This window comes from Arvicola amphibius, chromosome 13 (genome assembly GCF_903992535.2).
Source record: "Arvicola amphibius chromosome 13, mArvAmp1.2, whole genome shotgun sequence".
NCBI lineage: Eukaryota > Metazoa > Chordata > Mammalia > Rodentia > Cricetidae > Arvicola > Arvicola amphibius.
In genome coordinates, this window is record NC_052059.1 from 61836176 (window position 1) to 61908264 (window position 72089).

The following is a 72089-nucleotide window of genomic DNA, read 5'->3' on the forward strand; positions in this document are numbered from 1 at the left end:
AGGTCATCATATAAGAGAGAAACCTGCATATGCGTGTTCATGACAGCACCATTCACTATTGCCAAGATGCAGATGCAGCCTAGTTACCACCTGTCAACAGACGAATGAAGAAATTACTGTACCTGAAATAACAGAGTAATATTCAGCCACAAGGAAAATGAACTGGCGCCATCTGTAGAAGAAAGGTGGTATTGAAGGACATCATGTAAAGCAAAATAAAGCAGACATATAGAGACAAGTGACGCATATGTGTTCTCATAAATAAAAACTAATAAAAAGAAGGAAAAAAGTAAAGATGATCTGAGAATAGAAGTTATACAGATGAGTTAGATGAGTGAGAGAGGGTACAGGGGAAGGGAGAGGACCACAGAGGGGGAGGCAATCACTGCCAATGCATATACTAAAATTTTATAACAAACCCACTGTCATGTACAATTATTGTGTGCTGATGATTATGACAATTATATTATTAAAGGCAGAATTGGGTGTAGGAGTTCCTTCTGTTTATGTGTTGCTTCCATTGGTTAAATAAAGAAACTGCATTGGCCTCGTCGATATTGCAGAACATAGGTAGGCGAAGAAAACAGAACTGAATTCTGGAAGGACAGAGTCAGAAAAGCCATGGATTCTCTGCCTAAGATGGATGCCAGTTAGAATCTCTGATAAACCACAGCCATGTGGCAATACACAGATTAATGGAAATGGGTTAAACTAATATGTGAGAGTTAGTCAATAAGAAGTTAGAGCTAATGGCCAAGCTGTGTTTTAATGAATATAATTTCTGTGTGATTATTTCAGATGTAAGCGAGGTGGGTGACTGGGACAAAAAGGGCCTCTCTTTTTTTACAATTGGTGGCCCAATGTGGCCAACTAACTCCATGTGAAACCTGAAAGGGCTTGAAAAAAGAATTCTAGAAAACACACACACACACACAAATATATATGTATAGATAGATAGATAGATAGATAGATAGATAGATAGATAGATAGTTTAATACATCCTTTTTGCTGTTTGGGGCGGTGTGCTGCAGAGATATTTTCCTGACTCAGCAGCCTCAGCAGGAAAAAGTGGCAGTTTAAAATTTATGGGCTATGCTGCAAGTGCGACCTCTATCTCTTAGACAGAGCATTTGGATGGAGATTGCTGCAACTTGCTTGATGGTGACATGGACCAGCTTTGTGCCTGGAAGTGGGGCTGTGTGCTTGGCTCTCAGAGGCGCTAGTGACTCCTTCATGCTGGACTGGGTGGGGCAAGCCCGCAGTACTTATATTTGACCTAGGAATGTCTCAGCTTAGATTCTTAAGCACTTAGCATTTTAAAAGTGCAAAGCAAAAGTGTTCCTAGACAGTAAAGAATTACAGATTCACAATAGGACAGATTCAGAAACAGAAGACCTCTATATGGGTCACAGTGTTGGATAAATATATGTAGGTTTGGGAGAGAAAAGAAAAGAGTAGAGAGTCATAAAACAAATTTAATGATTTTTTTTAAAAAAGGTAAAGTCTTTAAAGAGACAGAGTAAAAACAAGCCACGTAAAGATGAAAAATTCACAGAGAGTCTGTATTATTTATATTACTGTGTGTTCTTTAAATTTTTACTGTGAAGGAGCTAAGTACAGAGAAACATTTCATTGTATGGACTGCTAACCTAAAATAGCATGTATATTATAAAGTTATCTTGACTTGAAAATTTGGGTCTTAGGATATGGTGCTTTGGAAGAGAGGTTCTTCTTTTGTTTTCACAGAAGATGAGAAGCTGTGGGTTGCTTCTACACTAATATGGTTTCATGAACCAAGACCTCCTGAAAGGTTGCCATGAACGCCCTCAAAAACTTATTTCACTCAATAGCTGACTGAGATGAATGTAGCACATAGGATATACCATGAAAAGCCTGATTAATCACACCCCCATACAGCATGAAGCAGTTCGGAGAGAAAAAAGCTATGCCAATATTCCCAAATATTGTTTATAATGTTCTTTTACATTTAAAGGGGGATATGATATAGATACAAATAATTTACATTGGTATGGATCTTGGTTTATTGATATACATTTAAGGTCAATCTTGTTATATGCTCACATGACAATCTGAGGGGTACAATTCCTCAGCTGGTGTTACCTCTTCCTGAGTATCTCAGTTTGTACCAATTTGACAAAAAAATAACAGAACGCCCACCATTATTGGCTAGTGTAGTCCTACAGACAATCCCTGTTGAACATTATAGGACATTAAAAATGCTCTTGGTTGCTATCCAGAATTTGATACTAACCACCTATTGCTGAAGATATCACATATCTGCATAATAGAACATGAATAAAGTAAGCTAGTATGTACCTGGAAACTTCATTCCTACTAGATGGCTTCCATATTGCTGAAATCTGCTATGCACGCACCAGGAAGAAAAACAATTGTCCGTCTCACCCAGCTGTGAACACTGTGAGTCAAAATAAGAACTGGCCTGAAAGAGATGCCCACCTGTGCAGTAGTTGCACAAAAATCATTTTGTAGCTACTGGTTTGTATCAACCAACCAAGTCTCTGATAATACTCCATATGACTCCCATACCTGATACCATTATAAAGTGAAGAATCTCTGGCTAAATATATCATATGTCCTAGGGGAGAACTTGCTACAAGTACTCTACTAAATGGACATAGTAAGAATCCAACTCCTAATGACTTAGCAATGTAAGCATAGACTAATGGAAATCTCAACCCTCATTAGAGAAACTAATCATAGTAGTTGATGATTAACACTGTGCCTCATATCAGCCAATATGCAGAGAATAAGAGGCAGTGGAATTGCCGGCCCTAATGGGATATTTATATAACATAGATAATGTCTCCTCCCAAGGTTCAGAGATCAGTGAGGAAGAAAAAACAGAAAGTGTGCTAGAGTCAGCAGTGGTGAAGAACTACAAAGAAATGATGGTTTCTGGATCCAGCAGGGCAGCTGCACATATGAAGCCACAGTTTTGTGGTAGTTTTTACAAGGCCTATGCAAGCTTAAGTCAGACAAAACCATGGCATAGACAGGCAAGGTGAACATCAATACACCAAGTATGCTTGACCTTGTAGCCATATTTTCAGGCCCAGAGCATTTGAGTTTACTGCAAATATTAATAAGATATATCAAGACACACAATGGATATAATATTCCACTATGTGAGAAGGTCATGAACAAGTAAAGCATAGAGAATATATGTTTCATTCACTTAAGAGAATATCAATTTTATTATAATTGTTCATGCTTCCATGACCTTATAAATGATAGACTTGGATTAATTGAAATTTTATAATATCTTTATAAAATAAAGACCAGGTCAACTAAAAGTATCTAAAAATAATACCATGTAAAATAAAATAGAAGTTAGTAGAGTGATCTACTCTGGAAAGGCTTTGGTCTTCAGATGGTAAGAGAGGACAGAAAACATTCTGTAACCTGCACAGGACACACACCTTCAGGAATGCAGCATTTTTGCTGCTCTCATTTTGAAACTTGAAAAAGCATTTCGTATCTTTTTAATTCCATAGATATGTAATACCATAGATAAAATACAAATATTAAAATCAGTTTGGCTTTATATGTTGATATCAACAAGACATCGGGGTATCAAGTCTTGTTAATAAAACTGTATCTGCTGAAACAGAATTGGGGCCTCCTTGTTTGTATTTTCTGTCCTGCCCAGTTCCCCACATCTGTCAAGCCCCAAAGAAATAACACAGAGATCTCTATAGGTTATAAAGCTGATTGGCCCATTAGTTCTAGCCTCTTACTGGCTAACTCTCACATATTGATTAACCCATTTTTCTGATCTATTTTAGCCATGTGACTCAGTATCTTTTTCAGTGGGACAGATCACATCCTGCTGCTTTGGTGGTCTGGGCAGGAGTGGGAGGAATCAGCTTCCTCCTTCCCAGAATTCTCTTGTTCTCATTGCATCATCTCTACTTCCTGTCTGGTTTTCCTGCCTATACTTCCTGTCTGGCCAATCAGCATTTATTTAAAACATGATTGACAGAATGCAGACAACTCTCCCACATCAAGAAAGCCTCTGTAGTATAAATAATAGGAGTTGGGGGACCATGAGGAAGCTACAGCACAGAGAGGATTATATTGTATATGTGGTGTCATTAGAGGCCCAATCACAGCCCAACAGCAGGCAATGTTTCATTTTCCACAGTCTCTGGAAAGGATTTAGGATGTTGCTCAGTCAGAAGAGTGCACCTCCAAGACTCTGGTTTGGCTGCCATCATGTATAAATTGATCTTGATTTTCACACCTGTAATTCAATCACTTGAGGCTAAAGGCAGGAAGATCAGACATAGAAAGAAAGGCATGATGGGGGGGATAAAATTCTATCTGAACAGATTATACTTCAGCATCCTAGGGATTTTTTTCATTTTTTTTACAGTGTCTTCTCTTTTTCCTTTACTTCTTTTAGACAGACATCTATCCTACATATACTACATTCATCATCTGTGGAGCATACATTCCATGATGCCCTTCAGCATCAAATCACAAATACTGCTGAACCACACATCCATTTTCTCCTGTGTATACATATGTACCTCTGAAAAATTTTAACCCTTTCAGTGAAATGAAGAATATATGCCTTTTCTTTCACATATCTAAATTGCAGCACCGATGGGTAACCTCTTTCAACCAATGGCCTTTGAGAGGCTGGACAATGTTGAGGCATGGCTTTGGATACCAAAAAGCCATGGTTCTGCCTGCTTGCCCCTCTTCTTCTGGATTCACACACAGATGTTAAACCCCATTCCTATTTCCTTACTGTGATCTGTGAGTTACCTTGTAATAAAGAAAATCTTAATGTACCCAATTCTGAACTAGTGTGGGATTTTTTTACTCACGTCATCTGTCACACAGATGTGGGAATGAGTTCACGCTTATTGGGACTCCACTCATGGTTCACCAGACCAGGCAGCCCCTTGGTGCTCCCAGTTCAGAAGCCAGGCACAGTCCTGCTCAAGGCTCATGACCCCCATACATCTGCCTATCCAGCTGGTGATCCCTGTAGTGTGTTTCTTCTCCCATCATGGAATGCACAGTTCATGACTCATGACTGATGGAAAGTTTTGGGCTTTCTCCTTATTCTGGACACCAACGCTCAGGAATCACTTTGATCGTCCTTAATAACTTCTCTTAATTTGTTATACAAAGCTTATTTAATAGAAGGCAACAGCCACAGAACAAGAGCAAACAATCCCAGAGAAGAAGATGAGAGCTTCTCTTCCACGTCCCTCCACCATGCAGCTGTAACCACAACACCTGCTGGCCAGTAAAAATTATTAAACATACTCCAATTCACTGTAATTGGCTACAACAGGTAAGATTTGAAGATTAAATAATTACTGACAATGTAACCATTCAAGAATTTAAAAACCATAATGCTTATACTATGGATGGTATTTTGCAAGGCCTGTGTGATTTTCCTTATACATACACTTATTTGATTGTGGGAATTAGCTGAACGAACCAATAATATTGAAAAGGATAACAATTTGACAGACAAAATCCAATCAATGTTTACAGGTATTGAGACATTATCTTAAAGAATTCATGCTCTTAAATTTAACAATCAGAATTTTTTTGAAACATTATGATAGGTTAACAGATAATGTATCTCTCTAGGAAGGCAATATGCACAGCTTCAAAATTATGTCCAAGAATGAGACATTATCTTTAATGAACAAATTACATACCTTGGAATAATCAGTGAGGGCATTAGAACAGAACATTGGGCAGGAGATTCAAACTTTACAAAAGGTAGTAGTAAAAATGTTTGAAAAGATTAATGAAATTATTGAATCTGATTATCTGGGTAGGAAGGGACAAGGACAGGATTTAGCCTCATGAGTACGTGCCAGCTCTGGGATGACTTACCCAGAGTTTCAGCTAACTATCTGGTAATAACCTCTGAGAAGCCATATGGCACAAAATACCCTAAAACAGTCAAAGAATATACATGGCAGCATATAGGTATGTGCGATCTAAATGAATTTAAGCAAACAATAATATCTTTTGGCCTGCATTCATCATTTGTAAGGGAAATGATGTAAACATGGGCTTCAAGCAATAAGGCTATCCCATTCAGTTGGCTTCAATTAATCTCAGCAATCCTACAAAATGGACCCCAGCTGATATGGAAATTTATTGGCTAGAAGAAGCAAATATTTGAACAAAAGAGAAAAGAAAAAGGATTCAAGGCTTCCCAGGATCAAATTCTTGGCGAGGCTCATTACTCTCATCCTTAGGACCAGGCTCTCTACAATGAACACAACTTGTCCTTTTGTATCACAGCAGCTTTAAATGCTTGGGGCAGGATTCAGGAACTAAGAGAATTTAAACATACATTAGGGTTAAATAGGGCCAGAGAGAATACTTCAGTGATTTTTTTTATGAAGATTGACTAAGCCTGTACAAGTATAAGTAACAGACCCAGAAGCTAGATATGAACTTACTGAATTTTTGAAAATAACAACTTAGAATGCAAAAAGATCCTTGCACCTTTGAAGATCAGAGTAGCACTAAAAGGTGAATGGATCTTTCATAAAATGAATGTTGAGACATTTAACTTTAGTACTGAGGCTTGTGTAGGAAAAGCTTTTTCCAATAATATGACAAGACAAAAAATGCCAAATGCGTTAATTGTGGGAGAATAGGATATCTGAAAAAGGATTGTAGACAAGGCATTCCTAGAAGAAATGTTTCTTCTGGGAATGGCAAGACTAGGAGGTCTCAGCCTTCTGAAATATGTAGGAAGTGTGGCAAAGGCCGACATTGAACTAATGAACATAGATCAACCCATGACAGAAAAGGCAACCCAATACCATTGGAAAACTCCTTGGGTCCCTCTCACAGGCTTCCATGTCAAACATGGTCCAGTCATTCTCAGTCACTATGGAGAACATGTGTCACCAGGAAAATTGAAAAATCCAGTGCCTAATGTAAAGAACCATATTGTTCTGGATGATGGAATAGACATGGAGCATGAATCAAAAACTCTAGGAAACATATGTTTTGGTAAACTTCTATAAATGATCAAAGACCAAAGCTAAAAGTGTGTGTAAATAGCATTGTCATTGAAGAATACTAGACAAGGGTGTGCATGTGAGTATCATTACTCCAGAATCTTGGCATCTGAATTGCTATCTTCAAAAGGCAGATGTTTAATTCTTAGGAATTGGAACTCTATCTCAAGTGAAACAAAGCATGATATGGGTTGAGTGCATAAGACCAGAAGGACAAAGAGAGAGGCTAAAGCCTCTCTCTTTATAAATACTGAATTGAATATTTCAATAAATACTGAATTGAATTTATTGAGTCATGACCTGTTGCAACATTGGAATACCCAAATTAACATTCCTGCAGTTCCCAAAACTAAAGTATTTGGGAAGGTTATTATAAGTTATTATAAACAAAGATCACCAGCAATTTAGGCTGCATAAAAACAAAAAGCAATTAGCAAACCTTCAGAAAAAAATAATGGCTCTGCCATTAAAATGGCTAACTGAGAGACTAATATGGGTTAAACAGTGACCTTTAACAGAAGACAAACTGCAGGCTTTAGAACAGTTGGTACAGGAGCACCTAGATGCTCACCATATTGAAGAATCTACTAGCCCTTGGAATTCTCCTGTATTTGTTGTGAAAAAGAAATCAGGAAAATAAAGAATAGTGACAGATACAAGAGCTGTCAACAAGATAATTCAACCTATGCACCCTCTACCATCTGGAATTCCTCTACCTTCTCTATTACCAAAAAAAGTCCTCTCATAGTTATTGATTAAAAAGATTGTTTCCTCATTATACATTTACAAGAAAAAGACAGAGAAAATTTGCCTTTACAGTGCCTATTTATAATAATTCTCAGCTTACTAGGAGATATCAGTGGATCATTTTCTCACAGGCAATGCTCAATAACCCCACCCTTTGCCAATACATTGTAAGTCAACCATTGGAAATAATATATAAAAAATTTCATAGGTGTATAATTTACTATTACATGGATGACATTTTGCTATCTGATTCAATTACAGGTACTTTAGAAAGAATGTTTAATGAAGTAAAGAAAATTTTGCCTAAATGGGGAAGAAAAATTGCTCCTGAAAAAATACAGAGAGGAGATTCTGTCAATTACTTATGTTATAAAATAGGCTTACTGGAAATTAGAACACGAATAGCATAGATTAGGAGAGACTGATTGCAGACACTTAATGACTTTCAAAAACTGTTAAAAGACATCTCAAGTCTAATATTGGTTCTTGGGATAACACCTCATCTTATATTTTATTTTAACAAAACTTTAGTTGGTGACAAAGACTTAAGTAGTCCCAGGGAACTAACATCTGGAGCTGAGAAGGAATGAATGGTTGTTGAAGAGAAAATAAAGAAGGCTCATGTTGATGAGTTTAATCCAAATCTCAATTGCATTCTAGTCATATTGCCTTCCAGCATTTCCCCTACAAGAATTTTAGTGCAGAGGGAAAATATTATCTTAGAATGGATAATTTTACCACATAAACCAAGTAAAATATTAAAAATTTATGTGAAAAATTCTCTGAATTAATTATTAAAAGGAAAACTGAGACTTTGTCAACTAGCGGGTATAGTTCCAGCAGAAAATATAGTGCCTTTTACTACTGATGAAATTAAAAACAAATGGGAAGACAATGAACCCTAGCAAAAAGCTTGTGCTATTTTTAGGAGAGATTTAGAGAAAGTATCCCAAAAGTAATAGAATTAACCTTATAAAGAGAACTACTTTGATTCCTCCCCAAACTGTGTGTGACACACCAATAACTGGAGCCGGTACATGTTATACTGATGGAAATAAACCAGAAAAAGGAGTTTACAAATCAGAAGATTTAAGTAAGGTGGAACAAAGTCCTTATCATTCTGTCCAAAAGGCAGAGTTATATCCTATTTTTATGGTACTAAGGAATTTTAAAGAACCTCTCAATATAGTTACCGATTCTCAATATGCAGAAAGAGTTGTCTTGTATATTGCAAATGCTGAATTTATACCACATGCTACTGAATTGACTTAATTATTAATTAAAGTTCTAGATATAATCAGGGATAGGCTTCTCCCCCATACATAACATATATTCAATGCCATACAGATCTGCAGATCCGCTAGCACAAGGTAATGCTGAAATTGATCAATTATTCAATGGCAGTGTGATGAAGGCCTCAGAATTTCATTACAAATTCATGTCAATAGCAAAGGTTTAAAGAAAGTGTTTTCTATTACATAGCAACAAGCTAAGGAAATTATAAAGAGACTTTCTACTTGCTCATCCTATAAACATATACTGTTACCTGCAGGGAGTAAACCAAAGGGTACTCAATGGAATGATATCTGGTAGATGGATGTATTCCACTTTACAGAATTTGGAAAATTAATATATATATATATATATATATATATATATATATATATATATATCACCATTGACACTTATTTAAGTTTTCAGTGGGCAACTGACTTGAGCTCATAAAAGTCTGATTGAGTAATCATGTATTTTTTAGACTTTATGGCCATCATGGGTATACCTGCATAAATAAGACAGACAATGGTCCAGCATATGTGTCTAAGGAAATGAAACAGTTTTTTTACTTATTATAATATAAAGCATATTACAGATATATCAAACAATCATACAGATGAGGCAGTTATAGAAAAATCAAATTGAAATATAAAGGACATGTTAAACAAACAGAAAGGGATGGAAAATACACCCAGAAGTAGATTGCATAATGCTTTATTAACCATGAATTTTCTTAATGCTAATGAGAAAGCAACAATGGTATCAGAGACATTGGATAATAGAAAATACTTTTGAATTAAATCAGCTAGTGTGTTTCAAGGATGTGTCGACTTCACAATGCAAATCAAAAATGTGCCATGTTGGGGAAGGATTTTTGCTCTTGTTTCCATGGGAGAAGAAAAATATGAATACCATCAAAATTAATAAAGATATGATTTGAAAAAAAGAAACCTCTTGAGACAGAGACATGACAGCTTATCCACAGAGGTGACAATTATACAGGTGGTAAGGAAACCCCACAAAGCTTGGGGAAGAGTTCTGTTCTTGTTGTTGTAGGAAAATACACATATTCAAAAAGTCAAGAGACCCTGGATGTTTGGATACCATATTAAAGAGAAAAAATAATGATCCAGGAAGGATCACTAAGAAAAGAGAAACATGGCTTATGGTAAAAAGTTCACTAAACATACACACACTCACACACACACACACAGATATATATATATATATATATATATATATATATATATATATATATGGTTTTAGAGTTTGACAATGGCTATCCTTCTCTAACTCCAAGCATGTTGTTAAAAGAAAAATTCAGAAATTCCCTCTCATGTCAGGAGCTATCTTGTTTGGGAGAGAAAGACAAAAGATTTTAGAAAATATTTTGCTATTCTCCATGTCTATTTTGTCTATACCATATTTTTGTATATATGTTTATATGAAAAATATTTATATTTTTCACAATTAGCAGTAGATTTTCCTGCACTAATCTTTGAAATTTCCTAGAAGATGTGGTTCCACCACAATTACTCCACCTGGTTGATATGACTACTAATAGAGCTACTTTAAAACCCTATCAACTATTAAGAGACTATTTGCAATTATACCAGACAGTAATCTGGAAACTTAACTATAATTTTCTTTAACAGGATTCTATAGAAAGAACATTGCCCTCATGACACATGGAATTCTAGAAGATGATGCCCCCTCTTCCAAAGAAGTTTGTCCTTAGGGATAAGAACACCATTTAGGGTTTGATTATAACTAGTATAGGACTGAATGTTGGGGTGGAAATTATGTAGGTCCAGAGATCTCCTTTAAAAAAATCATAGAAATTGAATAGGATAATAGGTAGATTAGTGTGAGCTTACTCACACTAATAATAATAATGGTGAGTAATAGAGTGAATACTTTTGAGCTCTTATTTATGAACAATTTTTATTGGTATAAATTCTTGTATATTGAACAAGTTCAAATTATATTTGTTATATTGAATATGCTCCTATTTCTCTTTACAATATTTGTGCACCTATACAAAGTTAGTTGTCAGATTGTATGAGCGTATGTTTCAACCTCCATTTAAGACATTTTGTATATTGGATACAAATTTTAGGACATATTTATCATATTGCATTATATATTTCTACCACAATCAAGATATTTATACATTGCTTTCACTATGAGGTCATTGTTCTCATTTACTGCACAGTTGTTTAAAGATTGGTTAATAGTCTAATATGAATCTTAGTTTTTAAGTTATATAGGTATTAAGTTTTATAGGTAAATAGTCATTCATGCTTGTCATATTATAGTTAGACTAATCAGGTTCTTTAGATACATAAAAATTGTATCCTACATAGATAAGTAATCTCCAACCACTTCAAAGAACTATAGAATAGGTCATTTAAATAACCTAGGTTTCTGTTGATGTGAGACATGATTATTCCTGGTAGCATCAATCTATTCCTGAGAGAATGTTGAACACCAAAGACACTCCACTTGGAGCTTGTTTTTTTTTCTTGGAAAAACTGGCCTTTGGGCAAGGAACTGCCCATGCTTCAACCACTGACAAAATGCATGGCGTCTGGACTGGACAAGCAGGATACAAGCAAAACTACTGTCATACCTTGTCAAGACAGTTTAAGACAGTTTGAAATTTTTCCTGCCTCTGAAAATGGTCTGTCAGTTACTCTAGGCCTTAGCCAAAGTTGGTTGTTTCAATATTGCAAATAAGACCTGTGTGATTGTTCAGAAAGCCAGTTGTCTCTGTCATTTACTGCACACCTTGGAAACTGCTTAATTGCATCTCCCACCTCCTCAAGTAATATTATCTCTTTATCAAACCTTCAATGGGGCTGAAGATTAGATAGTTGTAGTTACTTTCCTCTTTTGATTTAATCAAGCCATGTCTAACACAAGATATATAGAGATCCTTAGGATACATAGACTCCTTAGGATAGAATGATTATTGAAATATTTATCATATATCCATTGCTTAATACTGTTCAAGCTGGTTGTAATTCTAATTTTTATACTTGGTATCTGTTCTTATAGTTTTGTAGTAGGTTTGGAACTCTCTTATTTAGACAAAAGGGGGAGGTAATGGGGAACCTTCTTCAGCCAATGGCCTTTGAGAGGCTGGACTACATTGGGGCATGTTTTTGGATACCAAAAGTCCTTGGTCCTGTCCACTCAGCTTTTTTCTTTCTGCCAGCCACACCTGGATGTTGGACCCCATTCCTATTTCCTCTCTGTGATCCATAAGTTCCCCTTTAATAAAGAAACACCTTAATATATACTATTCTGAACTAGTGTGGGATTTCTTTACTTACATCACACAGCATATGATACCTGAGAGTCATTCTGAGGACTCAGTGGGTTGCTCAGTGAAAACAGACCATATGTTCCTGGACAGCCAAGAGATGCCAGACAAAAATGCCCACAGTTACTGGTGGGGATCTCTGATACTACTAGAAAGAATAGATGGTTTAAAATGAACAGGCCGCTTATTTCTCAAGATTTTATTTGATATAAAAATGTCAAATGATTGAGAACTAAAAAAGTTAAACAAGATGGGCTGCAGTCCTATGTATTTGCTGAGTGCCTAACTGCCTACTGTGTGGGCAGTTCTCAGGTATCTCTCATGACACACATTGTTCTAATCTTCTTTCGGGAGAGCATCACTCAAGAACAGAAAACAGAAGCCTACAGAAGACACCTGTGTATCTAGACAAGACAATGAAGAATAGGGTGTAGATACTGCTTCCCACTCAGAACATCTAACGTAATTCTAGGCACAAGTTATATAAATGTGACTGAATATTGAAGCAAGTGTGTCTGACAACCTTAGAAATGTACAATAGAGAAGTTAATATGGCCTAGGCCTTCAAGGACAGAATGCATTTTCATAGTGTTCACTTGCAAATTCCTGTTTTTTCAAAACTATGGACCCAGGATAAACATGTTATATAGGTAAATATAGGCTAGACAAATATATGCATTTGTTTTGTATTAAAACATAAGCAACATGGAAGATAATTTACTTCATTAAGCAATTATATATAGATTATTGAGGAGTATGTGGAGGAGCCACATCTTCATCTGCTCTGAAGCAGCACTGCTCCTCTGTGGACGAAGAAGGTCTTCACACTGAACATTGTCCTGAGGTTAGAAGTCTACATCTTGAAGAAAGAAAGGCATCAAATCTTTCTCTGGTGCATTATTTTGATATGGAAATTGTGTCTATGTTGAGGTCAGCTGCAGCATAGTTTTCTCCCTTTCCCTTTCCAGCCTTTCCTCCATGCATCCTCATGATTCCCTATCTTTCTATTGTGTCTAATACTACTTCATTCTGGAGAATGAGAGGAGCCATTCATAAGACAAAAGGAAATAACACTGCTGATTGATTATTTACAATGAAGCTTATAAAATAGGCAAATGTTTAGATTTCACGAGTTATATTTTACTGACATCTTAAACAGACTGTACACATGCAAATTATTAAACCATAAAGTTTATTTTTCCTTCACTCAATTTTATCATTTTAATTTTTTTTCAATTATAATGTAGTCATATCAATCCTTCCTTCTGAAACTTCCTATCTTTCCTTGATCTCTTTAAACTTTATAACCTCTTTTCTCTTTAATAGTTTTTACACATGCATATATAAAAACATATTTACTGCTAAATATAAATAAGATCTGCTCATCTACATAATGTTACTTGTATGCATGCTTTCAGGGATGACCAGTAAGTACTGGATAACCAATTGGTACACTCTTCTCTGGGATTGACTATGTCTCCCACCATCAGCATTCCCTAGCTGTCAGCAGCTCATGAGCTAAAATTGATGCTTTCTGTGCTTTCTATTTGAATCTTAACATGTCTATTGTTCCTTTTCAGTTCATGTTTAGAGAGTCATGTTGGTGAGTCTTCATGTGTGTAACTCTGACATTCTTAGGAGTCACAATTTTACAGCCAACTACCTGACCCTCTGGCTCTTATCATATTTCTTCCCCTCTTCTTCAGTATTTCCTGAATCTTAAGTACAGGACTTATATTGTAGACATATTTGTAATAACTAGACTCAACTACTCTGCAGTGTTACTCATTGTATTTCCTACAATGGTCTCCATCTGTTAGTAAAGTCATGGATCTTGGAGGAGAGCATACAGCCACCACTTACTAATCCAGCACAGTCACTAACTACATCCTAATTATTCGTCCTTACCACACTCATTCCTTTGCACAGGGTCTGCTCACTTGGCTCATTTTAGAATGACTCATTCATTTTCTTTTATTGAGTTGTAAGAGTTTTTAGATATTCTCTTTAAGCCTAGTTGAACAAGATACATGTTTGAGCATTTTCTCATAGCTGGTGTTCTCTTTATTTACTTAAAGATATTAAGATCTCTGTCTAGAAAACTTCAAAGCAATTATGAGTAAAGTTAAATATTTTAAATGGTAATTTAAAATAATAAATTAGAAGATTAAATACCTCCATTATCCCCAACATCTTCCATAAATTCAATAAAATTGAATTTTATTATACTAAAAGACCAAGCATCATTTTTTAACTGATGAACTGAATGGAGACCAGTGCACTGTGGGTGGCAGCATTCTGTGGGAAAGTGCCCTGGGTCTTATTAGGAAGCTAGTTAAGGTGAGCCCACTAAGGAGCTAGCAACAGTGTTTCCCCAGAGTTTTTGTTTGAAGCTCCTGTTTGAGTTATTGACTGAATTACCACCAATGATGAACTATAAACTGGAAGTGAAAAATAAATAAATACTTTCACCTTCTAAGTTGCTTTTTCTCAGAGAGCTTTATCATAGCAAGAGAAAGAAAACTAGAGCATCTAGCTATCTCTATATTCTGTATCTTCTATATATTGATGTTCTTGCTGTTGCTGCAGTTCGTTTTCTCATCATAACCCTGGCCCTGTCCACAGCAGGTTACCTGACATTGCTTTAGTCCTCCCTTCAGCTTCTCTGTTAGTTCTAAGATGGACATTTATGCATTAGGAAGGAGTGCATATTGAGAATTTACATAGCCAAAAGTTTACCTGTGGTTAAAACTCAAAATTCTGTCTATACTTAAAAGGGATATTAAATTAAGCAGATGTTCTGTAGTGGAATTCTAATATTTTATGAGAGGGAATGGCCACATCCACCCAGCTGAAGGTTTGTGTGCTGGCTGCAGGTGTGTGGGGAGCACTGTGGATCCACAGCACAGAAATAAGTGCCTGAGTCTGTGGTCTGAGAGGAGGAAATGTGCAAAGAGCTACGACGTTCCTGAGTGACTGTCATGGACTTCAGTCTTCCTCTCTGCTTTGTTCCAGTAGGATTGAAGAACAGGCTGATGAAGGGTCCCCCAGGGCTTTGGTGAAACCACTGCATTTGGGTTCCCATGGTGGAAAAGTTGCACTGCAGCTCTGTGCTCTCTCCCTCCTGCAGAACCAAGGACACGGGACTCTGCTTCACTTGCTGCCCTTTTAGCCCTGATTAGAAACAGAGAAACACAGATGGTGATCAATGCAGTGTCCTTAGGCCTCTGAACATACCCCATGTCCTTTGAGAAAGTGAGAGCTCTGCAGAACCCCTCAGCTGCTTTCTAACCCCTCCATGTGCTCAACTGAATCCTCTCTGTCTCCTGAATGTGGACAGCCAGACTCATAGCAAACCTGGGTGCACAGCAACAGAGAACACAGCAGCCTCTTCATGGTGCTTATCTGGATGATGGAGACTGAAGCAAGTAACCAACACCTAGACTGTGGTGTCAGGATGGCTGTTCAAGTGTCCCTCCTCCTTCACCAGTCATCTCCACCCAGGCAGCCTGTCAGGTCAAACACTGCTGAGTTCCCTCCCAGTCATCTGGGCCTGAAGTTCTTACTAAACCAGACCTGGCTGAGAGTCTGGGTGCAGCACAGTGGGAGGGGGTGTGGCATATTTTGAGATGACCCTAAATTTATAGGCAGTGTGGGTGAACTTTGAGGAAAAAGAGGATTTGTTTCCTCTTAAGGAGAAAATATCCCAACTGTGTAACAAGTGAGTGGAGAACATTAAAAAAAAAGAAACAAAAAAAAGCAATCATGCCAGGAAACAGTTGAATGTTATTGGCCAGGCTGTGGTGGCACGTACCCTTAATCCCAGCACTCGGGAGGCAAAGGCAGTTGGAGCTCTGTGAGTTTGAGGCCAGCCTGGTCTGCAAAGTGAGTTTCAGGAAAGTTATGGTTACACAGGGAAACTCTGTCTCATAATACTACCCCAGCCTGAAAAGAACTTTTATTAAGTAAAGAGAGAGCCATTCCAATCATGCAAAGTAAAAAACCATCTAACTGTTTTTTAAATGATTTCCTAATCTTGGAATAGATAAAATATATGTTGTGCCAAATACCTCATTATAAAATTATCTCATACACTCAAAGAGACAGGAAATGTTGCTGGACCTCGCAAAAGAATTATTAACATAGCTTAAGGTTTCTTAAGACTTCAGGCTGCTCTTTCAGAGTGTACTCAGCCTGTTTATTTAACCTTCTTTTAAAAGAACAGTGCAAAGACCAACCTTGCTTGATGTGGGTTCCACTATAATCAAGTTTTATAACCTAAGTTAATGCATAGCCTTAATCCTAAATTCTGTACACTTCCTGCATGTGTATGTATGTTATGGTAGTTATTGATAGAAATAGCAAACATAGGTTGAAACCAATGTTATAAAATATCTGCCAGAAATATTAAAGACATCATATAGAGAATGTTTAGTAATGCTTGTTTGCTTATTATTTGGGCCATTAGGTGTCAGTTGGAGTCAATGACTTATTCTTTTATACAACTCTGTTAAAGATTTATGTAAACTCCCTCCATTCCTTTCCCATATGATGATTTCTGTGCTATTCAATAAATATATACCAGATCCCTTTGTTGCAGACAAACCTACATAGATACAGGAACAAACAACACAAGACAGCATTCAGGGGGACACAGATTTAGACTCATACAACAAACAGATACAGACATAGACCTATGGAAGTCAAGGAAAGGGAGAAACAGAGAATTCAAATCCAGGCTTGGTCTTAAATTAAACCAAATGAAGTGTTTTGTTTTTTTTTTTAACTTCTTTTTCTTTAGATGACACTGAAACATTTTGGGTACTCTGAGGCTATCATTAATGAATGAATTAATGTTTATTTTAATAGGCACTCCCATTATAAGAAAGGTATGGGATAAATTTGTTTGACTATTGAATAACTGTATAGGAAGGAAGTGGAATGAAGAAGTTAAGATAGGAGTGCTACATGCTGAGTGACAGGGGCAGCGGAGCTGCTGTGCTTTTGTATTTGGTGAATGCAGGGGACATTGCACTCAAGTTCAAAACAATGAAGAATGCATTTCAAAGGATTTATCATAAAGTTTACTGCTTGAGAAATGAGACTTGTAATGAAAAGCAAACATACAGTTTCCTCAAAAATAACTCACAGCCAACTTTACACCATCTCAGCCCATCACTGTCTCAAATGGTGTTGAAGTAACTAATGTCCTCCAGTTTGAAGAGAATCCTGAGGATAATTGAGGTAGAATTTTGACTTGGGTAAAAATGCCCTCCTTCCGGAGTCAGATCTTTCCTTTGCAAGATGAGAAACAAATCCATGGCAGCTCAGATCTATCCCATTGGAATGCAGCACTTGCCAAGATTCCACTTTCTCTATACTGTTGCCTTCACAGAAACCCCAAATTCTGAGAGTGTCTAAGGCTGTGACCCTGGCCTCTTACTCAGCAAAGCTCAGGTGGTTTATGTCCAACTCTGCACTTGTGACTCAGGACAGAGGAGCACTCATCTCCCTCAGTCTCATCTTCAGAGGATCCTCAGGTAGAAGGAGTTTGCATCCTTCTGCACTCAGTCTGAAAGCTCTCCATGCCTGAGACAGGCTGGTTTCCTTGTGGGAAGTTCAGGAGGCGCTGGAGTCTCAGGTGAGAGTGTTGCACTTGTAGGGAAGGACCCTAAGGGACAAGAGATGGGTAGCGGCTCTTCATCTGCAGATGCACAGATGCAGCCATCAGGCTGGGGCACCAACTGGGCCCTGCATCATCCTACAACATCAGTGCAGTGTGGGGAACTCAGCTGAAATGACGGTCTCTGTTCAGAGTAAAACAGCACAGCGTTCTTTCTACAGTGAGCAGCAGGGCTGCTCTGAGACTCAGGATACAAAACAAGATCACAAATGTGAACAAGAAGCAGCTCACTCCTTCCTGGGAAGTGAATACAGTCTGGGGAGTGGAAAGGTAGACAGAGAGATTTAGATACCTTCTCCACAGCAACCCTGATTGAACTATTAGGTATTGTCAGTCTTGGCAATAGGACTGTGTCTGAGATTCTTTCTTTCTCTACCTAATATATACTCAGTCAAAGCCGGTGTTTATATAGTGGAGAAATTAGGTTTTGTTGTCTTTGACCTAATCTGCATAAAAGTCCTTTTCCCATTAGAGAGCAGTGCCCCCTAGGGGCCAAACAGAAATACAGTTTCACAGTCTGACAGTTGCTTTCTCATACAGTCTTTCTGCCTTTCTAGGGTTGACATTCAAAGTTGCTGGAGAGGTTGTGGGGTAAGGGGTACACTCATCCATTGCTGGTGGGAATGCGAACTTGTGCAACCACTTTGGAAAGCAGTGTGGCGGTTTCTCAGGAAATTCGGGATCAACCTACCCCAGGACACAGCAATTCCACTATTGGGAATCTACCCAAGAGATGCCCAATCATACTATAAAAGCATTTGCTCATCTATGTTCATAGCAGCATTATTTGTAATAGCCAGATCCTGGAAACAACCTAGATGCCCTTCAGTGGAAGAATGGATGAAGAAACTGTGGAATATATACATGCTAGAATACTACTCAGCGGTAAAAATCAATGACATCTTGAATTTTGCATGCAAATGGTTGGAAATAGAAAACACTATTCTGAGTGAGGTAACCCAGACCCAAAAAGATGAACATGGGATGTACTCACTCATAATCGGTTTCTAGCCATAATTAAAGGACATCGAGCCTATAATTTGGGATCCTTGAGAAGATAATAAGAAGGTGAACCCCCCAAAAAAGATATAGTAATCCTCCTGAATTTTGGAAGTAGACACGATCGCCAGGCAAAAATTGGGAACTTGAGTTTTGGGCGAGACGCGGCCAAGGGAAGATGGGGAGAGAAAAGCGTGAAGGGGAGAATGGGGGGAGCTCGGAGGAATGGGATGCTTGGGATACAGGAAAGGTGGATATGGGAGCAGGGAAGCATATATCTTAATTTAGGGAGCCACCTGAGGGTTGTCAAGAGACTTGAACCTAGAGGGGTTCCCAGGTTTCCAGGGAGATGCCCCCAGTTAGTTCCTTGGGCAGCTGAGGAGAGGGAGCCTGAAAAAGCCAGTTCCTATAGCCATACTGATGAATTTCTTGCATATCACCATAGAACCTCCACCTGGCGATAGATGAAGAAAATGACAGAGCCCCTCATTGGAGCACCGGACTGAGCTCCCAAGGTCCTGATGAGGAGCAGAAGGAGAGAGAACATGAGAAAGAAAGTCAGGACCGTGTGGGGTGTGTTCACCCATGGAGAGGGTGGGACAGAACTAAAGGGAGATCACCAACTCCAGTTGGATTGGGACTGATGGAACATGAGACCAAACCAGACTCTCTGAATGTGGCCGACGGTGGAGGCTGACGGAGAAGCCAAGGACAAAGGCCCTGATCTTTGACTCTTCTGCATGGACAGGCTCTGTGGGAGCCTTCTCAGCTTGGTTGATCACCTTCCTGGACCAGGGGGGAGTTGGGAGGACCTTGGTCTTAACATAGAGTAGGGAACCCCGATGGTTCCTTGGCCTGAAAAAGAAGGGAGGGAGGGTATGGGGGGAGGGGAGGGGAGGGAAGGGGGAGGAAGAGGGAAGGAGATGGAAATTTTTTAAATAAAAAAAATACAAAAAAAAACAGTTGGTGATCATATACAAAGCAAGACCCGTGCTTTCTAAGGCATGACATTTGTTAATTTTACAAAAATAAGAGTATAAAGATATAAACAAATGGACACAAACTGTTTTAGTTTGAGACATTTACCCCTTACAAATTTTAAAGGAAACTGTTAGAAACTACAATATTCAGAAAATCACATGCTACTTTACTGCTAAAATCTGAATGGTATAATCAAAGTCACAAGTAAACAGTTTGATGGAAGCTGTGAGGAATAAAGACTACATTTCCTTTTTTCTCCACAGCAAACATGACAAATGTGTTCTTGTAAGAAGAGTCAGCTAAAGAGTACTGAGCCAAAATCAATTGTAAAAATGTCTCAAGAAAATAACATGCTTAGATGACCTGCTACAGATAATCATTTCAATAAACTCAAAGTCAAAGTCATTGTGTATCAGACTGATTAGAGATGTAATTACTTATGGAAAATCATACTGTCTTTCTTATGAAATGTAACCTCATCCCAGGAGTGGCACTTGTCATATTCTATGTCTTTTCAACAGGAGACTATGCCCTGCATGCCCACCAGGGGGCAGGCATTCTGAATATCACTTTTTAATTCCACTACTGAACTTAATGTCCTCATTCTTGAGAGGTAGTTTGAATGTTGTATTATGGCAAAAAAGTATATATTTTGTGCCCTATAAGAAGATGGCATCTTAAACCTTAACACGTAGCATTCAATGTGACAATCTTGTGCTAAAGTAAGAATACCTTACTTTACTTTACTTTTGTTGGGGAGCACCGAGTCCGCTTTAGACAATTCAGACTACACAGTGTGGCAGCAGTGAGAGCAGAAAAGAACATGGAAGTGGTTAGAGAGGAGAGATACAGATTCCAACACTGTAAACTGACTGGAAATAGACCGTGCCTCTGAGTTAAGTCACTAGCAGCCACAGTGTAAAATAGCTGTAGCTAAAGACTGTGAAATCTTGGTGGGTATTAACTGCACAATGAATGGACTGTGAATCATGTGAATGAACCCAACCCAATAATTCACCTTAGTCAAATCCCCCTTCCCTCCCCTCCCCTCCACCCATACCGCCCCTCCCTCCCTCTCAAGGCCAAGGAGCCATCAGGGTTCCCCACTCTATGCTAAGACCAAGGTCCTCCCAACTCCCCCCAGGTCCAGGAAGGTGATCGACCAAGCTGAGAAGGCTCCCACAGAGCCCGTCCATGCAGAAGAATCAGAGCCCAGAGCCATTGTCCTTTGCTTCTCAGTCAGCCCCCGCTGTTGGCCACATTCAGAGAGACGGGTTTGGTCGCATGATCCATCAGTCCCATTCCAACTGGAGTTGGTGATCTCCCATTAGTTCTGTCCCACTGTCTCCATGAGTGAACGCACCCCTCTCGTTCCTGACTTTCTCCCTCATGTTCTCGCTCCTTCTGCTCCTCATCAGGACCTTGGGAGCTCCAAAATATGTTTATGTCCACTTTATTATAACCTGAGAAATAAAATTGTAATTGAGAGAAATGTAAGAGGAAAATCATTCAAAATATCTTACTTTTAAAGAACAATGCAGCACTTTAGACCATGTGATCACGTTCTGGGATCTTCTTAGGCCTTGGATCTGTTTGAGTCAGGAGTTGAAGCATAAGTTACATTAGGTTCACAACAAAACTTTCTCCAACCATAATAAACATTCTGGATTGCTTATCATCTTCATGATCCAAAAGGAATAGCTTTGTCCATAAAACTATATCTTTGGTTTATTTTTTACTTAGTTTCCTTATTGAATCTTTGCAAAGTTCACATCATGTACGCTAATTTTGCTCATCTCTTAGTTCCCCCCATATCCTCCTCATCCCTGTACCACCCTCTCCTAAAGAAAATTTTCAAAAACCAAACCAAACTAAACCAAACCAAACCAAACAAACAAACAAGCAAAACCACAATTAACAAAATGAAACAAAAAACTCTTTTCACTCCTTCATCTTTCCCACCTCTCCAACACCTCCTCATTTGTCCTGGTGGCATTGGGAGCTATGATGTATACCTTTTGTCCATGAGGTATACTCTTTGTCCAATCAGATTTACTTGCAACTTTCATGAACCTTAGGTTTCTCAATGAGTCTTTGGTTTTTCAGTGAGTCTTTAGGATGGGAATATGAAGAGTTGGTATAAGGGTGGATTAGATCCCAACACATTTATATGAGTGTGAGAATTTCAAATGAAATATTTAATAAAAATGGTGTCATAAAAACAAATAATGAGAAATACAATCACAGCCCACCTGATGCAATTCTGCTCATGGGGGTGCTAGTTGCTTACAGGCGAGGCTGAGCCATCAAGGTGGGTCCTTTTATAATGAGCAAAATGTGATGTAGAAATACAAGAGAAAGAGAAGTGAAATGGGCCATGTGCTGGGAAAGAGGCAGAACTGAAAAGGGGAAAGCAAAAAGGAACAGGCTGATGCAAGAGGCCTGTTTACTAGCTGAGGCTATGGTGATGTCATGGCCCAGGCTGCTCCAAGGGCTATGTCTAGGTTAGCGATCCAACCTCAGCCAGGATCTGCATGTGCATCCATGGCACATGTTGTCACAAAAGGATGCCCAGTGTTTGGGCTGCCATCTGTGGTCATATAGGAATTCAAGAGCTGTGCCACTGCCAGAGCCATGCTGATCTGGGTGGCCTGTGCTGCTACCAAGGGCCATGGTGTCATCCAGGCTCAGGTTGCTGCTGATGGCCACATCTGTGTCCATAGTCATATGGCAGACAGGTCTGTGTTGAAGACCAAGGCTCATGTTACCACCAAAGGTTCCATGGAAGCCCAAGGTTGGGCTACAACCTGTGGCCTTGCTGGTATCTGGCTACCATGCTCCCACCACAACCATAGCCATGATCTTAATGACTTGTTCTTCCACCCAGAACCAAGATTTTGTCCAGACTCCAGCTGCTGCCAAGAACCATGTCTTTGCTCATGCTCCTGCTGCATCTGGGGACTATGCTGATATCTGTGGCATGTGTCACCTAAGGGGCCATAGGAACCATGTATGATGAAATCAGAGGCCCATTGAAGGCCTTGCTCTTCACTGGCCCTCAGAAATCTGGTCCTGCTCCTCAATGGACACTGAAGCAAAAGAGCTGGTTCCAACCCTAATGGGAGAGCTATGCACAACTTAATATGTCTACACAGTATACTGGTGCAATAGTGGCACTAAAGTTGTGGGATTAACCAAACATGATCTTAATTTCTAGTGGACTCTGGAATTAAGGCCCACTCCATGAGAGGAAACACATGCCTGACACTGTTTCTTCAGTGATCCTTAGGTTATAGGCTATTGGCCAAGGGGAAAACCAAATACTGTTATTCTTGTAAAGCAGTGGTTCTCAAGTTTCTTAATGCTGCAGCCCTTTAATACAGTTCCTCATGTTGAGGTGACCCTCCCCAACAAAAAATTTATCTTCACTGCTACTTTATAACTGTGATTTTGCTATTGCTGTGAATAATAATGTAAATATTTGTATTTTCTGATGGTCTTAGGCAACCCTTGTGAGTGGTCAATTTGGCCCACAAAAGAGATATGACTCATAGGTTGAGAACCAATTTGATAAAGGAACATGGCAATGAAATGACTCCTAATGATATCCTGCTATTCCCATGCATCTATATCACACTCACCACGGAAACTTCCTCTTGTTTGATGTGGGAGTCCACTCTGTGTGCTGTGATTACCATTAATGAATAAAGATGCCTTGGCCTCTTGATAGGGCAGAACTTAGGTAGACAGGAAGGACTGTACTGAATGCTCAGGAGAAGGAAGGCAGAGTTGGAGAGATGCCATGAAGCTGCTGCCACTAGAGACTGACGTGCTGAAACTTTGCTGGTAGACCACGACCTCATGGTGATACATAGATTAATAGAAATGGGTTAAATTAAGATATAAGAGTTAGCCAATAAGAAGCTAGAGCTAATGGGTCAAGTAGTGATTTAATGAATACAGTTTCTGTGTGATTATTTTGGGGCTAAGCAGCCAGAACAAACAAGCAGCTCTCTCCTCAAACAGATTGGCACCCACATGGCCAACTAGATCCACTTAAAAACCTGAGTTAACAAAAATACTGAGTTTAACACAGAATCTTGCTTTTTGTTGGTGGCATGTGGCAGCCCCTTTAAGAGAGGTCTTACTGATTCAGCAGTAGCAGCCGTGTGGTCTCAAAACAGCTGCTTTCTGGCTATGGGCCATGTTATTAGCAAGAACTGTGGCTCTTTCAGGAGGCCAACCATTTGGATGGGGTTTTTGAGCTGACTGCTGAAGCTTGCTTGATTGCAACATGCACTGACTGTGTGCCTAAGAATGGGGTGATGTGCATATCTCTCAGAGGCATGAGTGGGCCCTCCATGCAACATTTGCTGTTCATGGGAACTAATACAGAGGCCCACAGTGAGACAATGTGCAGAGTGAGAATTTTGGAATGCTTAGTCATAAATGAGAAGTCTTCATCAAATCGTGCCCATCAGTACACAGGGTACCCCATGGAAGAAGAGGTGGAGAGAGTGTAAGAGCCATAAGTGGTGGATGAAAACAAAAATTATTTATGTATAAACTCATGGAGATTGTGGCAGCATGAGCAGAGTCTGCACAGGTTCAAGCCAGATGTGGTTCTGCTGTGAGACAATGGTCTGTACCCTGTCACTTGTATTTTAAATAAATGCTGATTGGTCAGTAGTCAGGCAAGAAGTACAGGTGGATGACCATGCAGGACACAGAGGTGGGTCAATGAGAATTCTGGGAAGAGGGAAGTTTCAGTCTGAAGTTGTCACCCACACATGGAGGAAGCCAGACACAGAGCAAGCAAGATGTGATTGCTTCACCAAAAAAGTTACCAAGCCTCATGGCTAACACAGACAAGAATTATGGGATAATATAAGTTTTAAGAGTTAATAAGACTCATGGAACCTTTTCGAAAATTGGCCACATACTCGGTAACAAAGCAAACTTCCACAGTTACAAAAACATATTAGTAACCACCTGCATCTTATCGGATCACCATGGATTAAAATTAGAATTCAACAACAATGCTACCCCCAGAAAGCCTACAAACTCATGGAAACTGAACAGTCAACTACTGAACCACAGCTGGGTCAAGGAAGAAATAAAGAAGGAAATGAAAGTCTTTCTTGAATTTAATGAAAATAAAGACACAACATACTCAAACTTATGGGACACTATGAAAGCAGTGCTAAGAGGAAAATTCATAGCACTAAGTGCCCACTTAAAAAAAAAACGGAGAAAGCACACATTGGAGACTTAACAGCACACCTGAAAGCTTTAGAAAAGAAAGAAGCAGACTCACCTAGGAGGAGTAGAAGACTGGAAATTATCAAACTGAGGGCAGAAATCAACAAAATAGAAACACAGAAAACAATCCAAAGATCAATGAAACAAAAAGCTGGTTCTTGGAGAAAATCAACAAGATTGACAAACCCCTAGCCAAACTAATCAAGCGGCAGAGAGAGAACACACAAATTTATAAGATCAGAAATGAAAAAGGGGACAACCACAGACACAGAGAAAATTCAGAGAATCATTAGATCTTACTACAAAAGCCTGTATGCCACAAAATTGGAAAATGTAAAAGAAATGGACAGTTTTTTAGATACGTACCATATACCAAAGTTAAACCAGGACCAGGTAAATGCTCTAAATAGTCCTGTTAGTCGCGAAGAATTAGAAACTGTTATCAGAAACCTCCCTACCAAAAAGAGCCCAGAACCTGATGGGTTCAATGCAGAATTCTACCAGAACTTCCAAGAAGACCTAATACCTATATTCCTTAAGGTATTTCATAATATAGAAACAGAACAGTCATTGCCAAATTCCTTTTATGAAGCTACAATTACAGTGATACCTAAACCACACAAAGACTCAACCTAGAAAGAGAATTACAGGCCAATCTCACTTATGAACATCGATGAAAAAATTCTCAATAAAATACTGGCAAACAGAATCCAAGAACACATTAGAAAAATTATCCACTATGATCAAATAGGCTTCATCCCAGAGATGCAGGGCTGGTTCAACATATGAAAATCTATCAATGTAATCCATCATATAAATAAACTGAAGGATAAAAACCATATTATCATCTCATTAGATGCAGAAAAAGCATTTGACAAAATTCAGCACCCCTTTATGATAAAGGTCTTGGAGAGATTAGGGATACAGGGGTCATTCCTAAATATAATAAAGGCTATTTACAGCAAGCCGACAGCTAACATCAAATTAAATGGAGAGAAACTCAAGGCCACCCCACTAAATTCAGGAACGCGACAAGGCTGTCCACTCTCTCCTTATCTCTTCAATATAGTGCTTGAAGTTCTAGCAATAGCAATAAGACAAAACAAGGGGATCAAGGGGATTCGAATTGGAAAGGAAGAAGTTAAACTTTCGTTATTTGCTGATGATATGATAGTGTACATAAGCGACCCGAAAAACTCCACCAAAGAACTCCTACAGCTGATAAACTCCTTTAGTATCCTGGCGGGATACAAGATCAACTCCATAAAATCAGTCGCCCTCCTATATACAAAGGATAAGGAAGCAGAGAAAGAAATCAGAGAAGCGTCACCTTTCACGATAGCCACAAATAGCATAAAATATCTTGGGGTAACTCTAACCAAGGAAGTGAAAGACCTATTTGACAAGAACTTTAAGTATTTGAAGAAAGAAATTGAAGAGGACACCAGAAAATGGAAGGATCTCCCTTGCTCTTGGATTGGGAGGATCAACATAGTAAAAATGGCAATACTACCAAAGGCAATCTATAGATTTAATGCAATCCCCTTAAAGATCCCATCAAAATTCTTCACAGATCTTGAGAGGACAATAATCAACTTTATATAGAAGAACAAGAAACCCAGCATAGCCAAAACAATCTTATACAATAAAGGAACTTGTGGAGGCATTACCATCCCTGACTTCAAACTCTATTACAGAGCTACAGTATTGAAAACAGCTTGGTATTGGCAGAAAAATAGAGAAGTCGACCAATGGAATCGAATAGAAGACCCAGATCTTAACCCACAAATCTATGAACACCTGATTTTTGATAAAGGAGCTAAAAGCACACAATGGAAGAAAGAAAGCATCTTCAACAAATGGTGCTGGCATAACTGGATGTCAACCTGTAGAAGAATGAAAGTAGATCCGTGTCTATCACTATGCACAAAACTCAAGTCCAAATGGATTAAAGACCTCAATATCAATATGAACACACTGAACCTGTTAGAGGAGAAAGTGGGAAGTACTCTACAACATTTGAGCACAGGAGACCGCTTCCTAAGTATAGCCCCAGCAGCACAGACATTAAGGGCAACATTGAATAAATGGGACCTCCTGAAGCTGAGCAGCTTCTGTAAAGCAAAGGACACTGTCACTAAGACAAAAAGGCAGCCTACTGACTGGTAAAAGATCTTCACCAACCCCACAACAGACAAAGGTCTGATCTCCAAAATATTTAAGGAACTCAAGAGACTAGACTTTAAAATGCTAATGAACCCAATTAAAAAATGGGGCACTGAACTGAAAAGAGAATTCTCAACAGAAGAAGTTCAAATGGCCAAAAGACACTTAAGGGCATGCTCAACCTCCTTAGCAATCAGGGAAATGCAAATCAAAACAACGTTGAGATACCATCTTACACCTGTCAGAATGGCTAAAATCAAAAACACCAATGATAGCCTTTGCTGGAGAGGATGTGGAGTAAGGGGTACACTCATCCATTGCTGGTGGGAATGCAAACTTGTGCAAGCACTTTGGAAAGCAGTGTGGAGGTTTCTCAGGAAATTTGGGATCAACCTACCTCATGACCCAGCAATCCCACTCTTGGGAATTTACACAAGAGATGCCCAATCATGTTACAAAAGCATTTGTTCAACTATGTTTATAGCAGCATTATTTGTAATAGCCAGAACCTGGAAACAACCTAGATGCCCTTCAGTGGAAGAATGGATGAAGAAAGTGTGGAATATATACATATTAGAGTAGTACTCGGCAGTAAAAAACAATGACTTCTTGAATTTTGCATGCAAATGGATGGAAATAGAAAACACCATCCTGAGTGAGGTAACCCAGGCCCAAAAAGATGAACATGGGATGTACTCACTCATAATTGGTTTCTAGCCATAAATAAAGGACATCAAGCCTATAATTCGTAAAAAAATCCTAGAGAAGCTATATAAGAAGGTGAACCCAAAGAAAAAACATATAGTTATCCTCCTGGATATTGGAAGTAGACAAGATTGCTGGACAAAATATGGGAACATGGGGGTGGGGTGGGATGGGGGGATGGGGGGATGTGGAGAGAAAAGTGTGAAGTGGAGTATGGGAAGAGCTTGGGGGAATAGGATGGTTGGGATATAGGAAGAGTGGATATGGGAACAAGGAATTATATATATTAGTTAAGGGAGCCATTCTAGGGTTGGCAGAGACTTGACTCTAGAGGGGTTCCCAGGTGTCCAGGAAGACACCCCCAGCTAGGTCCTTGGGCAGCTGAGGAGAGGGTGCCAGAAATGTACAGATCCTATTGCCATACTCATGAATATCTTGCATATCACCATAGAACCTTCACCTTGCATTGAATGGAGAAAATGACAGAGCCCCACATAGGAGCACCGGACTGAGCTCTCAAGGTCCTGATGAGGAGCAAAAGGAGGGAGATCATGAGCAAGGAAGCCAGGACCGTGAGGAGTGCTTTTACCCATTGAGACGGTGGGACAGTCCAGTCGGAATGGGATTGATGGAACAGGGGACCAAACCGGACTCTCTGAATGTGGCTGACAGTGGAGGAGGACTGAGAAACCAAGGACAATGGCAATGGACATGAACTCTACAGCTTGGACGGGCTCACTGTGAGCCTTGTCAGTTTGGTTGCTCACCTTCCTGGACTTAGGGGGAGCTGGGAGGACCTTGGACTTAACATAGTGAAGGGAACCCTGATGGCTCTTTGTCTTTGGAGAGGGGTGGAGTAAGGGTATGGGTGGAAGGGAGGGGAGGGAAGGGGGAGGAGGAGAGGAGGAGATGGAAATCTTTAATAAAAAAATGAGAAAAAAAGAGTTAATAAGAAGCCTGAGTTAATAGGCTAATCAGTTTACAATAATGTAGGTCTCTGTGTGTTTCTTTGGGACTGAGTGACTACAGGACCGGGTGGTACTGAAACCTTGGTCAACATGGTTCCAATGTGGACACAGGCTCCCATCCCTGACTAAGAAGGTATCTTAGTCAGGGATGGGACAGGTGCTTATGAGGGAAAAATTAATTTTCTCCAATAAATTCTCATTGAATATACAAACCACAGTCAAAGAGATGTCCCATCCCTAGCAATAGATAGCCAGCACAAGTAACTCACTGGTATTGTTGTAGAAATTTTGTTTCATATTTCTTTGTTTGGGCTTTTAAAAAGTATTACTGGTCTTTTTGCTTGTGTATTATCATATCCAGATTTCTGTTTTTACAGATTTTGTTTTAATGTGTGTTGCAAATCTCCAGCCTCCCCAAATCCACCTTCAATAATAAATTTCCACTGTGGTCACATATTCCCCCTATGCACATACACTATACACTTTACAAAGAGACAGGGCCTTCACAGCCTGTCCTTCTTTCCCCTTCTACCCCTGGTCAGAGGCAGCCTCTGTTTAGTCCTCCTGGCCACAGTAAATCTATCTTTTGTGAGTCCTATTTCATGATATGACTTTGTGGCATTCCCTTCCTCTAATTTCCCAAGGTACTATTACTTCCTTCTTGAACCCTAACAACAATATACCTCTGTATGTATGTTTCTTGTCCCTTTTCTTGGTTTTTGTTTGTTTAATTTTGCCCATTTGTATACTAAAGAGAGTGATAGAGAAAGAAGGCGTGTTGTTGTTCTATGGAGGTATGGAGGATCTAAAAAGAAATCATGGATGTTAAATCTTAATTAAAATATGTATATTTTTCAACTAAAATAAAGTGGAAAATATTTGAGCCACACCAATATGTGTTACATTCATTCCCAGAATAATAAAGTATTTTCCATGTAAGTTAAACCAACTCTCCTGTGGCTCTTACTTTCAGTTTGATATCCAATAGAAGGAGAGTAATCAGAATTTCTCCATCCTGTTTTCTGTACTCTAGCTCAGCTTTTGCTGGGGCCCTGTAGGTTTGGGTACAGGCTGCAGGTGTACTGGGGAGCACTGTGTGCTCACTGCACAGAGGTAGACAGCTGTGTCACTGGGCTGGGAGTCTCTGATGTGCAGGGAAACAAGCAGGCTGGATTTATTGAGCTGAACTGTGAATCTGCCTTTTTTCTTTTCACCATTGGAGATGATGGACATCAGAGCCTCGGGTTCTTTCCCAGGATTCTGTCTGTACCACCAAAAGTACTGAGAAGCACTATCACTGAAAGTGCAGTTGAGAGAGGCCATGGCTCCATCTGAGACACTGAGGGATTCTGGGTTCTGCTGCACCTTCTGCTGGCTCCTTACCACTGTGCAGAGAGACAAAGGTCAGACAAACAGGACTGGATGCCTATGGATGCAGACACCCCGGAATGGCTTTTCCATGGGCCTCCCACCTGCTTTTTTTTAGCATGAGAACATTAGTACTTCTGACCCCCCATCTAAGATATTTGATAGCAATGCCCTCCCGAATATTGTATGTTCCCATAGGAATGGTCAAACTCACCCCTCAGTTGAAGCCAGAGTACCACTAGCAAAACACTTAAGGGATGCATTATTGTTTTCACTGAAGATCCACACTTCAACCATAACAAAAGGACTGCCACTTAGGGAGTTCAAATTCTTCTGCTGTAAGATGCATAAAAAAAGGAAAAACCCCAAGCTGTTCATCCAATTAGAAAGAAGGTCCTAATTTTCACTGCTACCTCAGAAGTTCTCCTGCTCCCTCTAGCCACCCCCACAACACACAGACACAAAGGACCATGTGAGAAATTGCATCTGGGTCTCTGAGAAGATGCTGCCATCTAGTGGACCCACTTTAGAGTCAAAAACTAATTTAAGTGCAGACTCTTCTTATGTGAACTATTAAAACAAGAAATAGTCAGATGAGACTTTGCTCAAGCTTATGTATGTATGTCCTTATCCAAACATTTTCACCAAATGGCAACTTATTTTCAGCAATTAAAAGTTATTTCACTAGTCACTTTTCTGTAATACTTCTGAAGAACCTCTCAATCAAATAATAGTTTATGCTTTTTATCTCTTCTCTGTATAAGCTCATACACCCCTATATTGTTCCTTCATCATCAATTTTTATTTAAATTTTCTATAATAAAGATCTGTTAAAATACCTTCATTTATCTATGACACTATCTCTTATCCTCTCTTTTCAAGCCTATGAATATTTATCAAACATATTGTGACTCATTTAAAGGCCTTTTTTGTCTGTATCTGTCTTTATTATTTATTTGAAATCATTTTCTGACAAGGAGAGTCTTTAAAATGCTAAGTGGCATGGCCAGGGCTAATTCTATGGCTTTGTCTTTTGACTCCATCCCATCCAATATGACAGAGTTATGTTCACCACCAGCTGTGTGAGCCATGTTCACCGTTCACCGTACCAGTTCCAGGGATGCAGGGGGCCTATGTAACAATTAAGCAGCTTGTACACTCTACTCACAGACCCCAATTCAGTTCTCTGTAGCTGAGCCTCCTGAAAGAGCCAGAGCAGTTCCTACAACCAATACGAACCAGGGAGTCATCTTTTAGAGAGGCCACACCTCTGTTTTCAGGTCACAAAGAGAGACTATCTGAAAAACTGTGGTCATCAAGAAGCTCCAGTTGACTCCTGTTTTGTGGTTCTAGAAGCCCTCTTTTTAAGCTTTCTTAGGGTTTATGAGGATGCACATTGCTGAATGTTGGGTGCCAGATGTAGCTACAAATATTCTCTGACCTGCTGGTCTGCCTGGACCAAATTTTTACTGCCTCCCTGTTCCAGAAGCCCCATATAAAATAAACAGTCTGAGGCTTAATATCAATTACATACTCTTTGGCCTATAATTCAGGCTTCTTATTAAATAACATCTTAAATTAACTCATTTTTATTATTTTATATTTTACCACAAGGCTCGAGGTTTGTTAAGTCACATTTTGCTTCTTGGGTGTTTACATGGCATCTGTATGACTCTGCCTTTTTTCTCCCTGCATTCAGTTTAGTTTTCCTGTCTACCTCTATTCTGCCCTGCCATAGGCCAAAGAAGTTTTTTCATTAACCAATTGTAATAAATCATATTCACAGCATATAGAAGGAAATTCAACATCATCCTTTAAATATGAATTACCATATATAACTTGAACTCACAGCCTAGCTACATTTTAGTTATGTATTTGTCTGTTTATTCATACACTTATTTTGTATGTATTACGTGTGCTTGTTTTGTGTGCATGTATGTGTGAGTGGGTGTTTGTTGGGAGAGGCTACCCATTCATTCCTGATCACTTAGATTAAAAATAATCACACGGAAATTTGTGTTAATTACAATACTGTTTGGTCCATAGCATAAATGTATTTCTGGCTAACTTTTATATCTTAAACTAACCCATCTCCATTAATCTGTGTATCACCATGTTCTGTGGCTTACTGGGTAAAGTTCCATCTGGCATCTGCCTCTGGTAGGGCTACATGACTTCTACATGACTCTGCCTACTTTCTCTATATTTTTTCCAGCCTGTCTGTATTCTGTTAAGCTCTTGGCCAAAAGCAGCTTCTTTATTCATTAACCAATAAAAGCAATAAAAGAAACACAAGGATTTACCACACCATTTCTGCTTTTCAAATAAAAAGGAAGATTTTAACTTTAACATAGTAAAATTACACATAACAAAACAGTTATCAACAAAAATTACAATTACAATATTTATATCTACTTTATCTTTTATCATAACTAAGGAAAACTATAATTATAACTATTTATCCTTCAACACCATCAAAGACCCCAGAAGGATATAATATTACCTAAGTTAAGAGGAAGTGTATTGTAATGAACTTCGAAAAGTCTAGAAATGACAGCTGCCTGGACAGTCACCCAAAGGTCTTCTGTATGTTTGGAGCATCTATCTTTAGCCTATAGACCCATAGTATCTGGCAGACATTTCCATGAAGCAGGAAATTTCAAAACTTTCATCTATATTGGCAGTTTGTCAGTTACTTTCTTCTGTGTTCTGCAGAATGCTTGGCAGACTCTTTCATGAAGCAGGAACCCCCAAAGAATTATCTCACCTTCTTTAGGCAACTTCAGCAGTCATTTTTCTGTGGGTCCTGCAATTCCAGTCAAATAGTTCAGGCAAGAGCAGTTTCTTGCTTAGTGGCTTATAAACTCCATGAGGAGCCTCTTCAATGCCTATCATCCATTTGAAGAAGCTTGGTGCCATATTCTATAGTCTTTGAAAGATGCATACATGTGTACAGGTCAAAGTTCAATATTTTCATCTTGTTATTTAAAAGCCATCAAACAGCTCTATTCACCCAATTATAAAAAAAATTGTCCTAAATTGTCCTGCTTTGTCAAGAAGTCCTTTTCTTCTTTCATGCTCACCTTCTCTCCCACAGACACAAAAGGACACAGGAGAAATTATCTCTGAGTCTCCCACTGAATAAAGCTCATCATCCCAGGCTGCTTTGTCAGTGAACTCCATAAATTGGACTGGCAATGACCTCACTAGTACTTGGTCTGCAGATATGGGTGTCGTACTGGATAGTAATGTGTTCTGGGAATCTGGACATAGTTCCTCACGCTTTTGGGATGGGCACTTCGCTGATTGAGCCATCTCTCCAATCCCTATTTATTTTTATTAGTAGTACTAATTATATAAATTATTATTTAATATAACACACTAATACACACAAATCAGATATGTTACTCATATTCACTCCCCATTTCCCTCTTTTGCACTTGCTGATGGACAGCTGATCTAATTTCATAATTTGCTTAATGCAAATAGAACCAAAACATCATGATGTGCAAATAACCTTATTGTATACTGAGTTTGATTCCTTTAGGCACACAGCTAGGAGTGCTAAAGCTGGGTTATGTGTAATTTATATTTGGTGGGATTTCTATCAAGGAAATATCACACAAAATTTCATAATTGTTGCAGTAACGTATATTCTGATCAACTACACATGAATGTTCATTTCTCATCATATTTATAATATCATTGCCTTTTGTTTTCTTGATGATAGCCATTATTTGGGGCTAAGATGGATCTTCAGCATAGATTTTATTTGGCCATATGTTATTTTAGCAAGGTGGTACTAGAAGTGCTTAGAATTCTCCATATACCAGTAACAAACATCCACAGCAGGGATGTTGGTGATCATTTAGGGGAGTTCTGAGCTCCATCCCTGAGACAGACAATGAACAGAACATCCTAGAAAGACAGAATATGGAACTGTGGAAAAAAAAGTATAAGCTTTATCTACTGAAATGGTAAGGCCCATAAAGCTAATCAGCTAATTAGACTTTGGCTATGGAGTTTTATTGAGCTTATGTGCCCTTTCTTTCCACTATTAGTCCTTTTTAGGTCTCCACCCATGCCTTTCCACCAATTCAACTCAAGTTATCTTCTGGAAACAAGAAGCTGCAGTTTGTAGGAGCTCACTTTTGCTTTCTCATTTGTATGTGCTCTTTTAACTCTTTCTTGGCCCCATCCTCTCAGAGATCAATAGCAACTGATGTCAAGGATGAAGCCATGTCTTCTCTAGCTACTTAATTTGAAGATGGGCTGGAGCTGAGAAGGCATCACCCTTAGATTGCTCTGGGGGTTTGTCCAAGGAACTATGGTCCCACATCCTGAAGAGCATCCCAGATTCTTTCATTGGATCTACTCAGAGCTCAGTTTGCACCTTTCCCTCAGGTATCATCTCCAAGTTTGTGAATCAAGATTGGCACAATTAGACATTTTTACCTAGAAACTTTATATCCCCACATGGCTAGAAAGTTAAGGGGGACTCAGTTTCTGAGAAAGTCTCTACTCAGGTGCCCCACAGAATAACAGGACCTGTACATGTTGAAGAAAAGTTTTATGAAGATTTGACCAGTCGATGATATGTTGAGCCAACGACAGTCAAAATGAATGGAGCTATCTATAAATATTTGAGATAGAGAGCCAGATACATAAAAAAACAGGTAGACGTTGGCCTATTAGCCCATTCCAGAAAACCATTTTGAATTACTTCATTATCACCCACAGTTGACAGGCAGGGTTGACTCTCCCTCACAGGTTTATCTCTGGTGCCCATAAAGCTTTCATGTGGTTCTTAGATGAGCATTTGTGGGATATAAACCTCACAACTATAACTTGGTTCTGAGTCTATGGTCACCAAACTGGAAGAGGTCACAGGCCACTTAACTTTCAGGCTCGCTCAGCAAGATTTCAGACACTCCCTCGGTCTTCATTCAGTCCACTACTCTTTGTGCACGATATGCCTGCCTTTCAGCAGGAACTAGACATTCATATCTACCTTCTCAATTACACATAGGAAGCAGTCTCAGAAAGGTGGCTCCTAACTTGGGAGAAAGGTAAAGCCATCCCTGGTGAGATGAGGGTATTGAACTGAGAGGAAAAGTGCTCATAGTCCCAGGACAGAGGGATCCACAGTGAATTCAGAGGACATCTACAGTGACATCCTAGGCCACTAGGATACAATACCCTCTGAGCCCCTGAGATCTCTGCAGATTTAAGATGTAGTAAGAAATTATGCTCACCTACCAAAGTGGTGGTAGTAGATTATTTTCTAAGGTCCATGACCTTACCAGCCCCAGGAAGTATCGTAGGTTTCCAGTACCAGGAATGGTTTCCCTCATTAGTGGACCTTAAGTCCAATAGACAGCTATTGGTTGCCAGCAACCTGTGAGGGCCACTTTTATACCCTTATGAATATTTTGCCATACTGGGTAATTGCTATGGTTCATAGGTATAATGCCTGGGTAGGTCAGTTAATTATTTCATCCCTTGTCCCTTGGCAGATTGCTAGTACTTTCTGAAACACTGGAAGTTAGAACACAAGAAAGAGCTTTTCAGGTTAGAGCCAGGCGCAATCATCCAAGTCCTGTGTCCTAAGTGTGGAATCTTTAGCAATAGGGGCTTAAACCCTGAGAGGCAATCAAGGACTACATCAATAATCTATATTGTTTTGGGACTCACTTACACTAACTATCCTGATCAACCATTCAAAAGGAGGTTCTTCATGCCTGTGTTGCTTTTGCTATTCTATGCTTCTTGTTGGAGTGCTATCAGCCCAAGTGGCTTAACTTCCTTTAAGATAAGGATATATTTATATATAAAGAAATATATATGTTATTATTTTATTGAGATTTATTTATTATCATATTAATATATTATCTTATTACTATATATCTTATTAAAATAAAATGTATTTCTTTAAAGTATGTGTATCTTAAATTGTATGTATATATTATAAATATATATGTGATCATGTATAAACATTTTTATATATTATATGTATATATATAATTTTAGATAATATAGAATAATATAATTAATGAGCTTATCAAACAACCCTGGTATTCAGCATTTCTAGTTCCTTATTAAATTAAGGTTTTATATTCTGAATAGTCCACATTATTTCATTAAACCATTTATTTGTGTTTTCTTGAGCCAATCAGGATTTCATTTCTGTCCACCATTATCTTTTTGGAAAGGTTTTTGGAAATTCAAGAATTGTTTTGACATATTCATAATTTTTTTTTGTTCAAGTCTCCAGTTTCATCTAACTCATCTTGTAGGGGGACATATTCTCTTGGATTTTATTATTTTGTTTTTCCTATAGGACAGTTCATCTAGAGTTATGTTGGTTGTGTCTTTGATATGAGATTTTAGCCCACTGATCCTGAGTCTTCAGTTGAATCTGTAAGGTGAAGGACTGGAGTTGTTCAGAAGGGGCAGAGCCATATTGGAACTGAGGCAGTCTTGCTGAGTGAGACCATGGGGACTGAGAACTTGCAAACAGGGTTCCTGGGGGGAAATGTGGTAGAACTGTGTGGGTTCTGGTTCCTTTATACTGAGTCCAACCCAAAGGGCTGGGACCCTGGCAAAAAAGGTACAGTGGCGTGAACAAGAAGATGCACTATGAACTTTGAATTACTATTGAAAGAGTTATCATTTTCAAAAGCAGTCTGCTTGGCCTTTTAATGAATGTTTGAAATTATATTTATTTATGTATATTAAGTGCTTCCTCTTTTGACACACATTAACATTAACAAGTCTATGGTGTACTTCAACAAAATGAACTACTGTGTAATTAATGCTTCACAACTAGATGACTAGTGAGTGTGGGAAGAATCTTACAGTCACAGCAGGGAGAGTAACTGGAAGATGGCTTTACTGGTCCACAAGTGACTACAGTAACTTTTAACCATATGTTTTAAAAATAAAATCTCCTGAGTGTGGTTTCCTCTCATTTCTAGGAGACACAGTTTCACAGCAACTTTCCTGGTCCTCTGTCTCCTTCACTCTACTCACTCTCTCTTCCTTGTTACTCACTGAATCTTAAGTGAAGGAAGTATGTGGTAAATGTGCTGCATACCTAGCTTGTTCTCTGTGGAGGACTATGACAGAGTAACCGGAGGACAATGACAGAGTAACAGGAGGACTATGACAGAGTAACAGGAAGACTATGACAGAGTAACAGGAGGATTATGATAGAGTAAAAGGAGGTCTATGTCAAAGTAAGGATCGTGCAACTTTACACAGGAAGACCAGCAGAATATGTAGGTTTCCTCACAGAAGTGACATGAGTGCTGACATTTGAAGATAGTACAGACTCTGGTTCATGAAGGTTTCGATGAAGAGCGTTTCCTGTTTAGAAAGCCTAGCACCACATCTGGGAAGTTGAGCAAGTTGATCAGAAACAAGCATTGCTGCTGCAGTGAGCTGGGACCTTTTCTCACAAAAAGCTGATGTTGACAGGTGAGGTCTGTACAAATGCTGTGGAACATTTTGTTTCACAGCATGAACTTAGCAATGTATTCTAGAAGGAACAGAAAGTCACTTAAACACTTTGAGAGTGCTGACAGCATCTGGTTTACACTACATGTATTTTATGTGATAGGACATTAAGTTGTATGGTTGCCTCCCCCCAAGCACTGAAATTACTTCTGAGGCTCTTTAGACAGCCAGCTGCCATGTAGCCACTTGGAGTTCTCAATACTTCCATACTTGCTTCTCAAATGCTATGTTTGTGTGTTATCCTGAACTTACTAACAGCAAAGGGAAAATTTCTCTGTGCATTTGAGGACCCTTTACCCTCTGTGCTTGTGTGACAGTGCCTTCCTTCTTTCCATTCCTTCTCTATAGGAATCCTAGAACTTGGGACTCTGGGCTATTCTGTCACCTCTCCTTCTATACTTTCAGAAGACATTATATGGATATCCCTTTTCCTGGAGCACCCTGTTCCCTGTAATTATATAATGCAGCTAGATATACTAGAGAGTTGTGGAAGAAAAAGTGGAGGACAGACTTCATCTCCTACAACAAGCATACAACTTACTTAGTCACACAGCTTTACTGGGGGGTCTCATATTCTGCCTGAGGCAGTTTTGCATCAGATTTTGCTTTAGTCCCAGTAAAGGGTTGAGGATGAAAAACTCTACTTCTTGTTCTTCTGCTATGGCTATCCATATGATTTTTCTGCAAACCAGAGAAATGGAGAGGCACACAACACAGAGGAACCAAAGCAATCCCAGAGGTAGGAACTCAGCAGTCAGACCCCTGGTGATGAGTTTGTGTTCAGCTCCCCCTGTGGATTCTGTCACTGTGTCACCCAGAGCACAGTAGTACACAGCCGAGTCTGACTCTTGAACTGAGGCTTTCTGCAAGTGGAAGGAGCTGGATCCTTTATCATATGTAGCTTCAAAACCTCTGCTGCTTCCCTTCTCGTTGGCTTTTGAGGCTCTGAGGAGGAACTGTGGACCTTCTCCAGGATACTGCACATACCAGAACAGGGTTGGGTACCCTGCGGCTGAATAGTTGCAGTGTATAGTAAGAAAGTCCTCTTCTGAGAGGGTCACTTGACCTTCTGTCTGTGTCACTGAGTCTCCATGGGTCCTTGCTGGAGGAAAAAACAAAAATGAAACAGATATGTATGTCACCTTAAAGACAAAGCTCTTAGTTGAATTTAGGGCTCAAGGCTTTTCTTACATAAAAGAGTGAAAAGTTTAAATCACTTTACTTACTGAGTACGAGGAGTATCACAGTAATGAACCCTGGGGAAGAGTCCATCTTTTGTGGCATCTAGACGATGTTTGTTCTTGAGTCTTAGCATGTTGAAAACAGAGAAACAATGAGTCTAAACTTAGATCCATACAGGAAATACTATAGTGTTAGGATGCTGCGCCACCTGGTGACCAGAAAGTAACAGTTAAATGTGGCCATAGTCACTGGAAGACATGGAAATAATGAAATCTTGGATCAGGTTGAGGATCGTTGCTACTTCAAATATCATATTTTCTTCATTCTAAGTGAATGTCAATTTTAAGACGTTTTTAATTAAAGGTTTTTTTTTTTTTTTTTTGAGGAGAAGTCACACTGCACAAACACTACTTAAATATTTCAGAATTCCAGGGCAACTGAAGAAAAACATATGTGATTGAATTCTATGGAGTAATCTGAACTTTTGAAAAAGGTTCCCCCTCACCCTTAAAAGATTTCAGGCTAATGCAACCTGACTTGCTCTCTGAGCTAAGTCTACAAACGGACTTTCTGTTTTTACCCATGCTGGGATTCTCTCAGTGTTTAGGTTAAGCTCCACATCTTTAAAACCTATGTCTCATTCCCTATTTCTACTAAAAAATACTGGGATTAAATGTAACCATGATACATGTGTTTACAGTTTCTTGTTATCATCTTTATAGTTGTTTTCATAAAATTGTTTAGATGCCATTCCTGGTAATTGTTTTGTCTTTGTTGGTCATTTTATGTCCTAAGGCAATAACTAAGGTGCTAATATGTGACCAGTTTATGCTCCTTTTGCATTTTTCTTCTCTAGGAAAAAAGGCATCATAAGATATTTCAGTATCACATGATAATTACAAACTCTTATGTTTTAACAGAGAAGTACATTTTAAGAAGTGAGCCATGTTTCTCTTTCATGGTGTTATAAGATGTGGGAAAGATGAACTTCATTCTGTATGTCAAGGTCACACAGAACCCTGTATGGAATACGAAACATAAGTTGCACCGTGGGCTACCTACCCTGATCTTTCCAGATCAGATGTTATTTTATTCTTTAATTACTATTTTTGAGATTATTATTTAAACACAATATTTCTCCCTTTCCTTTTCTCCCCCCCAAACTTTCCCATGAACCCTTTCTACTGTCCATCAAAACTATGACCTCTTTTTTTGCTAATTGTTATTTCATGTATACAAGTATATATGTATACATATATATTCCTACGTACAACTTATTTGGGTCATATAATTTTAAATGTATGCATGTTTTTAGGGGTGACCATTTGATGCTGGAAAATCAATTGGTGTGTTCTTCCCTGGGTAAGGCCACCTTTCTTGTTCCAAGGTTTCCTCAGTTGCCTATGCCTCTCTTACAGGGATCAATCATCATAGGCTGCTGTCTGTCCACTTTGGCATGTCCATTGGTATAACCCTGGATCAACTCACATTTTGATGGTTATGTTGATGAGACTTTATCTGTGTAAATTATGACATCAGTAAAAGACACAATCTTTAGGCAAACTCCTTAATCCTGTAATCTTATAATCATTCTGCCTTCTCTTCTGCAATGTTCCCTGAGGCTAAGGTAGAGGAGTGTTATATAGATGTAGCCATTGGCACTAGGATCCACAATTCTGCAGTTTGATTGGTTTTGGTATCCTTTAATGGTTTCTAAATAGAAGTTTGCAAAGAGAAGTTTCCATTAAGAGGAGTGACGGCTACAGTTATCTGTGGGTATAAGGACAAGTGTTCATAGATTGCTAGGGATTTTGCTGGCTTCATAAAATAGAGCTTGTAGACTCTCATTTAATAAGCATGATTTTACCTGAACTTTATATGTTACCTAGTTTTCCAGCACCACACACAGTGTCCCTATTGTGGAGTTGGTCTTCTGTCCATTTAGAGAGCAGTGGGTACTGTTAAGGAGTGCATGCCATTACTACACTTGTGGGTTTATTGTGCCTGCTGATGGTTGATGTAGTTCATAATCATCATAACTGGGGAGGACTCTGTTGCTTCCCTCCTTTGGAAACTTGCATGGCACTTTCTTGTTCCAAAAAAGCTAGTCCTCTGGAAGGAGCATTCAGGCATAAGTTCTTGCTTAGTGTTTTCTGGGCCCTGTGTCTGAAGTGACTGGTGCTGTCAGCAATAGGGACTCTCCACCTTTCAGGGGTTAACCAAAGGCAGCAGCAATAGGCTGTATGTTTTGGGAGTCTCTTGGATAGCCCTGGCCATGAACTAAAAAGAGGGCTTCTCATGTATGGCCTTGAGGTTCTGTTACATGGTCTTTGGCTCTTGGAGGAAGCACCATCCTCCCACAGTAGAAAAAAATTATTAAAACTATAAATATCTATATATCTGTATCTAATCCATTGCTTTGTAGGAGTTATTTTCTAGGTAAGGAGCTAATAACATGGTTCCTTCTGAAATTTTCAGAAATCCTTACAGTTACTTTACCCACTTCTCTTGTATTCACCCCCCTCTAGTTTCTTTAAAAATCTTCTATTTTCACATTTCCCCTATCAGATTGCTGGAATCCTGATAGTCTGTTTTACTCTCCCTCCCACCTCCCACATTTTCCCTATTTCCTTGATTAGATAAGCCCGGGAATCTCCCTGCTCTTTTCCCTAAATAAGAGCATTGGGAATGGTCTTGTTTCACTTCCCTGGTTTCTGCAGTTACTACACACTATGAACTCACAACTGAAGATTTGGAGATATGAGCCTTCAGTAAGAAAGAGCATGCAGTGTTAGCCTTTCTGGATCTGGGTATCACTCAATATCATCTTTTCTAGTTCCATCTGTCTAATTGCAATGTGCTGGATTCCATTTGTATTTACAGCTGAAGAGTATCTGTAGCATGAGGGCCTGCTTCTAGGGGTTTCTTTCCTGCCCAGTTCCCACAGCAGTTTATCCCTCCCCCAAATCACACAGAAGTCTATATTAGATACAAACTTTTTGGCCCTTTAGCTCAGACTTCTTATTAGTTCTTATCACTTATATCAACCTTATCTATGTTAGCAATATGGCTCGATACCTTTCTCAGTGGGACGATCACATCTTGCTTCTACAGTGATCTGGGCAGAACTGTGAGAAATGGACTTCCTCCTTCCCAGAATTCTCTTGTTCTCATCACCCCACCTCTACTTCCTGTCTAGTTGACCCTTCTATAGTTCCTGCCTGGCAATCAAGGTTTATTTAAAATATGATTGACAGAATACAGACAATTCTCCAGCACCACTTCCCCCTCTCTTTTTTTTTAAAGAAAGGAAAATATCCATAGTCTATTTGTTGTGAATGTGGGCATAGTTTTCCAGGCTACTTCAAGCTGGTTGGGGGCACTGATAATCTTATGGGGACCTAAAGAAAATTTAGAGTTATCATCAAGTCTTGACTGGGGTATCCTGTGAGTCTTGATCATCTCAGGCAGCAGTCTTGAATCTGTTCTGGAGGTAGAACTCAGACATCTGGGACATCTGTTCCTACTGGAGATTTCTCAGGTGGTCTTACTTGATGAAACCTGATTTTTCTTAACTCAGAATGAATCCACAGCCTCTCATTTTCTGTGGAAAAAAAAGCAAAATCTCTTCTCCAAAGTAACATATCTTTTTACTTAAATTTTGAAGTCAAGGTATTTTCAAAATACCTATCTTGGATTAATTCAGCAGCATTTATAAACAAATATCTTCTGGCAGCTTTTGCTCCTTCCTCAGTATTCAAACAATTCAAAGAGAGAATAATAACATACGGTATCAAGACTCTCTGTGTGTTTTCCATCTTCATGCAGCTTTATTTTAAACTCTATTTCTTTTATTTATAATTTTTGGCTTTTTGAGACAGGGTTTCTGTGTATCTTTGTCCCAGAACTCACTCTGTAGACCAGGCTGTCCTTGAACTCACAGAGATCTGCCTGTCTCTGCCTCCCAGGCATTGGGGTTAAAGGTATGTGCTAGCACACCTTGAAGTCACAGAGGTCAATCTACCTCTGCCTCCCAAATATTAAAGGTTTGTACCACCACATCCAACTATTCTCTTTCTTTCTTTTTTACTTTAAGGACTTTAACCTTAAGTCTGCATATATTTTTAATACACTTTAAACCATTTAGAGGTTTTCTTTGTCTTTAAATCTCTCTTTATTGTATATCTCTCTTTCTCTGACTACATGAGTCTTTAATTTGCCTAGCACGAAGGCTAGGATTAAAGCCGTGGCTTTGAAGGGTGGATCCAGCCCATTTCTTAGCTTTCTGAGATTTCAGCATCATGGCAGAGGTATCAGCTGTAGCCATGTTTATTGCCACAACTCTATGGCATTTCAAGGTCTCTGCCAGCAAACAAGCTGCAGCAGTGATTCACAAACCACATTCAAATGCTTCTTAGTAGGACTTCCTGCCAGAATGAATCAGAGTTTGCCCTGGCAGGATGGCCCAGAAAGTCAGCATTTTTCCTGCTATGGTTGAAAACCAAAAAGAATGCAATTGGCTTTTATCAACACTATGTAAGTATTTTGTGGCAGGACCTCTTAAAGATCTGCAGGGTTTTGCAGCTAAAGCTGAGTCAGGAAGCATCTCTTAAATGAGAGCACTTGCTTGCCTCTAGCAAGCAGAGCAGACCTGAGAAAATGCTGCTACCACGAAAACATGCTTTATTCTTTCCCAAGCTTTCTCAGGCTTTCTACAGTTATTCACGTTGGGCGCCATTCTATAACATGAGAGTCTGCTTGTGGTCTGTTCTTCCCAGACCACAGAAAAAGCAAGATGTGACCTGCCCTGATGAAAAAGGTACCGAGCCGGTTCCACATGACCCTGTCCTCCTCCCAAGTTCATCATTTTGTCTGTGGGGTCCTTGGACTACCAGGAGTCCATGTTCCTGTGCTGAGGAAATCAATCCAGATGGGTGTGTGCCATCCTGGGATGGACAGTCTGAGAACAGAGCACAGGGCCCCTCCAGCTCCTGCTGTAGGGGCTCCTTTGTTCCACAAGACCCTGCTTCCCCCAAGCCTGCCCTATTGTCTGTGAGATCCTTGGCTCAGGAACAGTTCCTGTTACTGCACTGAGGCATTCCACCGAGAGGTGTGAGTATCTGCATGCTGTGCCTGAAGGTCCCCAGAAGGGAGTGCAAGGCACTCCCTACTCCTGCTGCAGGAGCTTCTTTGTTCCACATGACCCTGCCCTCCCCCTAAATTTTTTGTCTGTGGGGTCCTTGGACTACCAGGAGTCCCTGTTCCTGTGCTAAGGAGATCCATCCAGACTGGTCCTTGGCCCAGGGACAGTTCCTGCTCCTGCACTGGGGAGATCCACCCAGAGAGTCAGTCACAGCAAAGTTTGGACCTAGATGCCAAGAAACTCCTGGCTGCATTTGAATGAAAAGATGGGCAGGTGCCAATTCAAGAATTCCTTCAACAACCTGAAAGGCAACATGACAACACCAGAATCCAGGGATCATGCAACAACAATACTTGAACACCCTATTCCAGAAGAAATAGAAGGAATCGACTTTAAACGTAACATTATGAAAATAATAGAGGACCTTAAACAGGATGTGAAAAACTGCTTTAAAGAAATGGAGAAGACAAACAAAAAGGTGGAAGAAATGAATAAATCTCTCAAAGATATCCAAGAAAAACAAGAAAAAGCAATCAAACAGGTAATGGAAACAGTTCAAGACTTGAAAAATGAAATGGAGGTAATGAGGAAAACACAAACCGAGGGAAGTCTGGATATAGAAAATCTAGGTAAATGAACAGGAACTACAGAGACAAGTATAACAAACAGAATACAAGAGACAGAAGAAAGAATCTCAGACACCAAAGATACTATAGAGGAAATAAACTCATTGATTAAAGAAAATAACAAATCCAACAAATTCTTAACTCAAAACATCCAGGAAATCAGGGACACTATGAAAAAGTCAAACCTAAGAATAATAGGTGTAGAAGAAGAAGAAGAATTACAGCTCAAAGGCCCAGAAAATACATTCAACAAAATTATAGAAGAAAACTTCCCCAACCTAAAGAAGCATATTCCTATGAAGGCACAAGAAGCATACAGAACAACAAATAGACTGGATCAAAAAAAGCATCCCTTTGCCATATAATAATCAAAACACAAAACATGCAGAATTAAAAAAAACAAATATTAAGAGCTGCAAGGGAAAAAGGTCAAGTAACATATAAAGGGAAACCTATCAGATTTACTCCTGACTTCTCAATGGAAACCATGAAAGCCAGAAGGTCCTGGATAGATGTGCCACAGACACTAAGAGACCATGGATGCAAGCCTAGACTGCTATACCCAGCAAAGCTTGCATTCACCATCAATGAAGAAAACAAGGTATTCTAGGACAAAAACAGATTTAAACAATATGTAGCCACAAACCCAGCCTTACAGAAAACACTAGAAGGAAAATCACAAACCAAGGGAGCCAACAACACCCATAATAACACAGGCATCTGACAACCCTCCACCAGCAAAACTCAAAGAAGGGAAACACACAAACATTAAGACCTGAAAAAATAATTGGAGTTAACAACCACTGGTCATTAATATCACTTAACATCAATGGACTCAATTCACCTATAGAAAGGCACAGGTTAAGAGAATGGATACGAAAACAGGATCCAACATTCTGCTGTTTACAAGAAACACACCTCAACCTCAAGGACAGACACTACCTCAGAGTAAAGGATTTGGAAAAGGTTTTCAAATCAAATGGATCAAAGAAACAAATGGGTGTGGCTATACTAATATTTAACAAATTTGATTTTAAACTAAAATCAATCAGAAGAGATGGTGAAGTACACTTTATACTCATAACAGGAACAATTCATCAGAATGAAGTCTCAATCCTGAATATCTATGCCCCTAATATAAAAGCACCTACATATGTAAAAGAAACATTACTAGAACTCAAAGCATACATCAAATCCCACATTCTAATAGTAGGAGATTTCAGCACTCCTCTATCATCAATGGACAGGTCACCTTTCTAGACCTGAATGGAGGGGTGAGGACCTTGGACATCACACAGGGCAGGGAACCCTGACTGTTCTTAGGACTGGAGAGGGAGGAGGAGGGGAGAGAAATGGGAGGAGGACAGGAGGTAGAAATTTTTAATAAATAAAAAATAACAAATAATAAAATAAAAATTAAAATAAAATGTAAAATATATGGAAGATTAAAAAAAGAATACATAAATAGGAAAGAAAAAAGTCAAAGACTTTTTTTCTTTTATATGTGTATTTATTTATGTATTTTAAGATTCTATCTTTTCTCATTTTGCATACAAATTCCAGTTTTGGATCACAAAGTTCTCCTGCCTGAATCAGGGCTGAACCAAGAAGTATTTTCTACCATGTTTTCCTATCAAGAGTGGAATTTGTGTTGTGTGCAAATCAATACTTTTTATCCTATAAAATGCATCCATCTTTCCTTTATTTTTTTAATTAATTTTATTGAGCTATACATTTTTCCCTGCTGTGTAGTACTCCATTGTGTAAATGTACCACATATTCCTTACCCATTCTTTGGTCAAGGGGCATTTAGGTTGTTTCCAGGTTCTGGCTATGACAAACAATGCAGCTATGTATATAGCTGAGCATATGTCCTTGTGGAAGGATTGAGCATCCTTTGGGTATATACCCAAAAGTGGTATTGCTGGGTCTTGAAGAAGGTTGTTTCCTAATTTTCTGAGAAATCACCATACTGATGTCCAAAGTGGCTATACCAGCTTGCATTGCACCAACAATGCAGGAGTTTTCCCTTTATTACACAACCACTCCAGCATAAGTTGTCATCAGTCTTTTTGATCTTGGTTATTGTTATAGGTGTTAGATTGAATCTCAGAGTTGTTATGGTTTGCATTTCTCTGATGGCTAAGGATGTTGAACTTTCCTTTTGTTTCATTACATTGAACCATTCTTCCAGGAAAATACTGAATAGAAGTGGCGGGGATGGACAATCTCATCATCTTCTTGATATTGGATAGAATGACTTTAGACTCACTCCAATAAGTTTGAACTGAATTGGAGATTTTATGAAGTTGTCTTAACAAGTTAAGAAAGTTCACTTTTATTCCTAATTTATGAAAAATTTAAATAATCAATGCTGCATTTTGCCAAAGATTTTCCAGCATATATTTAAGATTATCTGCATTTTCCTTGTTAAAAGGCCGTATTTTATTTTTTCCAATACTATACCTATCTTAACTCCTCAGTTTCTCTCTATAATGAAAGAATACTTCATTCAGGTATGGTGGTGCACTCTTGTATTGCTGTACGTGACAGACTAGACAGCATTGCTAGTTTAAGGGTGCTTTGAGCTACAAATCAAGAGTCTCCCTGTCTCCCCATCTCTCTCTTTTTATCCCTCTCCCCCTTTCTCTCTCTCTATATGTATGTATGTATATATATATATATATATACATATATATGTGTGTGTGTATACATATATATGTATATATACATATATATATACATATAAAATTACATTTCTGTTTGTAATATCTATGAGAAAATATAAATGTTAAAATTAAGTAAGTGAAACTATTATTCATCCACACCATGAAGTCATTTTGGGGGTATTGAAAAGAAATATATACATGAGTGCACCTCATATAATTATAAATTAAACATAAAAATAAGCAACAGAAAATGTTACCCTCCAATTTCTGTAATAAAATTGGGTAGCTGTGAGTAGAGTATCCATGTAAATATGGAAAGGAATCATGTGGAATTCCCCTCTATATGCTGTGAATACCATTGGTTAATAAAGAAACTGTTTTGGACCTGTGCAAGGAAAAGAGATAGGCAGAGAAAACTAAACAGAATGCTAGGAGAAAGGAGGTAGAGTCAGAGAGAAGTGATGTAGCCATGCAAGAGACAAATGTTGGGAACTTTACCTGGTAAATCATAGACATATGGTGATAAAGATTACTAGAAATGGGTTAAATTAAGATGTAAAAGCTAGCCAATAAGACGCTATAGCTAATGGGCCAACAGTGTTTTAAATAATATAGTTTCTGTATGATTATTTCAGGACTAAGCAGCCAGAAACCAAAAAAAAGACCTCCAACAACACAGGAATGTGATTGTTAGAATATAATTCAAACGATCACAACTGGTTATTACAGGAGTTAAAGAGGAAGATGGATGGAGATGGGAATGTCAAGTTGGGAATTAATGAAAACTATTTTTATTCTTTATTTAATAATAAAAATATTTCAATGCAGACTAAAAGTGAACTATCTGTTCCTTCAAAAACTGATTGTTTGGACTATATGTCACAGGGAGCAACAGAAAAAAAAACCTAATTTTTCTTAAGAAAAAAATGGAAGAAAGCTGAGGCTTCTTTGCATTTTAGAGATGTTAGAAGGATATAGTGATTATGGTGTGTCCCAGAGCTTGGACTCTTCCCTGGCTCCAAAATGATTTTTGTTGACCGAGGTTTCTTTCCCACCAGTCTCACATCTGTTTAGTCCCAAACAAACACACAGAGGTCTACATTAATTATAAACTGATCAGCCTATTAGCTCAGGATTCTTATTAACTCTTAAACCTTATATTAGCCCATAATTCTTGTCTGTGTTAGCCATGTGGCTTGTTACTTTTTTCCACAAGGCAGTCACATCTTGCTTCCTCTGTGTCTGGATAATGACTACAGACTAAGACTTCCCCCTTCCCAGAATTCTCATTGCCCTGCCTCTACTTCCTGCCTGACTACAGGCCAATCAGCATTTATTTAAAATGCAAATGAAAGGGTACAAACCATTGTCCCACAGCAGAGTTTTCTCATCAGTTTTTGCTCCAGTTTACAAAGAAATAAACCTTTTTTTTCTTTCAAATGAAGATGTGTCAGAAGGCTTCACTCCCTTCTGTAAGCAGAACTGAAAGTTGTGCTATCAGCTGCCCTGCAGGCATGTCTGTCTATCTGCTGTCAGCTCTTGCCCAGGCTCAAAATTACTTTCCCATCCCTGATGGGTTCCTCAGTCTCCTCTTTCCCCTGTAGGGCTTCTGATCATTCCTCTAGAGGATGCTGCTGCTCCCCTTCCCCCACCAGGCAGATATTGCACAGGTGCAGCCCTGTCTGTCACAGTGTGCAACTCTCAGGATACAGTGATACACAGCAGCATCGTTCAGGCTGACCCGAGGCAGGATCAAGGTACTTGACTTTCTGTCAGAGGGAATAGCCAGAAAGGCCATTGTATTGCTTGTGTTTTGTTGTAGACCGTGAATCACATATTCTGGACCACGAAGAGAAACCTGTCGGTACCAGTAAATGTACTCGTTCCCACTGATGGCGGAGTGGCTACAAGGCAAGTGTACAGTTTCTTCTTCAATACTTTCCATTGAATCTGGCTGTGTAGTTTTGGCATCACCCACAATACCTAAGGAGTTAAGAAGCAACAGATAACTTTGGACCATTCAGTGCCGAAGTGTCTAAGTGTCAGGCTCTCGGATACCTCAGAACTCTTCTCCTGAGTTCTACTGCTGAGTGCTGTATGTTGCTCAGTACCAGAGGAAATTTCTAAAATTTACTCTTTAGCTGTGCAGAATCACACAGTCAACGAAAAGATGCCTACATCCCACTTCCCTCAAGCTTAATGAACCTGGGAATTCTTGTATATAAGTCTGCGAGTGGTATACGCAGCTGCTCACGCTGACAATGCTCAGACTAAAGAATCTCACAGACACCAATTCTCTCCAGCACCTTGGAAAATCACACAGGGAGAAGTAGAGGCAGCAGACACATTTTCTTTGTCTTTAGGCACAAAAATCATCCCTCCGAAGGTCCAGAACACTTACCCAAAGTTAGGAGAATGGGAATTCCACTCAGGCTCCTCATAGTTAAGAGTAGGTAGACGTTCTATGGTTCTGAGCTCAGAATCTGTGTCTGATGGGAGGCCTCAAACCACAAACCAGCACTTTCCAGCATTGCCCCTCCTCAAGAAGCTTTCTTTGTAGGTGGTACTGGTCATGTCTTTTGGTTGGATGTATCTCTACCTCCAAAGTTTAAATATAACATTTAAAAGATGAAAATAATTTTCTTGCAAAATCCCTAGTTGGAGTTTTTGTTGAGATCATTTTAAGGCTTAAACTCAACAAGGCTTTATCTGAATATATGAACACTTTCAAAGGAAACTCTACTCCTCTTGTTTATAGGACAGGCAAAACTTAGTGTCAATTGATAGTTTAGTGTGCTATTGAACTGATAGAAATTGTTCTTTATTTTAGAAATTCTTATTGAGCTTTGTGCTATAAGAATAAAAAAGACTTCCTATTTATAATGATAATGTAAAAGTCTTAGGAGCAGAAATAAATTAACTTTTAGAAATGTCAACTTCTTTTTCCCATTAATATTATGATAAACCAAGTTAAAAATGAAGCAACACTGTAGAAGAAACTATTGTAACATACTTAATGAAAATAGTTTCTTAAGTGCCTAACAGTGCATGATCAGTATGGCAGAAAAAAAATGATAAAAGTAAAGTTCTCTGGTGTTCCAGCCTCCTTGGTGAAATCCTGCAAAAGTTTCTGTCTACTACTTATTCTAACTGGGATTACTGTCTATACACCAATTACTTGCTTGCCCATGACAATCTTCTGTGACCCCCACTCTAACACAAATCTCACCTCTAAACCTCACCTGGCAGTGGTATGCCTTGAAGATAGTAAATAGGAAAGAAAAGAAATAAGGGGCAAGAAAACAAGATTTGAAGAAAATAAAACCATGCCATTTGACAAGGGAGGTAGAAATACTTCCTCTAGTTTATCAAAAGTGATTACTAGAAATATGGGCAGGAATAAAACTTAAATCATTCCTTCCTCTCTGCTATAAAACTGAACTTGTCGATATTCTGTAACAATAAATATTTGGTTATTTAAAATTGACCTCTATGTTAATTACCTGTCTTATTGATTACTTGTCAAACTGGAGGTTGACCCCTGGCTTTGCTGAATTTTCAGCAAATGCTCTAACCCTGAATTACATCTCCAATCCACATAGATTTCTTTTCTTTCTCTCATTTTATCTTCCTTCCTTTTTTCTTTCTTTCTTTTGAGACTAAGTCTCGCTCTATTGCTCAGGCTTTCTCAAAACATGCTCCCTACTCCCACACCCACAGTGGTTGCTTGGGGCTGTCATTTTCTTGAGTAGTGCAGCCAATGGGGGACTAATTGGGAAGAAAAATCCAGAGAGAAAGGAAAGGGTCTAACAGAGAGTAATGGAGGAGGTAGTGAATATAACCACAACATATTGTAAATATGTATGAAACTGCCAAAAATCAAACAGAAAAGAAAGATGATAGAATAAAAAATCATGATCTCAAGGGAACAAAACCTCAGTTTCCAAGTGGCTGAGTCTGCACTGCCATGCCTATCTCCTCCCTCACTTTCCCTGGGTAAGGGCTGGGCTCACCCTTCTGCTTTGCCCTTCACAATGAGCTTCCTCATGTGCTTCAATCTATCAGTGCACTCACAAAGTGCTTATAAAATGATAAGGTGACAGAAGGGATGAAATCCTCTGTAAACCCACTAACAGCCTTGGCTCAGCCTGGAAGGAGCTTAGGTTTGTAGCCCCCTCTGGTGACTGTTCACAGGAACTCCTTTCCTGAGAACTAGAACCCAGGATGGAGTTTTTGATATGGTCCCTCCTTCTACGAAAAAGGTTCAGTGGAGAGTTTCCTGTCACTTTCTTCAAAGAAAGACTGAAATATTTGCAGGTATTGGGAAACTGGAATTGATTTCTGATGTTTTCTCAAGGACCAAATTAATTTTGTCCTCCTTGGTTTCTTGTTTTTTTTTTTTGTTTGTTTGTTTGAAGGCAGCTTAAAATCCATGCTCTTTGTCACAAGGCATAGGATTTGACAGTCTAAGCACTAAGCAATAATCTAACAGGTGGATGCAGTAGTTAGTGTGTATTCTACACAGGACCAAGGGAAGTTACGTGTGGTGATTCTAAATAACTCCAATTCAATGTTTCTACTTTCCTAGAGGGTATTTTGAATAAAGCACCTAAACACTAAAGGTATATGTAAAATTCAAACGTCACACTGATTCTCATCCTTTATCATCCTAAACCACAAATTTAGAACAGGGAAAGCCTGGGTGTGACAATGTAACAAGTTTTGACATGACAACTATGTATTCGTACTTAATACATATTCACTGTGCTCCCACTGTGTACTGGCTAGTCAGGTGATGGCAGTCATTAAGTGTCAATCCATATGAAAAGAAAAGGCTGTGATTGAGAACAGAGATCAGACCAACGTTAGACCCTTTCATCTAGTGTCCATTACTGTTGTGCTCAAATGGTGTGGAGAATCAAGACTGATTTAAAAGAACAATAAATATTCCAGTATCATTTGTTATTATCTGTTTTATGTGATAGTTCTGTTGAGATAGGAATCATGTCCTACATAATTTTCCAGATAAGATATAATTCCAGAGCTTTAGTGTATTTATAGAAGTATCCAACCATTTTCACAGTTATCATAGAATATTTTCAGCATCCCTCTAGAGAAGTGGTTCTCAACCTTCCTAATGCTGTGACCCTTTAATATGGTTCCTCATGTTGTGGTGACCTCCTAGCATAAAATTTTCATTGATACTTCATAACTGTAATTTTGCTAATGTTATAAATTGTAATGTAAAATATGTATTTTCTGATGGTATTAGTTAACTTCTGTGAAATGGTCATTTGACCTTCCCCCCACAAAGTAGTCTCACTCCACAGGTTGAGAACCACTGCTCTAAAGGATGCTTTGCTCATGAGCAGTCACAGATAATTTCTGCCCATGAAATGCCCTCTAGGCAACCCCTCATCTACTTTTTATCTCTGAAGAATTTCTGAGCATAGAAATGAAGCTGCATAATACATGCCCTGAGACATTAGGTCTCTGCTCATTGTCTCATTTGCTGATAATAAAAGATGTGAACACATGATCAAAGAAGTAAAGACAGACTTTATTAAGGAAATTTAAGGACAGGAGAGAAATTAAGGAAAAGTAAGAGAAACTCCCAAAAGTGGGAGTGGTGTTGAGAGGAAAATTTGTGGAACAGCCCATCTGGGCATTTTTATGACACACTTCAGGCACCAGACAAAGCCTGAGGTCATTTCTAGTGAGACTGGTTTTTCCTCTGTGTTTACTGTGGGCTGAGACAGTTAGGGACTTCCATACTTAGTTCCTCCTCTTCTGACCCAACTGGGGAGATGATGACAATGCTCTGTTCACCTAATTAGGGAACAGTCACATTTTGAAACTCTCTTTCTTCTGTCTATTTATTTGTCAGGTGTTCCCCTTGGCTGCTTATTGACTATTATGTAGAAGGAAGCTGCGGGCTGCATCCCGCCACCCAGGCGCTGGCTAACTTTACACCCGAAATAATTACACGGAAACTGTATTCTTTTAAAACACTGCCTGGCCCATAGTTTCAGCCTCTTATTGGCTAATTCTCACATCTTCCTTTAACCCATATTTAGTAATCTGTGTAGCACCACGAGGTGTGGCTTACCAGGAGAGATCTTAACCTGCGTCCATCTCGGAGAGGAGAAGCATGGAGACTCACTATGGCGACTGCCTGAAGCATCTCCCCAACTCTGCTTCCTTTTTCCCACAATTCTGTTCTGTCTACTCCACCTACCTAATTTTCTGTCTCTTAAAGGGCCAAGGCACTATCTTTATTAATAATGAAAGTAACACGTAGACACTCCTCCATCACTATTATCCTGTGCCTCTGTTGCAGGTTGTCAATCTTGCAAGTGCTGTTGGTCTCCAGTCTTGGGAAGGAGTTATCCAACTACTATAAGCTTTGTCTCCTGTTCATGTGACTTGCCTGTAGGTTTTTTTTATAAATATAGCTAATAAAATGTGGCTGGATTTCCCTTGGTCTCCCCTGTAAAGGCCCTTGACTCTTCCATGATCTGCAGTAGTCCACTTTCTGGATAGGTGGAAGCTATATAGAAGTCTTTAGTCTGTTATAATTAACCACATTAGAAGGAAGAATGTCTAAATAGCAATGTTCCTGTTTGCCTGGTTTTGAAGGTAGGAGCCAACTGTCTGCTCACAGTTTTCTCAGAATCCTGTCTTTTCTCTCACCTGCTCAGCTTGGCTGTCTTATACCCAGCTGTGTAGTAAGAAGGGTCACTTGTTTGTTCCTGGCTTCCCTGCTTGGCCCATTAGCTGTAACTTTTTATTGGCTAACTCTTACATATTAATTTAACCCATCTCCAGTAATCTGTGTATCACCATGAGGTTGTGGCCTACCAGCAAAATTTGTCATGTCTGACTCTGGCAGCTCCATGGTGTCTCTCTGACTCTGTCTTCTTCTTCCCAGCATTTAGTCCAGTTTTTCCTGCCTATCTAAGTTCTGCCTTGGTATAGTTCCAAAGCAATTTCTTTATTCATTAATGGTAATCACAGCACACAGAAGGGACTCCCAAATCACCTTCCATTTTCTGTTCAAATAAAAAGGAAGGCTTTAACTTTAACATAGAAAAATTACATATAACAAAAAGTTATCAAGCAAGAATTATAGTTACAATATTTATATCTACTTTATTTTTTATCATAACTAAGGAAAACTATAACTGTAAATTCTTTAACTCCATCAAAGACTTCAGAAGGATAAGATATTATCTAAGTAAACAGGAAGCACATTGTAAGCAACTTTCAAATCTCTAGAATTGACAGAGACATCTCGCTGCCTGGACAGTCATCCAAAGCTTTATTTATTTTTTTGTACCATTGAGGCGTCCATCTTCAGCCTACAAGCCCATAGTATTCAACAGAATTTTTCTTGAAGCAGGTAATTTCAAAGACAGATCTGCCTATATTGGCAGTTTGTCAGTCACTTTTTTTGTATCTTGCAGAATGTCTTGTAGACTCCTTTATGAAGCAGGAATCCCAAAGGATCATCTCACCTTTAGGCAAGTTTAGCAGTCATTTTTCTGTTGATCCTGTATGTCCAGTTAAGCACTCCAGGCAGTTTCTTACCCAAAGGCCAATGGTGCCAAGATAAACAAGCTCTGAGTGAAGTGTCTTTGGTACTCAACATTCTCTCAGGAATAGCATGGTGCTATTAAGAGCAATCATGTCTCATGTCAACAGAACCCTAAGTTATTTAAATGTCATGTTTTACAGATCCTTGAAGTGGTGGAAGATTACCTATCTAGACAGAATACAATCTCTATATATCTAAAGAACCTAATTGATCTGACTGTATGTACAACAAACATGAACAACTATTATATTGACATATCATTTTTAATATGTGTATAACTTAAAGACTAAAACTTCATGTCAGAATATTAAATAATCTGTAAACAAATGTGCAACATTGAGGGCAATGACCTCAAAATATAAACAATCTATAAGTATCTTGATCAGAGGAAGGAGTAAGATATAATGCACTATGAAAATATATCCTAAAAATTGTATCAATATACTAAATGTCCTAAACAGAGGTAGAAGCAGGCATATATACAATCTGACAGAATAACTTTGCATAGGTATACAAATAATATAAACAAAATAGCAAATATAACTTGAACTTGTATCAATATAAAAAACTGTAACAATGCAAATTATTCATAAATAATAGCTCTCAAGTATTTACTCTATTACCCACTATTATCCTTTTTTTGAACAAACATAGTTTTCATCCCAACCCTCTATCTAGTACAAGTAATAATCAACAGACTTTGGATGACTGCTCAGGTAGTTAATTGTCTCTGTCATATATTGCTCACTTTGAAAGCTGCCTGATAACACTTCTTGCCTGCTCAAATAATATTACTTCCCTCTCAGGCCTTCGATGTATCTGAAGATTAGATAATTGTAGCTACATTCCTCTTATGATTTAGCCAAGCTTATTTCTGATACAAGATTTAGGTTCTTTAAAATAAAATGCTTATTAAAACATTTGTCATGTGTTCCTTGCGTAATATTTCTCAGGTTGTTTTTAATTTAATATTTGATATCTGTTCCTATTGCATATAGTTTTGTATTGGATTTGGATCGCTCTTGTTTAAACATAATGGGGAGATGATGAGGAAAGCCTTATTAACCAGTAATCTTTAAGAGGTTGAACCTAGTTTAGGCATGGCTTTCTGGGACTGGGAGATAAAAACCTGTGTACCACCCAGGTACACTTTCTGTGTAGTTTTCCCCATGGTCAAGCAGAGCTTGGATCTCCCGTGCCTGTGGCATGAGTTTTTCTCCTCATAATAAATAAAATATATTTGTCTATCTTTAAGATAGACTGGTTATTTCCATATCTAGTTAACACTGGCACAGCTGTGAGCCCTTCATGTTGAATTTTGTATTTTTATGGATTTTTGTGTATGCATATGTCTTTCAACGAATGTGTTTCTCATTTTTTTTGTTTATTTTTTCTCTTTTTTCTGGTTTGCTTTTTTATTTGCTTGTGTGTTTTCTACAGAAATGGAGAAAGAAGGTGTGATGTTAGATGAATGGGGAGGTGGGGAGAATCAGAAAGGAGATGAGGAAAAGAAAAGTGATCAGAATATATTCTTTGAAAAAAGATGTATTTTCAATTAAAACAATACGAAAGAATAACAGTGATACAGACTGAGTCTTTCATGCTCAAAGAGCCCCAGGCTTACACAGAATGGAGCTATTGATTCTCCTTATCAGATAGATTGGATCACGTCCTTTGAGACCCAACATGCAGAGCTGAAAATAGTTGATTGTCCATCAGGTGACTGTTCCTACAGGATTCAAGTGATGACACAATGCTTAGGGGGAAATATAACAGCAGAGTTTCTTCTTTTTTTAATTTTTTTTCCAGTTTATTTATTTTTTATTAAAAATTGCCATCTCCTCCCCTCCTCCTCCCCCTTCCCTCCCCTCCCCTCCACCCACACCCCCACTCCCTCCCTCTCCAGGCCAAAGAGCCATCAGGGTTCTCTACACTATGTTGAGTCCAAGGTCCTCCCAACTCCCTCCAGGTCCAGGAAGGTGAGCAACCAAACTGACAAGGCTCACACAGAGCCCGTCCATGTCGTAGAGACCAAGCCCATCGCCATTGTCCTTGGCTCCTTGGTCAGCCTCCACCATCAGCCACTTTCAGAGAGTCCGATTTGGTCGCATGTTCCATCAGTCCCATTCCAAGTGGACTTGGTGGTCTCCCGTTAGTTCTGTCCTGCCGTCTCAGTGGGTGAACGCATCCCTCATGGTTCTGACTTTCTTTCTCATGATCTCTCTCCTTCTGCTCCTCATCAGAACTTTGGGAGGTAACCCAGGCCCAAAAAGATGAACATGGGATGTACTCACTCATAATTGGGTTCTAGCCATAAATAAAGGACATCGAGCCTATAATTCATAAAAATCCTAGAGAAGCTATATAAGGTGAACCCAAAGAAAAACATATAGTTATCCTCCTGGATACTGGAAGTAGACAAGATTGCCGGACAGAGTTTCTTCTTATTCATGTTCACTTATTATCTAACCATTTTATAATAACGTTTTTCATGTAGCTTTTACTTTGTAATGGAATTGAAAAAGGGGATTCCATGAATTCTTCTACCTTAAAATTCTTTTATGTTACTGAATAAAGAAAATACCTATATATAGTGTCAGGCATAGAATGGCACTGGACTGGGGAGAAATTTTCTCATAGTATGGAAATTCACTTCTTCAGGCATTTATCATACATACCATTTCCATGACAGGTTCCTGAAAAATTAAAAAGATCGTTTCTGGGTTTACAAACTCCCATAACATAAATGAATTGATATTGGATCATGGGAAGATTAAATTTATAGTCAAATAAAATAAAATAAAATTGAACTTTGCTAAATATCATGATCATATGTGGTATGACAAGGTGGTGAACTGGATAACCAAGGCAGAAATAAGCAGGGTGTTCCTTTATGGGGTCCTGTTTTATCATTAAACCTAGCCCACTCTTCTTGTAATAAATACACATATCCTCCAACTTAGAGAACCTGAGAATGACAGCTTATTAGTATATGAAGCAAAGGTCACGCTGACAACTTTTTTGATGGCTTTCTGGAGTTAAATATCCTCTTTACAGAGGTAACTGGAAAGTTCAAATTCTTAACAGAGGTAGTGATAAAGCTTGTGGGACCCGATGTAAACCAGAGAATTGTTTTCTCTTTTTAGATGCAGGAAAAGTGACTTAGACTATTATAAAACACAACACAGTTTGCGCTGAGTTAATATTAGCTTAGCAACTGAAAAGTGTAACATATGAAAATATCAAGATAGGGTGTGGTGTCACCTAGCAGCCACGTTTCTCTGCTTTGTTCAGGTAGAGTTGTTGGGAGCCTGAGTGTGTGAGGATGGCTCAAGGGAGAGAGAGCATTGGCTGGGTCTGAACCAGGAGTAGTGGTTGCTGTAGAGGGGTCTGCAGCTGGTTACAAGTCTTCATTTAGGAGGAAAAGACAGTGGAAGAATTCAAAACGCCACCTAATATAAACTGGAAAGAATTAGTGAAAGTTGATGCAGATGACCTGCCACTGCAAGAAGAATTGGCAGAGGACTCATCTGTTGCCTCTGTGAAGGTGGAAGTAAATGAACTAAAAGATAAAATGTGGCACAGCTATTCAGAACTACTTAGTCACTGATGGTGACAGCACAAGAGGTAGACCTGACTTTGAAGAAGTTGAACAATCTGGAGAAAGACAAGCAAAATTTTAAAATCAGCTAAACACCAAAGTAATGGAACTGGAAAGTGAACTGGAGATGGTTCAGCATGATGGTGGGATAGTTGGTTTATACATGACAAAATTCACCATCTTGAAAACCAGTCAGAATAAAAAGATAGACAACTAAAGAATGTGGGAAAGTTTTGGATAAAGAAAGCTAATGATCAATTGACTCTTTGACTGGAGAGGCATGAAATGGAAACAGAAAATTAAAAAGAGGATGAACAATATAATAGATTCACAAAATGAATCATTTTAATGAGGAAGAGAAGACAGCAAAAACTAAACATAGTTGCCTAAAAAGAACATTGAACTTACCTGGATGAGATTCAGACCTTAACAAAAACTAATGAGAAAACTGAAGTTCAGAAGTAACAGATAAGAAAAAATAATCTTGAAGTGTCAGCACAGGAAACAGAAATGATGAATGACTATAGCAGGATGAAAGCTGTTGTGCAATCAACAGATACTACTGTAGACCAGATTTAGAAGAGAGGATGGCCATTGGCAACTCAAGTGCAAGAGCTCACAGACCTTCTAACACCATGGGATGAAGAGGATGTTCAGGAATGATGAGTGTGGGTGCTTTTCTCAATTGCTACAACTCGTCTGCATTTTATAATTTGATTTAACTTAAATTTTGAATTTGATTTTAAGAATTTACAGCAGAAAATGACATTTATATTCTTTTTAAAAGTTTATTGTATGTCTTATCTAGAAAGCTTCTAAAACTACTATCCATAGTCCTCAAGCTCATTTCTTTATTAAACAAGCACTTTCAAGTCAAGATTAATCAGGAGTGAGATTAGGAAAAAGATCTGTCAAGATCAGTTAGAAAGCCTTTTCAGAGCACCCTCTTTCTGGGCCTGATTGCTTGTTCCAATCTCAAGTAATTTTGTACCATCCACTATCAAGAAGCTAGGATTATGATAGTTGGTGTTGTGAACTCTCTGAAATGACAGAATTCGTCATTTTTATTGTAGAAAATTGTCAGTTCTAGTGCTACCACTTCTAGCCATGCTCACATAAATCTTAATTGACAATAAGGAATTATTTAAGCTCATATAATCAATATTTGAAACAAAGGTAGTAGCCATGGGCATGGAAGTGAGTGAATCACAAAGGGGGTCAGTTAATTTGTGAAACTCTAGAAAGAAAATGTTTTAGCCAGCCCAGTATCTGTTGTAACCATTCAGCTGCCATTTCCATGTGAAAACAGCAATGGACAGACAGTTCGGGAATGAATGAAAATGGCTGCTTTCCAGTTCCTTGCAGAAACAAGTGGCAGGCCAGAGTTTTTCAACTGTGTAAAATAAGCTGCCAACCCTTGGGAATCAGCAGTGTTTGGACCACATTTAATTATTGTGTAATAATTCATCCCCTATTGAGGGGATTATTAGTTTTCCATTTGAAAGCAGGGTTTTAATGAGAAGTATTGTATGTATACTACATTGCAGATGTGTAAATATTTTGTAGAATCAATTGCTGTATTTTGCAATACAAATAGCAAATATATCTTTCTAGTTCATCATTTATCTTTTGTCTGTCATAATTTTTGATGTGAAAAATTTGTTTTATATTGCATAACTAAATGGATTATAGTTTTTAAAATATCAAGACATTGTTAAAATTATATCATGGTTTGATAATAATATTTCCTTGTTTTGGCTTGTACAACTTAATTTATTAGATATTCAAAATTAATTTTTTTTCAGCTTCATATTGAGCAGATTAACTGCAAGAGTTGTTTCGTGCTTTCTAAATACAGGTTGGAAACAGTCGTTCTCAGTTTCCAATTCTGAGAAAAGACCAAGATGATTCTGGAGTGTGTCAGAGGGTTTATTTTGTGATATTAGCACAAGCATTTGATAAAATGTAGATTTTAGTCATGAGGCTGATGTTTCTGAGCATGTATCCTTCAAGTCAGTATAACCTCAGTCAGAGTTTAAGTGTGGACTTCTGCAGTGGTGATTTTGTTTCCTCACTCCTTTTTGTAATTGGTGGAGATCTGATAAAGCCTCCACCGTGAAAAGCCTCCTGTAGAGTCTCCCCGTGTCAGGGCTGGAGCTGCATGAACAGCTGCAATTTGGGGCCAGGCTGCAGGTTTGATGGAAGCACTGTGCCTCTGCTGCACAGAAGTAGGTGCCTGAGTCCTCCAGCTGGGTATCCCTGATGTGCAGGGTGCTGTACCGCTCCTTGGAGTCAAATGTAGACTTTAACCTCCCCTTTGCCTTTGTTCCTGGAGCCTGGTAAAAAAGATTGATGAAGCTGCCCCTGGGATTCTGCTGGAACCATTGCAAACTCATGATGGTGGTAGAAAAATTGCATGACAGAGCAGAACTGGTTCCCTCGTAGAGTTTCAGAGCTGAAGGACTCTGCTGCACCTCAACACCTCGCACCCCTGCTTGGAAACAGAAAAGCAAACCAGAGTCAACGAAGGGTTTTCACCCACACCTGTCAAACATCCCAGGAAACACCATGAGGATAACTGCACAAAAGCTCTGTGTTGGCTTATTCCCCTCAAACACTAACATCTCTGCAGAATCCCTAAAGCAACTTAGGTGAGCACAACTCACAGCAAATATGCATCCACAGAATCCCCAGCACAGCTCCCAGTTTCCTCTCCATGGCCCCTGTCCAATTGCTGATGTTGTCTTCTCTCTAGCGATGAGGGTGGCAAGTATTGTGCTCAGAAACACTTGTGCTTATACACAAGATTCTCTCCTAATCACGGAGGATTCCGTTTCATGTGAACAAGAAACCCCACCCACTTCCACCGTGTGTCTCTGCATGTTAATTGCTCCACAACTGTGGAGGACAAAGATGAAGATCCCAGGACACTGTATTCCTAGTGTAACTCTTCTTATAAGGACAGTTTGGGAAAAATATGTGAAGAAGGTGAATTCATAAGTGCAGAACACGGGTATGAATACTAATGGCTTCAGTGGGTTAGATGAACCTTGATTTCTGTCTTGAATTTTTTTCATGCAGTATATTCTGATCATTGTCACATCTCCTCCATCATCTGCAAGAATTTCCACACCTTCTCACGCACCCAACTTCATGTCCTTTTTCTTTCTCCTTAGAAATTAGAGGAAAAGAAATAACCCCCCAAAAAACAGAATTTAAAAAAAAAATAAGGAAGATACTCATACATAAAACCTCATAAAAGCACAAAATACATACAAGCACAGACAAAAGACCAGTTAAGACCCCCCAAAAATACTCAAACTAATCAGTGTCATACAACATCATCTTTGGATTCATTCGGTCTTGGCCATCTCCTGCTGGGCATTGACCCACCCTTCAGTGTGGTCAATAGACCCAACAAGGAAGTCCTGTCAGGTCTCTTAAATACCCTATTTGACAAATCAGCATGCAGTGCACTATATAGAATAAAAGGAATGTCTTGCAAATAACTCATCATATGCATAGAAAACGTTCCAACACAGTTGTGGGCTATAAGAAAAACAAGACATGTTCCATCCCTGTTTCCACCCTGATTTATGTTCCATCTCTTGTCTTCTGCCCAGCACGTCCACTGTGCTGCACTGTGCTGATTCAGATCAGGCTATGAATGCCAGCTCCAACTCAGTGAGGCCCTACCCTACTATTCTTTCATATAAAGTTTTCTTTTCAAGAAAGAGAAGAAAAAACCTTTCACACAATCACACACACACACACACACACACACACACATCTCACATTGTGAGTGTGAATTATGCATATACATCATATATGATATAAAGGGTATTGAAGCAATTTCTATTTCTTTGAATTTAAGAAATTTTAAACATAAAACAAAAAAAGCTATGAAAGAGATGTTTTCTCTTGAGTGTCCATCCTCATAATGCCCAGTGAGATTCTACTTTGCTTACATGTGTTCAAAGATTTTTTCCCTTTTTTAAATTTATTTTTATTAAAACAAAAACAAACTATTTTCATTATGCATACCAATCCAAGTTCCAACTCCCTTCCCTCCTCACACTCCCTTCACTACGCCCCCATCACCCTCCTCAGCCTCCGCCATACACTCCACAGAGAGGGTAAGTCACATTGCTTTGGGGATCATCTAAGGACCTCCCTACTATATCTAGGGTGAGCAAGGTATCCATAAAGATTCCCATAAAGCCAGTATATGCAGTACGGATAAATTCTGGTGCCAATGCCAGAGGCCCCTTAGTCCTGCCCCAGCGATGCAATGGTCAACCACTTTCAGAGAGACTAGTTTAGACTTATGCATGTTTCTTCTCTGTCCTGATTGAGTTGGTGAGCTCCCATTAGCTCAGGTAGACTGTTTCAGTGAGTGTACCCATCAGGGTCTTGACCTCTTTGCTCATATTCTCACTCCTCCCACTCTTCAACTGGACTTTGGGAGCTCAGTCCAGTGGTCTGATGCAGGTCTCTGCTTCTGTTTCCATCAGTTGCTGGATAAAGGTTCTATGGTGATATTTGAGTATTCATCACTCTGATTACAGGTTAATGCAAGTCTGGACACCCTCTCCTGTATTGCTTAGAGTTTTAGCTGGGGTAATCTTTGTGAATTCTTGGGAATTTCTCTAGAACCTGGTTTCTTGCTAGCCCCATTAGGCTCCTTCAATCAAAATATCTCTTTCTTTGCTCTCATCTCTGTCCTTACTCTATCTTGACTATCTTGTTCCCTCAAGCTCTCCTCCCACTTCCCTTCTCCTCTCCTTTTCCCCCTTATACCCTCCCTTCTCCCCCTACCTCCATGCTCCCAATTTTGGCAGGCAGTCTTGTCTATTTCGACTTTCTATGTGGATCTATACATGTTTTTCTTAGGGTTCACCTTGTTATTTACTCTCAGAGAATTGTTTTTAAAATAGATTGGTAGACAAAATGGGATCCAGTGAACAGGCTCAGATATCTGTTGTCTCCTATAGAATGACTGAGAGGTAAAGATAGGTATGATCTCTACACCATCACCCCTGCTTCTTGCTTTGTGCGTGGATTGCCTTATGTCCTTAAGTCTCCTGGGATCTTCAAACTAAGATTTTGTAATTTCTAGGCACTGCAGTGCCCCCTAGTGGACAGACAACACCAACAAAAGTGACTTCAGGCCATCTCCATAAGTCTCATTAAACCAGCACTTTTTACCCCTCACTTTCTGGCGAAGGAAATGCAGATGGTCAGAAGACAAGACTGTCTAGATGGCGTTCTCAAAAGAAATAAAACTGTACAAGAAATATTTTGAAATTTTTCTTCATCTTTAGCAATTAGGGAAATGCAAATTGAAACAACTTGGAGATTTCATCGTGCCCCAGTTAGAGTATCTCAGTCAATAAACAACTGACAATAAATGCGGGGGGGGGGGGGCGGGGGAAGAAACCCGCATTCACTGTTGGGGAATGAAAATAGGTAGAGTTCCTCTGGAAATCAGTAAGGAGAATCTTCAAAAAATTAAAGATAAATCTAAACACAGCCCAGTATGCCACTTCTCAGTTTATGTCCAAAGATCTATACAGCCTACTCAACAAATAGTTGCTTAGTTATATTTATTGATGCTCTATTACAGTAATTAGGAAATACAAACAATTTAAATGAGCCTCAAGTGATGATTGGATGTTAAAAATATTGAATATGTAATGAAAAATGGCATCATAAACTTTTCAGTAAGATGGGTGTAACTAGAAAAGGTTATTTAAAATGAGTTGACAGAGAACCAAAAGGATAAATGCCACATGTTCTGCCACTGAACTCCAAGTCCAAAGGAAACTGTAGAGGCCTCTAACTCCAAATCTTCAGATAGAAATATATAACTTGGAGGAACCACAAAAGCCAGAAAGTTCTAAAAGGAAAATGTAGGAGGTGAGAAACACTAGAAATGGGAATAGCAAGGTAAACATAATTTGGGGCATAGAAGAACAGAATTGTGACATCACCTTGGGATATTATTTCTTTGATGAGTATGAAGTGTCCTTCCCCTCCCTTTTGATTAATTTTTGTTGGAAGTCTATTTTGTTAAATATTAGAATGGCCATACTAGCTTGCCTCATGGGTTGATTTGCTTGGAAAACTTCTTCAAATCTTTTTATTTAAATTAATGTTTGTTTTTGTTATTGAAGCATGTTCCTTGTATGCAGCAGAAGGATGAATTCTGTTTTCATATCCATTCTTTTAACCTTTGTCTTTTTATTGGGGAATTGAGAGATGTTAATGACCAATGATTGCTAATTACTGTTAGTTGTTGTTTTTGGTGGTGGTGGCAGTGTGTGAGGGTCTGTGTGTGTTTCTCTTCTTTTTGTTTTGATAGTGTGAAATTATTTTTTTTTACTGGGTTTTCTTGGGTGTAGTGAACCTTCCTTATGGTGCAGTTTTCCTTCTGTATGGGTGAATTTGTGGACAGCAAATAGTGAATTTTACTTTTTCATGAAATAGCTTGTTTTCTCCTATTATTGAAAGCTTTCCTAGGTATAGTAGTCTGGGCTGGCATTTGTGGCCTCTTAGAGCTTAAGGAACATCTGTCCAGGTTCTTCTGGATTTTAGAGTCTCCACTGAAAAGTTGGGTGTAATTCTTATAACTCTCTCTTTATATGTTCGTTGGTCTTTTCCCCTCTCAGCTTTTAATATTCTTCTTTTTTGGTCTGTATGCTTAGTGTTTTGACTATTATGTGGCAGGGGCCTTTCTTTTCTGTTCCAATCCTATTGGTATTCTGCAAGCTCCTTGCACTTTTATAGATTATTCTTCTTTAGGTTAAGAAAATTTTCTGATTTTTCTTGAAAATATTTTCTGGGCCTTTGAGCTGGGAATCTCCTATTTCTATTATTTTCAGGTTTGGTCTTTTCATAGTGTCCCAGATTTTCTTGATGTTTTGAGTCAGGAACTTTTTGATATAAGATTCTGTTAGCCCAATATATCAATTCTTCCTTTGCACCTTCTATGCCTGAGAGTCTCTTTTCCACCTCTTATATTCTGCTGGTGATGCTTGCTTCTGTAGTTCCTGTTCATTTACCTGCTATCTTGGTTAGGGTTTATTTTTCTGTGATGAGACACCATGGCAATGGAAACTATTATAAAGGAAAAATATTTAATTGGAATGATTTGCTTACAGTTTCTAAGGTTCAAGCCATTTTGATCATGGTGGAGAGCATGGTAGCGTGCAGAGAGAGAGATATGGTGCTGGCTACACCTTGATCAGAAGACAACAACAAGTAGACTGTCGTATTGAGCATGGCTTGAGCATATAGGAATCCTCAAAGCCTGTCTCAACAGTGACAGGCTTCCTCCAACAAGAACATTCCTACAAACATACCATACTAAAAGAAAAATCTATGCCTCCTAATGATACCACTTCCTTTAGGGAGCATTTTCTTTCAAACTATCACACAAAGATTTTCCATTTCTAGGATTCCCTTGATTTGTATCTTTAATTATTTCTAGTTCAGTTATCAGGTCTTGAATGCTTTTATTCATTTCCCTTTCCTGTTTGTGTTTTCCTCGATTTTTTTAAAGGATTTATTCATCTATCCCCTTCATAAGATTAGGTTTAAGGTCATTTTCTTTTATTTTTAAATTATATTTTTTATTATATATACAGTGTTCAGTCTGTATTATGCCTGCAGGCCAGAAGAGGGCACCAGATCTCATTACAGGTGGTTGTGAGTCACCATGTGGTTTCTGGGAATTGAACTCAGGGCTATTGGAAGAGCAGCCAGTGCTCTGAACTGCAGAGCCATCTCTCTAGACCTCTAAGGTTATTTTCTTGTGTTTCAAATGGGTTGGAATATGCAGGGCTTATATGGTATGGAAGCTTCACTCTGGTGGTGCCAATATAGTCATCTGTGTTTGGGGTTATTTTAGGTTTATTTGTCAATTTCTGAGTTTATTTTTGTGGGATGGATGTTTTTGATGTTTTTCCTCTTGATTTCTATTTTCTCACTGGTCCTCTGGCCTAAGTGGCCTGTTGGTTTGGTGACCAGTGAGTCTTCAGGTCTCGTACGTTATCTCTGTGGGGGTTTTAGTGGCCTGTATGGCCTCTGGGGCTCTAGGTCTCTGGGATTCCTAGCACTAGAGTGGTCTCCAGTGGAGTAGGAACCTTCTGCTGTAACTGTGGGCCTAGATATGAAGTCCAGGGCTTGGTACTGTTGGGGATTAATGGGAGGGTTTTATGGGGTGTTAACAGTCAGTGGGTGGTGTTTTACCTGGGATTCCTAGTACTGGTGAGGCCTTCAGCAGAGGAGTATTCTGCTGGGGTGGGGGTGACTTTATAGGAGAGGTTGAAGCAAGAAAAGGGAAAGGGAGGAAATAAGAAATATATTTTAATTCAAAATATATTTTTAAAGAAAGCAAAAAGTGCTATAAGACATCCAAGCTAGTGGCAAATAAGTGAACTTCAACTGTAGTTTTCTAGCAAGGCTTTAGATATTTTAAGATTTAGTGCTTGTAACAAAGCCTACTACCACATCTTAAGTTTGCTTGGAATATCTACAGAGAAGGGGTAAATTCCAAGGCATGAACCTTCAGAGTTTGCAGAGGCAATTTCTAAAACTTGTTTGTGGAACATGTACATTTTAACCAATAAATAATAGTAAACAGGTACAATTATGCACGTGCTAAGTTAAAGTTAAATCATTGCAGCTCCCATGTCAGATACTGCGTGTGTGCTACTGAAGTAACTCTCAATGGAAAGAGGCAGTGAAGCCTGCCAAGAATGCACTCCTCCAGGGTCACTAGCTGCAATTTTAGATGAAGTGCATGACAGGACGCTGAAATTCTGTTGCCAACAATGTGATAAATACATGAAGTCTCACCATGAGTGAGTGTGTAACCTGATCTATGGACTTTATACACTTGATCTAAAGTCAGCAAAGGCTGTACAACCACCGAAACAAAACAAAACTTTTACTCCACGAAGGCAGCCTACATGACAAATACATAAAAATACATAACAAATAAAACCAACAATAAAAGTAGACATACCCAGCTCTCATGAGAAAAAATACAGATAACACAAAACGCCTTAGAAGATTTCAGAGCCACAATTCTTTTACCCATAGAAAATCAGAAGAGGATTTAGACACAAAAACACAGAGACCCATGACTGCAATGGTGGGAGTGGCTAGTGCACATCTGGTGAGCTCCTCAATGGAGAAAGATAGTTAAGAAAAGAATTAAATTACCAGGGAATTCTAGAGAGAAAGTTTCATGTCCTATGCTACATTTTCAGGTGTTTAGTGAAGGGCTAAAAAGTTTATTTCTAGTGTGTCACCTTTTTCCTCTCCCAGCATGCATTGAATCCACTAACCAAGCAACCTACATGAAGAGTCATGGAGAAGCCATAGCTCTTGATCAGATAGCACATAACCAGATGCTGTAACTGTTATGGGCCTTCAGGCCTAGTGCACACAGCTTAAGTGATAAAGACAAAGGAAAGAACCAGGTCTCTAATTTACCAGTTCCAAAGTATGCTGTTATCAGCCATTCTTGTCAGTAGATGAGTGTGTTTATTGCCAACCAGAAGGAAGTATTTCTCTGGTATCATAATTATTCTTTTTGCTGTCCTTGAGAGAAAAAAGAAGCCACAAATTTCCTGAATTAAAATTATTAGTAAACTGAGGGGAAAGTGAGCATAAGGAGTTAAGAATCTCTTAAGTCAGGTAAAACTATAGCAGCAGCTTTGGACAGGGAGTAATTCTATGTCTTTGGAGATCTATGAATATCTTAAATGGAATGCTCTTCCCTGGGCCTAAATACTGACCAAACGTCTGCTGATAAAGATAATTGTAAGAAAGCAGATCTCTTCACTTACCTAAGGAGAAGAAAGGAGACCTGGAATTGAGAAATTGTTTTCACACATAGCTAGGGGAAAAGAGTTCTGAACTGTGGAGATTAATTCCCAAATATGAAACAGAAGGGAAGTCAGCTACAGTGAAAAATCTGACGAAGGACAGCCATTTTATTCACAAAGCAATAATGCCAAAAAGTCTTGATTTTTGGTTTATGTCTTTATCAGATCCCTTGGTTGTGTTAAGTTGCTCATGAAAAGATGGCTGATCAATTGCTGTATAAAGTTGTAGCTTGTAACAATAAAATTACTAACGTCCCTCAATCCTGGACTTCACCCACACCCAGACCTGTTTGTCTGATAAGGTCTTTCAATGTTTTTGAAATTCCTACATGGTCTGTTAGCAAGGGCAATTGTGGGAGATTGACTCTATGTAAATTTGACTGTTAGAACAAAGAATGAATGTTATTTTTCTAAGGCCTTATGGGGTGGGGGAATGCCCATGCAGGAGAAGTTATACTGCTGAGATATTCTGGGAATGAATCCTATTTTGAAGGGAAGAATCATCATGGCTTCACAGGATTTTACAAGTTTGATAGTGACTTTTCTAAAAGACAAGTGTTCCTACAGCTCTGCTGAACAGGTTTTTCCATGTGGATGTACACTTCCAATGGATTAGTCTAATAAATTTGTCCACTTTACTTTTACTCTATAGTCTTGTGGGCTCCCTTAAACTAAAGTTCATTCTAGCCTTATAGTCCATGCCTGAATGTTTGTAATCTGGACAGCATATCCCATGATAAAAGACACCTTAACTTACAATGTTAGAAAAGCAAATTTCAATTAAATTGAAGGGGAAGTGAGGAAATTGTGGAAAAGGTATAATTTTCAGCATCCAATGAACAAGGGAGTTCTATAGAAATGGGGAGAAGATGACAGAACTTTTATTCTAGAGATACTTAAATCATATCAAGAACCAATTTATCTGTATAAAAGTACAAGCACTGTCTTTCAATCAGAGGAAAGGTGATTACCATTGGAATCATAGAATGTTATATAAAATATATCATAAAATTTAAAAAATGTTTTGATTTGCAATTGTAAAATGGAAGTCAAAATTGATATGCATGGTGCTAACTTTAGCAATACTTTCCCTCAACATAATATTTCTATTAATTATTTTGGAATTTCACATGTTGCTCCTCAATTCCATTCAGGTTCATGTGACTTCACTCACCTCCCAGGTTCATTCCCCCACTTTTATCACCTGTCCCCAAAAGAAGAAGAAAAACAAGAAAAAACACACCAAGTATAATCTGTATTGTCCATATGCTCACTGGAGTATGGTTAAACTCCCAGGGACCAGTCTCTATAAGAAAGTCCTCTTCTATGAGGGTCACTTGACCTACTCTCTGTGTCACTGAGTCTTCATGGGTTCTTTCTGAAGGAAAACAAAAACAAAACAAAACATATGTATGTCACTTTAAAGACAAAAGCTCATGGATTAATTTAGAGCTCAAGACTTTTCTGTAATGAAAGCGTGAAAAGTGTAAATTACCTTACTTACTGAATATGAGGAGTATTGTAGTCACAAAGCCTGGGGAAGAGTCTACCTTTAACGGCATTTAGACAATGTTCTTGATAATTAGCATGTTGAAAACACAGAAACAACTAGTCCAAACTTGAATTCACACAGGAAATACTATAGTGTTAAGATGTAGTGAATAACCGTTAAATGTGGCGATATTTGCTAAAAGACATGGAAATAATGAACTCTTGGATTGGGTAGAGGATCACTGCTACTTCAAAGGCCATATTTTCTCTGTTTTAAGTGAATGTCAATTTTAAGGCATTTTTTAATTAAGATTTCTTTCAGGGGAGAAATTGTAGTACATAAAAAATACTCAGATATTTTGGAATTCCAGGACAAGTGAAGAAACACCTAAGTTATTGCACTCTATTCTATGGAGTGATTTCAAAATTTGAAAAATGTTCCCATTTGCCTTTAAAACATTTCTGCCTAACAGAAACTGACTTGCTCACCCAGCTAAGTCTACACAGTGCTCTTCACTTTCTGCCTTCAGGGCACTGGGATTCTCTCAGTCTTCTTAGGTTTTAAGCTCCATGTGTTTAGCTCTTTACAGATAATGGCTTTGAGGGGGGGATGTAAAACCCAGTTGTCGTTAAGGGTCTGGACACTGTGAGTTTGATTATGCTTCAATGAGTACAATGAATTGAACTTGTTGGGTTTTTGTATATATTTGGAAGGGGTGAAATGATAGGATGGTGGACTTTGAAAGAATGGAAATGGTTTGTGAATGGGAAAATGAAGTAAAAAAAGTATGCACAACAGAACCCAATTTTGATATAGAAAATTGTGAAATTCTGTCATTTATTTATTTAGGTAGTGTGTTATTGATTTATGATCATATAGAATACAAGGAGTGATTTCAAAATTTTTAAATTTGTAAAAGTTTTTTATGTCCCAAGATATGGTCCATTTAAAAATTTTTCCATGTGCTGCTGAGTGAAATGTTCATTCTTTGGCACTGGGTAGAGTATTTTGTAGGTATCCATTTAGTCTACTTGCTGTAGAATTTTAATTAATTCTGATATTTCTCTTTTGATACTTTGTCCAGGTGAACTGTTTACCTTAGAATGTGGTGATATTAAAACCGTCAACTATTAATGGATGGTATGAATTTCTTTATATACGACTGATTTTTTTCTCTTGTAGTTTTCATACTTTCTTTTCTAAGTATACTTCATGTTTTAACTATTATATGCCATGGGGCATTTCTCTTTTGGTCTTGTTTATTTCATGTTCTGAGAACTTCCATATGAATATTTTGAAGTTTTATTTCTTATTTCTGTGAAGGATACTGTTGGATTTTTGTTGGGATTGAACTGACTCTCTAAATAACTTTTAGTAGAGTGGTTATTTTCACAATGTTAATGCTACCAATTTATGAGCATTAGAGGATTTTCCATTTTCTAGTGTCTTTCTCAACATGTTTCTTCAGAGTTTCAAAGTTTTTCTTGTAGAAGTAATATACTTCCTTGGTTGTTTATTCCTAGATATGTTAATATTGAAGCTGTTGTGAATGGTCATGTGTGGATATCTCTTTCTCAGCCTGTTTGTTTGTTGGTTGCCTATTGAAAGTCTCCTAATGTTTGTAAGTATATTTGGAACTCATTGATAATTTGTATGAATTTCTGGTTGAGTTTTTGGGACCTCTTATATATAATTCAAATCACCTGATAATGATTTGATTTAGTTTTTCCTACTTTAGCCCTTTGGTGTCCACCTCCTCTTTTGTTGCTCAAATCTCATGATGGCCCACTTTCAAGACAAAGAACTACAGACAATTAAGGGA

At 38.7% G+C, this 72089-nt stretch overlaps 3 gene segments (V, D, J or C); all 3 read right to left on the minus strand.

Moving 5' to 3' along the window:
- Positions 1-30201: 30201 nt before the first annotated feature.
- Positions 30202-30850, minus strand: LOC121676976. The segment is given in 2 exon segments: positions 30202-30557; positions 30755-30850. Coding segments are annotated over 2 exon segments (405 nt in total).
- Positions 30851-38603: 7753 nt separating this feature from the next.
- Positions 38604-39342, minus strand: LOC119799862. The segment is given in 2 exon segments: positions 38604-39160; positions 39285-39342. Coding segments are annotated over 2 exon segments (615 nt in total).
- A 20451-nt stretch (positions 39343-59793) lies between these two features.
- On the minus strand, positions 59794-61594 carry LOC119799863. The segment is given in 3 exon segments: positions 59794-59916; positions 61090-61367; positions 61543-61594. Coding segments are annotated over 3 exon segments (453 nt in total).
- Positions 61595-72089: the final 10495 nt, after the last annotated feature.